We start from the raw sequence: 68,102 nt of genomic DNA, 5'->3' as shown, positions 1-68,102 counted from the left end.
AAATATATAAAACTAAACTTCTTTACTGGTAAAAATCTGCTTTATTATGTAAAAAAACAACACATAAATATTACTGCTACAATCATAACAATGTGTACTATACAACTAATGCTTTATATATCCCGCACAGAGAAGAAAAACAAATTAAAAATAATCCCAGGATCGCTGTTTTGTTCATTTTTCAAAGAAGAAAAACATGCACATCATACAGACGTCTAATATATGACATATGTCCAACCGTGAGCACATCCTTGCTTGAGTGTTTTGCTGCCAAGAAAGGGATAGCTTAGACCCTGCTCCTCCACCAACCCCTCCTCCATTATATGTACAAAATAAAAATACAACTTGTCCCACAAGCCGTCATATTTGGAAAAAAGTTATAGCTTTTGGAATGCAATGAAATTTAGGCACAAAGGGGTCACTAAGGGGTTAATCAGGATTTGAGGTTCTTGGTGCCGGACATGGTCAGTCTGCTCAAGTTGTTCATACATTGGTTTTGGGGATATTGTTCTTTTCTGCTGTGAATCATATTGCCATTGTCACTGTCGCCATGTAAGTCTGGCGCACAGTATTCCCCGTGTCACTATGTAAATAGTCTTGATGACCAGGCTCATTGTGCAGAAATCAGTTATGCTTCTCTAAACCTGATCAAAAGGTTAAAGTGGACGTGACTCAAGAATACGTTGGAAAGTGGTGGAAGAGGTGACTGAGTTCCTATATTGAGATACTGGACGGGTACTGAAATCTGCCTTATATTAGCGCCATGTGTATTACCTTGTTTCTCTAAATCTAAGCCCTACCTAAAAAATAAGCCCTAGCTGGTTATTGCAGAGTTTTAAATACAAGCCCTACTCTAAAAAGAAAAAGCTACTCCATGGAGTACAAGAAATGATTCCAGCATCATGTGTGATTGTTTTTTATGCAAAAATAACACCTATCCTCCAAAAAAAGACTCTTTTAGGAAAAAAAAATAATATATAATAATAATATTTTCAGATAAACACGGTAGTCACTGATTTATACCAGGACAGTCAACTTTTTCCATATAGACCTATTTTTTATGGTCCTTCAAGGGGCGTCACTATGCTGAAACAAACATGGAAGGTCACAATTCTCTGTGAAGGTTTAATATTCTAGAACATTACAATTTCCCATTACTGTGCATGAACAACTGATCCAGATTGTCAAGGCCCTATTTCACAAAGCAAGTGTCACTGGCCGATAATCAGCACCATGTACGATGTTGGGTGATGGTTGTCTTTCAACGTGTTGAAAAACCAGTGATTACAATACTTTGCTTCCAGGAAAATAAAACACCCTTCTATAAAAACACACCCTAGCTACTCTACCCTCTAGTCTAAAGTAAAGCACCCCCTACTTTAAATAGGGCACCCCCGGAACTAAGGCCGCCACTGCCACCATCCCCTCGTGGACCTCCGAAACCAGCACTGAAGGAAGCCTGGTCCATGGCCCCCATGTCATCTGCATGTCCCGACGCACGCCGCCATACGCCACACGTCACGCCGCTGACCCGCCGCTGATGCGTTCTTCGTGTGAGAATTCCGGGGAGGATGTCTTCCGCAGACCGCCACTATCTTCTATGGGCTGCCCGGATGATCTAGCGATCACCCAATCGCCCAGGCAGCCCCCCGCATCTCTCAGCACCACCCCCCCCCGGCTCTTACCCAACGACTGCCGATGCATGTAGTAGCACCAGCAGCGAGCGGGGAACAAGGAGCAAACAAGCACTGACCGGACAGGTTGGCGCTCACTTTCTCCCTCTCGTCGACTCGTGTAATAGGGGCTTTAGTCTTCCACCAAACATTTCATTTGGTATCATGGTTTTTCTTCTTGTATCTACCAAACCCAGTTTTCATTATCGTATCAGATATATCTTGAGACTGATCAGCTCACTAAGGGATGAGGTTACAGCTGCTTATAAAAGTCTATACAGCTAGGAAGTGTCTAGAAATAGTAAGAAGGGGAGAGAGGCGGCTTGCAGTCAGTGTAAAAGCTCAGACCAGTTTTAATTTACTGCATATTACCTCTCTATAATGTCCTCCATGCTGCTGCTTTGAGTGTATTCTATAGACATTCTATATAGTGTGTGTAGTGTATGGGAGACATTATTGCTATTCTTTGTCCACTAGCTTGGGGAGCTACAGTATAATGCGCAGGTACACCATCATAACTCAAAATGTGTGGGATGAATAGGGTGTGTTCTGATCAGATTAGGATTTTGTAGTTAGCAGCTCGGGGAGTTTTCTCCATTGTGAATACATTGTGAGTGCAGCAAGAGGAAGTGCAGTGTCCTCGGTGAGTGCTCACTTTTATTTATTATTCACAAAGATGATAGGGGTCCTGTCCTATATGTAAGTGGAGGTCTGGTTGGCTTGTTATATATTTTATTTATCATTCAATTTCTATGGACAGGAAGTGGTTGGGATGTCTACCAGGAGCCATATGGTAGTTATCTAGAAAGGATGGTGACATGTTGATGATAGATGATGTTGATGTCGAGTTTGGTCGATGTTGATTCTGTTGATGTTGGTATGGTAGATCCTGTTGATGTTGGTACGGTAGATTCTGTTGCTGTCGACTTTGGTACGGTAGATTCTGTTGATGTTGGTACAGTAGATTCTATTGATGTTGGTATTGTAGATGGTGTTGATGTTGTTATGGAAGATTCTTTTGATGCTATTATTGTAGATGCTGTTGATGCTGGTATGGTAGATGGTGCTGGTATTGTCGATTATGTTATGGTAGATGGTGTTGGTATGGTAGATTCTGTTGCAACATAAATTATGTTGATATGGTTAATAGTGTTGGTGTAATATATGGTGCTGGTGTAGATGGTGTTGGTATGGTAGATGGTGATGATGTCAATGTTGGCATGGTAGATGGTTCTGGTGTTGTCCATGTTTGTATGGTACATGGTGTTGATGATGATGTGGGTTTGATATATGGTGCTGGTGTAGATGGGGTTGGTATGGTAGATGGTGTTGATGTCCATGTTTGTATGGTAGATGGTGTTGATGTCGATGTTGGTATGGTAGATGGTGCTGGTGTTGTGGTGTTGCCTTTGTTGGTATGGTATGGTAGATTCTGTTGATGTTGCTATCGTAGATGGTCTTGGTGTTGATAAACTATGTTGATATGGTTAATAGTGTTGGTGTAAAATATAATGCTGGTGTAGATGGTGTTGATATGCTAAATGGTGTTGATGTCGATGTTGGTATGGTAGATGGCGCTGGTGTTGTCCATGTTTGTATGGTAGATAGTGTTGATGACAATGTGGGTGTGATATATGGTTCTGGTGTAGATGGTGTTGGTATGGTAGATGGTGCTGGTGTTGCCTTTGTTGGTATGGTATGGTAGATAGTGTTGGTATAGTAAATGGTGTTTACGTTGTTGTTGGTCTGGTATGGTAGATGGTGTTGGTATAGTAAATGTTGTTAATGTCGTTGTTGGTATGGTGTGGTAGATGGTGTTGGTATAGTAAATGGTGTTGATGTCGTTATTGGTATGGTGTGGTAGATGGTGTTGGTATAGTAAATGTTGATGTCGTTGGTATGATGTGGTAGATGGTGTTGGTATAGTAAATGGTGTTGATGTCGTTATTGGTATGGTGTGGTAGATGGTGTTGGTATAGTAAATGTTGATGTCGTTGGTATGATGTGGTAGATGGTGTTGGTATAGTAAATGGTGTTGATGTCGTTATTGGTATGGTGTGGTAGATGGTTTTGGTATAGTAAACGGTGTTGATGTCGTTATTGGTATGGTGTGGTAGATGGTGTTGGTATAGTAAATGGTGTTGATGTCGTTATTGGTATGGTGTGGTAGATGGTGTTGGTATAGTAAATGGTGTTGATGTCGTTGGTATGGTGTGGTAGATGGTGTTGGTATAGTAAATGGTGTTGATGTCGTTATTGGTATGGTGTGGTAGATGGTGTTGGTATAGTAAATGGTGTTGATGTCGTTATTGGTATGGTGTGGTAGATGGTGTTGGTATAGTAAATGGTGTTGATGTCGTTGGTATGGTGTGGTAGATGGTGTTGGTATAGTAAATGGTGTTGATGTCGTTATTGGTATGGTGTGGTAGATGGTTTTGGTATAGTAAACGGTGTTGATGTTGTTATTGGTATGGTGTGGTAGATGGTGTTGGTATAGTAAATGGTGTTGATGTCGTTGTTGGTATGGTATGGTAGATGGTGTTGGTATAGTAAATGGTGTTGATGTCGTTATTGGTATGGTGTGGAAGATGGTGTTGGTGTGTTCAGGGTCTATTAGACGAAGCGATTTTTAATGTTTATCGACAAACGGTAAACAATTGCAAACAAGATTGTTTATTGTTCACCATATTACACAGAACTTGAGTTGTTATTGCAAACGTTACTACGATCATTTACTCCATCTGATCCCAGCAAAACAATGCATAATGTGCAATTACACTGAACGAGTAGTGAACAAATGCGGAACTTAAGCGAACAAATGTGGAATTACAGTGAATGATTAGCGAACAATAGTTAGCAAATGATAATCGGCCCGGGTAATAGGGCCCTTGGGTAGTAACGGACCCCCAAAAGTTAGATGCAGCCAGGCATGCATTCTTCTTGGTGTCCCAGATGCATCCAGAGGTTTTGGCAAAATTTCCTGAGGTGTCATTGTGGACTTGGTGACCTCCAAATGATCGAATATTGATTTCAAAGTCCCGAATATTTTTCTCCCATAGACTATAATGGGCTTCGATCTTCCATCGAATATACGAATATTGGGGGCTATTCGAATCGAATTTCGAATTTTCAAATATTTTACTATTCACTCATCTCTACTTGCCATGTGTCTTATGTATTATATCTGGGATGGTGACTCTGTGAATACCCAACATAAGGCTATGTCCACACTACGTAAAAGCACGTCCGTTGTTGTCATCGGCAACAACAGCCGTACTTTGTGCGGGTGAACAATGCCTATTGTTTTATGGGATCCCAGCCAGAGCGTATACACATCGTATACGCTCCGGCCGGGATCCTGCACGGGGCCTCAAATAACTGACATGTCAGTTTTCTGCGGCCGCAATTCAATGTGTCAGTTCACACAGTGAAGCGGGCAGCTCCGGCCGCTCGCTTCACTGTGTGCTATGGGAGGTTCTGATGCGGGCGCGCGCTGATGCGCCCGCATCAGAACCCTGCGGCCGAAGGATCATCCGGACGGTACTTAAGTACCGGCCAGGATGATCCGGGCAGAGACCGGCCGTTCCGTGACCGGCCGGGTCACTGAATGGCCGGTCTCTATACGTAGTGGGAACATAGCCTAAAACAGTTTCTTGTTTTTAGGTGATGCCTAAAGTTTTAAACCTGTAAATTATTGAACTTTGGTTTTCATTTCCAGATGATCCTGTGTGACCAGACCTTCAGGATGCACACATATGCACTGGTGCTATCCTTGTTGCATGGAGTCATTGTGTGCTCTAGAGAACCATGTCCCCCTCAGTTAATCCTTATGTCCTTTGATGGATTCAGTGCAGATTATGTGCAAAACTACTCATTTCCCAATCTCCAGGAATTTATCGATGATGGCGTCCTGGTGATGGACGTCAAAAATGTCTTCATCACGAGCACCCTAACTAACCATTACTCCTTAGTCACCGGTCTATATGCCGAAAGTCATGGGATTGTAGCCAATTCAATGTATGACAAGGATAATAACCTGACCGTTGGTCCAAACAACTTTGGCTCTAAGGCCAACCCCCTGTGGTGGAATCAGGCTACCCCTATCTGGGTGACAAATCAACTAGCAGGGCGGAGGAGCGGCTCTGCCATGTGGCCAGGGGGTGAATTTACCATCCAGAATGTCACCCTCAAAGACGCTTTACCATACAACCCCTCGGTGACTTTTGAGGAGCGGGTGAATAACATCACCTCCTGGTTCACCAGGGCCAAAGACCCCATCAACTTTGCTGTTTTATATTTTGAAGAACCAGACCTTAGTGGACATCTTTATGGGCCGGAAGACAAGAAAAATATGGCTAAAGCGTTGAAAATCATAGACAAATATATAGGCTACTTGGTGGCCAAGCTTAAAAGGTTGAAGCTTTGGCATAAAGTCAATGTAATAATCACCAGTGACCATGGGATGGCCCAGTGCTCCAAGGAGAGAATTATTGTCCTTGATGATTGTATTGGCCGCGGTAACTACACACTGGTGGATACAAATCCAGTAGCGGCCATACTGCCCCTTAAAAGTGAGTGTAATGAGAGCGAGTGTTCATGTTCTAATCTTATGGAGGTGTATTCCACCTTATTGTATAATGGAAGATGGACAAATCTCAGAAGCAAATTTTTGAGAGGCTGTAGGAGAAACTCACTTCTATATCCCATCTCTATGTGTATGTAATAGCATGGGCAGCAAGCATGAACGAGGGGTAAGCAAGCACTGACCTATAGATGTTTAGACACTCTGTGCCACCATATGTTGCCTATTTTGGGGTATCCCATAGTCAACTACAATGGAAAGTCATTTTCCAAAATGGACACTATATACATTAGGCGGGCACCACATACAATAACACCGGAGTGCTAGTCCTATCCAGACCCAGGACAACCATAGTATACAAAAAAGAATTTGATTTGGAAAAACACAGTCTGCACCTCCACAATATATTCAATAATCTTTATTTTAATCCACTCAAAAGACACAAAGGTAAAAACCTTTTAAAAACAAACACATAATCCTACCACAGGCCCCAATAAGGCACAGTGATACACTGATCCACCCCATTTAATAGTTCAGAGAGAGCAAGAAATAATTGATTAATATGACAATAATAAAGTGCAAAAAAGTGTATGTAAACTTATCTGACCCTATCAAGTGCCACAAAGTGCAAGTGCATGTAATGGAATAGGACAAAGCAGTATCCTAAAAAGAGAAGAAGAAATAAACAATAGGCAATAAAGTGAAAAAATACAAATGAGAAAATAAATAAATAAACAAATAATATAAACAATCACATATGCTATCTCATGGATGGATCAGGCAGATTAACCCCACGCGTTCTGTCACGTGGACTTCATCAGAGGTACTTGTCTCGTGTCATAGTGGTGGTATATATAGTACATATCAAGTCTAACTCTAATCATGATAATAGGGTGGCGTATAAAACATGGATGTACCACTCAATATCTTACACTATAATACCCAAGAAAATAATGGCGCCATATTTACCTGTGCGACTATGGCGCCATTATTTTCTTGGGTATTATGCGACATGTGGCCGGATGGATTGGGGAACCGATTTATAAGTGTAAGATATTAAGTGGTACATTTATGTTTTGCATGCCACTATTTTTTCACTTTATTGCATATTGTTTATTTCTTCTTCTCTTTTTAGGATACTGCTTTGTCCTATTCCATTACATGCACTTGCACTTTGTGGCACTTAATAATAGGGTCAGATAAGTTTACATACACTTTTTTGCACTTTATTATTGTCATATTTATCAATTATTTCTTGCTATCTCTGTACTATCATGTGGGGTGGATCAGTGTTTCACTGTGCCTTATTGGGGCCACTGGTAGGATTATGTGTTTGTTTTTAAAAGGTTTTTGAATTTTTTGTCTTTTGAGTGGATTAAAATAAAGATTATTGAATATATTGTGGAGGTGCAGACCTTGTTTTTCCAGATCAAATTCTTTTTTGTATACTATGATTTTCCAAAATGGACACCACCCATTAAGGGCCCTATTATGCAAAGTTATAATTTACCCGATCAGGCTGATTTGGCAGATTATTGCTCTGCATAAAAGAGCAGATGATTGGCTGATCGTTGTCTTTTAAAAACGTTTAAAAATCATTGGCCGCTCGTAGCTGTTTCCAGGGTAAAGAAAATAATAAAGATTATACTTACCTCTCCATATTCCCCTGCTGTCCTGCTGCCTTGCTCCTTTTTCCCCTACTCGCTGCAGCCAACTATGGCACTTCCAAACCCATCCACCCATGGCCAGTAATTGGCTGAGCCGCCTATCACTTTAGAGATGGGATCAGAAGTCCCTGAGGCGGCTGTGGTGAGTGGGGGAGACAGGAACAAGGCTGAAGAACACTGGGGGAACCTGGACAGGTAAGTATACATCCCTTTCCTATTTTACACCAAAATTTCAGTTGTGTTTCCTCTGTTTCCTAGATAAGATGCTTGTTTACAACCTGCTAAAAAAATGCAGTGATCACGCGACAGTCTACCTTAAAGAAAACATCCCGGAGCGATATCACTACAAGCACAACAGTCGTATCCAGCCCATTATCATGGTGGCGGACGAGGGATGGACTATAGTGCAAAATGCGTCCTCTCCTTTCCTTTACTGTAAGACATCTCATTTAAATACAGTGTGTATATATATATATATATATATATATATATATATATATATATATTGGAAGTACTATTGGGAGTATCCTACAGTGCCTGCTTTGATCACAAGGTGGGCATTGCTGGCAGTAGCTGCAGGGGGGCACCACTGGTTTGTTATAATGTGGCTGCAGTGTGAGGATAGTCTGCAGGGGGATCTAGTATTTGGGGCAAGTCAGAGTAGTCCTCATCTGTCCTCCATATGGATAACATCCAATTGTCTGACTGATGTCTTCAGTATGGACAACATGTTTGTGCTACGCCACAATCATGGATGACTCAAACTTTTTATGTGGAAAAAAGTGTTCTTCATGAACTGTACATGTCACAGTCAGGAACCCCGAAGACACCAACACAGGACCAAGTTTGGGAAACTCATAAGTAGTTGTCAGTCTTAAAGTGTGTTCAGCCTTTGGCGGTAAGGTGTCCTTAAGACTATTCTTCTCTTGCAGTGGGATATCACGGCTATGACAACAGTCTTCGCAGCATGCATCCCTTCCTAGCGGCTCACGGACCCGCATTTCTCGAGGGGATCAATATCAGCACGATAAACAGCGTAGACATCTATCCCATGATGTGTCACATCCTCAAGCTGAAGCCAAAACCCAACAATGGGACCCTGTCCAGCACCAGGTGCCTGTTAGTCGGCCGGAATGCTAGTGAGTGCCATAGACCATAGGGATCACCATGGACCCACCAAAAATGTTCATCCATACTAAACCTATTTGTACATGGATGCAATGAGCTTCTCTATATTTATTGATTGGAAAATGCATTAAAAATTAGAACAACCAATTTGAAACTTTTTTCTAAACTGCTTGCCGATAGATGGGGGCCTCCTGCCGAGTCTCCTAACTAAAGACCAGGTGGGTTTTGTTATGCATCGCCAGGCCAGGGAAAATACAAGATGTACAATACACCTCATTATTTTTGTGTTTAACAAGACAAAGTCTCTACTCTCCGGGACTGCTTCTTAGTTTAGACGCCAAGAAGGTGTTTGATAGACTTGGCCGTTTGGAATCTTAGGTCCCTTCATGAAGGCTATTGCGTCTCTTTATTCTACCCCCTCTGCGACGCATTGCTCGCATTTCCCCTATGCAACTTCCCCTCGTAAAAGGATTTCTAATGCGACTCGGCCAGGCGCCCCCTTTCTCCACTACTCTTTGTTCTGTGCAGTGAACCCTTGGCGGCCCAGATTAGGCTTAACCTGGACGTGCAGGGAATTTTGGTTAGGGACCAGGAATTAAAATTGTCCCTACTTGCAGACAATATGTTATTGACTTGACACAACCCCTTCGATCTCCCTCCCTCCCTTACACAAACTCCTTGACACTTACAGATCCCAGTCTGGTTAAAAAATTAACACAACAGAGACAGAAGCTCTTGTAGTTATTGTGCCACAACAGCTTGTTCATACCCTAAAAATGTCCTTCTCCTATAAATGGAGCGAGACCTCATTATACTACCTGGGAACTGCCCCCCAGTGTAACGAAACCCTCTCCCCTCTGTGCCGCAGCTCCATTACAATCAATGTTTATTCTCTGTTGAAATATTGGAAAATTTCTAAATATAAACAATTTTTTAAAAAATGTTAAAGGTACAATTGGGCAAAAAAATTTTTTTAGACGACTCCTGAGTAGAGTTGATCAAACCACGGGAAATCCTAGGTTCAATCGAACTCGAACATTCACAAACCTGCCGCATTTGATTGCTGATGCCTGCCTGGTCCGTGGGGAACGACGAGAGTGCCCGGGGACCGCCTGAAATTACGGGATTCAGCTAGGCTGAATCCTGGAATTCCAGGCAGTACCCGGGCAGTCTAGGATTTCACGAGGTTCGATCAACTCTACTCCTGAGTTGGCCTAGATCCCAGGTGTCAAATTCACAATCCTCCAGCAGCTGCAAAACCACAATTCCCAGCATGCCCGAACAGATGAAGCTTTGGCACAGGTAGCCCCCCAAAAATTTGATATTATAATTGACATTTTTTCACCATAATTAAAAGTTTTAGCATAAAAGTTTCTGGAAACAGACAGATACAGACAGGGGCAGGGGCGTAGCTAATGTCTCCTGGGCCCTGGTGCGAGAGGTCAACTTGGGCCCCCCCTCATTTCACGACCAAGTGATGCTATTGGTATATACACTCACCGGCCACTATATTAGGTACACCTGTCCAACTGCACGTTACCACTTAATTTCTAATCAGCCAATCACATGGCGGCAACTCAGTGCATTTAGGCATGTAGACATGGTCAAGACAATCTCCTGCAGTTCAAACCGAGCATCAGTATGGGGAAGAAAGGTGATTTGAGTGCCTTTGAACGTGGCATGGTTGTTGGTGCCAGAAGGGCTGGTCTGAGTATTTCAGAAACTGCTGATCTACTGGGATTTTCACGCACAACCATCTCTAGGGTTTACAGAGAATGGTCCGAAAAAGAAAAAACATCCAGTGAGCGGCAGTTCTGTGGGCGGAAATGCCTTGTTGATGCCAGAGGTCAGAGGAGAATGGGCAGACTGGTTCGAGCTGATAGAAAGACAACAGTGACTCAAATAGCCAACCGTTACAACCAAGGTAGGCAGAAGAGCATCTCTGAACGCACAGTACGTCCAACTTTGAGGCAGATGGGCTACAGCAGCAGAAGACCACCCGTTACTAGCATGGTGTACCTAATAAAGTGGCCGGTGAGTATATATATATATATATATATATATATATATATATATATTCCAAGACCGATATTACCAATAACACCAGCCTATAGGAAGAGAAAATGTTATCACCATACATATTACCACCATACTGTTACTGGCCAAATCCTGTACACTGAGACCAATATTACCAGTATATAGGAAGGAAATATTACACCACACCCACTACCATCACCACCATATTGTTACTGACCAAATCCATACTGAGACCAATAAAACACAGTACCAGATAAAAGTAACAAATATTACCACCACATACTAACACCACCGCTGCTACTGACTTATACCACCACATACTGACTAACACCATCGTTGCTACCGACTAATACCACCACATACTAGCTAACCCCCCCGCTGCTACTGAACAATCCACTGTACACAGATCACTATCACCTCATCCAGTCATATAGAGGCTGACCCAGCCCTACACAGGCTCTGTACACCAGATACATTATAGTGCAGTTATATCGGGTGACTCACAGGGGACGTCTTCTCTGACCAGAGTCGTTTTCATTTTCTTCTCCATCTGTCCTGGGCTGTTATGAGAACTTCTCCGAGCCACAAATCCAAAGAATCTGCCAGACAGACATATTAGGCTCCTCACTCCATTAGGCACCATCCTCATCTCTCTACTAACTGCACATCTGTATTGGCCACTTTATGCCCTCATTTAGTGGGTAGGCTGACACTATGTGATCCCCCTTATAGTATATGCCCCCCTCTATGTAGCCTCCTTATAGGCCCTCTCCCCCCCTTACTTATACCCCCTTATAGATGCCCCCTTACTTATACCCCCTTATAGATGGCCCCCTCCCCCCCCCCCTTTATAGATGGCCCCATCTCCCCCCTCCCTTATAGATGCCTGCCCTTACTTATACCCCTTATAGATGGCCCCCTCTCCCTCCCCTTTCCCTTATAGATGGCCCCCTTTCCCCCTCCCTTATAGATGCCTGCCCTTTCTTATACCCCCTTATAGATGGCCCCCTCTCCCCCCTCCCTTAAAGATGGCTTCCCTCTCCCCCCTCCCTTATAGATGGCCCCCTCTCCCCCATTTTAAATGGTCCCCTCTTCCCCCCTCCCTTATAGATGGCCCACACTCCCCCTCCCTTTTAGATGGCTCCCTCTCCCCCCTGCTTATAGATGGCCCCCTCTCCCTTATAGATGGCTTCCCTCTCCCCCCTGCTTATAGATGGCCCCCTCTCCCCCCTATTTTAGATGGTCCCCTCTTCCCCCCTCCCTTACAGATGGCCCCCTTTCCCCCTCCCTTATAGATGGCCCCCTTTCCCACTCCCTTACAGATGGCCCCCTATCTCCCCTGCTTATAGATGGCCCCCTCTCCCTTATAGATGGCTTCCCTCTCCCCCCTCCCTTATAGATGGCCCCCTATTCCCCCTGCTTATAGATAACCCCCTCTCTCCCCTCCCTTATAGATAGCTCCCTTTCCCCCTGCTTATAGATGGCCCCTCTCCCTTATAGATGGCTTCCCTCTCCCCCCTCCCTAATAGGTGGCTCCCTTTCCCCCCTGCTTATAGATGGCCCCCCTATCCCCCCTGCTTATAGATGGCCCCCTCCCCCCCCCCCCCAGTGCATAGCAGATAAAAAAAAAAAAAAAAACTCACCTGCCATCTGCTCCCCTGTCGAACCTCTCGCCTCCTGGTCTGGTCCCCGCCTGATGCGCGGCTGCCGGGGGTGTCCCGTCCTATTCCCGGCAGCGCGCGCATCAGAGAGCTCCCAGTGTGCCAGGGCTGAGACTTCCGGCACAGGAGCGTCTCTGACGTGCGCTTCCTGTGCCGGAAGTCAGGGCCCCAGACAGCACAGGGAGTTCACTGATGCGTGCGCTGCCGGGAATAGGACAGGACACCCCCTGCAGCCGCACATCAGCCGGAGACAGTAGCAGAACTCTTGTGACCGCAAGCAAAACTATGCGTGCAGTCACAAGAGAGTGCAGTGGTAAGGGGGGGCCTCGCAGGCCCCCCTCATGGCGGGCCGGGTCGCAGGGGCGACCGCTGCGACCCTGGTAGCTACGCCACTGGACAGGGGTCACTACCTGAGTGCCCATGTGCCGCTGAGCCCTCTCTGTGTTGGGTATGATATATGCCCCCCCCCATACTCCGCTGTGACTATAGTGGTCTTTGTGTTGTAGTCACATCCAGGTGCGGCCCCCGGTTATCAGCGCACACTTGGAGTTGTCATGCTGGACACGTGCTGCCTGTTCAGAGGAGGAAGTGTAATTGAAATCAAAGCGTCTATAGTGAAAAGAGCAGAATAAACACAGATGTCTCCCCCATCTGCTCACAGTTATTCCCCAGTTATGAACAAATTACAGTTAAATAGAGAAGCAGCGACATGACGCTTACTACTGCCCTGTGCTGTATCCGTGCACGGTGACGTTGAGAAATTTTACCGCCATGTCTGTGCTAGGTTATAGTCATGGTTGTATTATTCAATGGACTTTATCATCAGTAAGGACGGCCAAAAAAGTGCGGGGGCTCTTTCTCTGCTTGTGTCTCTCTATACTTGTATATATGTCTGTGTATCTATATATAGACAGACATGCACAGAATGTTACTTTTAATGTAACTTTCTTTTTTTTTGGTGATTATGTTCTTTATAAAAATCCAGATTCTTTTACACAGCTGTCATCACCACTGAAACAAAGAGGGAGCAGAGACACGGGCTGATTATTAGCAGTTTAACCCTTTAAGCCACATACTCAAGTTCCGTCATCTTGTCCGTAATTGCGGATCAGCACTTGCGGACAAATTCAGGGCCCTTTGATTTCTATTGGGCTGTTCACACTGTCCGTAGTTTTACGGATTCGAAATCCTTGACATTTCCTAGTGCGGACCTTAGTTGCAGCATGGACACACCAACAGAATTCTATGGGACTTCCGTATTTTTTGCTGAATTTCTAACTAGTATCATCCTTTTGACTGTTCCCCTTTTTTTTTTAGTACTTGATGGGAATTGTAGTTTTGCAATAGCTGGAGAGAGTTCCAATGTGAGGTTTCACTTTAAATCTTTCACCATAGTGTTTAGCTGCACCACCATTTTGTCTACTCACCACAAGGAGGCGCCATGGCTCCATCTCTTACATTACATTACATTAGGAATGAGAGCTGGAACTAGAATACAAGGAGCAGGTAAGGAATGCCCAGGACTATGGCCCCTTACTACTGTCCCCTGATGTGTGCGCTGTTTTAATTGTGCCGCTTTTTTGCTCTTTATTTCATGTCTAAGCTCTTCCCCAGAACTTCATGTAAAAATGTACATAAATTATGTGTATATTATTATACTGTGAGTGGGAAAATAATGTTTTACAAGGTTTTGAGATGAGTGCAACTCGAGTATATTTGGATCCTTCAGAACCCGAACGTGCAGCATTTGATTCCCAGGACTCTCTAGGGCTGCATCCAACTTCAGCAGCCACCGCTAATACAATGCTGCACGCTCGGATTCGAAAGGATCAGAGAATGCTCGAGTTGCGCTAATTTCTAATAGTCATTTAAAAAAGAAGGACCAGTTGATCTGAATGGGGATGTATCAGATGATGGCTGAGACCAAGGCTGGCTCTAGGGTTTTGTGGGCCCTTGGGCCCCTTTGTGGAGCAAAACATGTGGAGACAGTAAAACTAACATCCAGCAATAGTATACAGGCCTTGCATATCATATATGTGACATTCTGTGACCCACAGAGGGCGTCTTCTCTGGTCATAGTTGCTCACTTTTCCTTTTCCATTCGGTTCAAGCCATCATAAAGACGTCTCCTGGCCACAACTCGCAGAATCTATGAGATGAACATTTTAGTCTTCTTTCTCATACAGTATAGGTATCCCCTGTGCCCCCATATAGTAGTTAGGTCTCCTTAATGCCCCATATAGTAGACAGGCTCCCTCTGTGCTTTCATATAGTAGTTAGGAGCCCAGCTGTGCATCCATATAGTAGTTAGACACCAGGGCCGCTTTGCCATGAGGCAGAATGAACATTCCGCGGTCCTGAAGGGGGCGGCATAATGTTCCTCTGCTGTCATTTTAGTTACGTTTTGCTTAACAAAAATGACAACAGCCACTGCCCTGCAGCCGCTCACCTGTTCTGCTGCCCATGCTCACCGATGTCCCACCGGGCTCTGTCTGCGAAGCCACCCGGCAGCTCTCATCACCACCCGCCTGGTTGTGGCTTGGCCAGTTAAGCTTGTTCCGGGTGGGGCACTAGTGATGTTAGGCATCTCTGTACAGATAATATCCTTCATGTAGGCATCACTCTGTAGGTAAATATTATCCCCCAGTAGGTAGTGTCCTGTAGCCGTAATCCCCCTACTAACCCTACAATAGTTAGTATCCCCCATGTAGTTGACATCTCCCAATATGTATATGTAATAAATAATATTGCCTCCCAGTATAGTCCCCCTTTAGTAGATGAGCCCCCAGTGTAGATAAATAGAATAGAAAAAAAACAACCTAATATTTTACAATCTTTCAGTATGTGTGGGAGGAGAGTTTAGGTTGTTTTTTTTTGTTTTTTTTAGTACGCTCACCGTAACCGGGGGTCCATGAATCATCTGGTGGGCCAAAGTGATAAGCAACTGCAGTAAGATCAGATGTGGATGGTTTATACGGTTGTGGGCCCCTCAGGAGCCTCGGGCCCAGTTGGGCGCCTGAACCGTCTACATTATTTATATCTATCTATCTATCTATCTATCTATCTATCTATCTATATATATATATATATATATATTTAATTTTTTATTACATTTTAAATAGTTTTACAACATTGGCCTTAAACTTGGCCAAAAAATCTAGAATAAAGTGTTAGAAAATTGTATACAAGCCATAATGAGACATGCACAGTAGATTCTACATTGTATAGAAATAAGGAATTATTTTTCGAAGGATGAAGAAGTCCATAAATGCCAGCGTTGAAGAATCTTCTTGTTTCATAATGCGGCAGGTGATAAATATGTTTTATGTGAACATTGGGAATTGACAGCCTCAGAAATAGCCTCAGAAATTGAATGAGGAGCAGGCAACTTTCAAGCTTGTGCTAAAGAAAATCTGTCTGCAATGAGAATATGATGAATGACTGTTCTATTACAGATAGGAAAAGATTATAAATTAACCCTTTCACGACCTGGGGTCATTGATGCATCAATGCCCAGGTCGTTTTTGGACATCAGCTTATGGCATCATATTGATCCCATAAGCTGATGTTCCTATGTCTGTCCCCTGCCACTGTCACAATCTTGTGACAGCGGCAGGGGAGAGAGGGGAGGGGGCAGAGTGCACGACCAGCCTTCCCTCCTTCCCCCCTGCAGCCAGGAAACTGGGAGCCTGAGACTTCCGATTTCCATGGCTCACAGTGGGGCTCTGCGATCAGAGCCCCGATGGACACAGGACAGAGAATTCTCTCTCTGTAGAGGGAGAATTCTCTGTCTGGAGCCCTATAGATGCTGCAGTCGTGCTGACCGCAGTATCTATAGGGTTAACTCAGCATTGGAGTGCGGCTCCGGTGGTGAGAGTTGCGCGGGTCCCCGGCTATCACTGATAGCCAGGACCCGCCAGCTTCTGCGCCTATGTTATCCTCGAACGTAAATTAACGTAGCTGCAACGACGTTAATTTACAGTGCAGTGGCGGGAGGAGGTTAATATCTAGAACTGCTAGGGCTGGATCTTTAATACATGTGGAAGAACAGCCTACATTATAATCCGCCACTGGGGGCCCCAGCACTTGCCCTGGTACAGTGTCGGACTGGAGTGCCTTGGGCCCACCAGGGGAAATCATTCTTGGGGCCCACCCTTCTGCCACTATATTTATGTATGGTAACATTAATAAGGGTCCAGTTACACGGCGTGATATGGGGCAGTGTAGGGATGCAAACGATTGCTAATCAGCAGGGCAGGAATACACAGATGTGCGGCCAACAACGATTTTTACAGCCGCACAAAAGATCAAATCAGCCGACTATCAGGCATTTGCTCGCTTGTCAGCTGATCTCTGGCACTTTTACATGGGGCTTCCTAGGAGCGCTTGTTACCGATAATTGTCCGGTGTAATTGGGCTATAAGACAATTTTCTTTGCATGATAACGCTGTATACTACTGTATGCTACCAATAGCATCAGTATATAAAGAGCAAATATCCCCACACATATTACCGCCATACTGTTACTGACCAAATCCTGTATACTGAGAGTGATATTACCAGTAATACCAGTATATAGGAGGGAAATATTATCATCATACATATTACCGCCATACTGTTACTGACCAAATCCTGTATACCAATATTACCAATAATACCAGTATACAAGGGGGAAATATTACACCACACCACAACCACTACCATCACTATATTGTTACTGACCAAATCCAGTATACTAAGACCAATAAAACACAGTACCGGATTACAAGTGACAAATACACATACTGTACCACATACTGACTAACAACGTCACACACTGACTAACACCACCACATACTGACTAATACCATCACTGCTACTGACTAACACCACCACATACTGACTAACACCACCGCTGCTACTGAATAATCCACTGTACACAGATCACTATCACCTCATCCAGTCATATAGAGATGGACGCAGCTCTACACAGGCTCTATACACCATAAACATTACAGTGCAGTTACATCAGGTGACTCACAGGGGACGTCTTCTCTGATCAGAGTTCTTCCCTCTTCTTCTTCTCCATCTGTCCTGGGCCGTTATGACAACTTCTCCGAGACGCGAATACACAGAATCTGCCAGACAAACAATATTAGGCTCCTCACTCTGGCACCATCCTCAGCTCTCTACAAACTGCACATCTGTACTGTCCCCTTTACACCCTCATTTAGTGGGTAGCCCTGACTCTATGTATGTATATATATATATATATATATATATATATATATATATATATATATATATATATATATATCCCTTATGGTATATGGTCCCCTCTGTGTAGACACCTTATAGATGGTCTTTTGTTCAGTCCTCCATATAGATAGCCCCCAGTGTTGTCCATGTCCCATATAGGTAAACCCCTTTATGTTTTCCATCCCCATATATATAGCCCCTCCATGTTGTCCTTCAATATAGATAGCCCCCTCATGTTGTCCATTCCCCCCTATAGCCCCTCATGTTGTCCATCCGCCTATAGCCCCCTCATGTTGTCCATCCCCCCTATAGCCCCCCCTTATGTTGTTCATCCCCCTATAGCCCCCCTCATGTTGTCCATCCCCCTAATAGCCTCCCTCATGTTGTCCATCCCTCCTATAGCCCCAAGTGCTGTCCATCCCAGCTATAGCCCCCCTCATGCTGGCCATCACCCCTGTAGCCCCAGTGATGTCCATCCCCCCTATAGCCCCCCTCATGCTGTCCACCCCCCCGTAGCCCCCCTCATGCTGTCCACCCCCCCGTAGCCCCCCTCATGCTGTCCATCCCCCCGTAGCCCCCATATATTGTCCACCACCCCCCTATAGCCCCCCTCATGCTGTCCATCCCCCTATAGCCCCCCATATATTGTCCATCCCCCCCCCTATAGCAACCCTCATGCTGTCCATCCCCCTGTAGCCCCCCATATATTGTCCACCCCCCTATAGCCCCCCTCATGCTGTCCATCCCCCTATAGCCCCCCATATATTGTCCATCCCCCCCCTATAGCAACCCTCATGCTGTCCATCCCCCTGTAGCCCCCCATATATTGTCCACCCCCCTATAGCCCCCCTCATGCTGTCCATCCCCCTATAGCCCCCCATATATTGTCCATCCCCCCCCCTATAGCAACCCTCATGCTGTCCATCCCCCTGTAGCCCCCCATATATTGTCCATCCCCCCCCCCTATAGCCCCCCTCATGCTGTCCATCCCCCTATAGCCCCCCATATATTGTCCATCCCCCCCCTATAGCAACCCTCATGCTGGCCATCCCCCTTATAGCCCCCAGTAATGTCCCCCTATGATAAAAGGAAAACAAAACAAAACCCAACTCACCTGTCACCACGCTCCCCCGTCGGTCGCGGGCCTCTTCTCTCTTCTGTTCCCGGACAGATGAGCAGCTCCTGGTCCCGGGCAGCTCCGTCACCACTGAGCTCCGTGCGCGCCGCAGCGGCTGGGACTTCCGGTATGCGCTGCGTGTACCGGAAGTCCCAGCTGCCGCACCGCGCACAGAGCTCAGTGGTGACGGAGCTGCCCGGGACCAGGAGCTGTGCATCTGTCAGGGGTGGCGGAGGCACGCTTGTGACTGCAAGCAAGAAGCTGCTTGCGGTCACAAGAGTGATTGACAGCGCGGGAAGCCTATGGCTTCTTGCGCTGTCAATCGAAAGACTGACACAAAGGGTGAGGAGCGTCAGTCGGCGGCTGAGTGGGCCCCCCAGGAGCAGGGGGCCTACTCCTGCTCGGGGCCCACCAGGAAAATCCCCGGTCCCCCGGTGGCCCAGTCCGACACTGGACTCATTGCATTTCCTTGCAGAGCACAAATCAGACCACATAATAGAATTAACTAAGGTTGAATCTACCAAAACTTATGGTTCTAGAGGAGAACAGTTCTGTATGTAGAGAGTGTGATGGAGAAGAGCTGCACAGAATCCCTGCCAGTCATCATAGTGTGCTGCAATACAAGTTAAAGCTTTGGCTGTCCATGATGGGATTTGTAGTTTTGCAACAGCTGGAGGGTCAAAGATTCCCCATCCCTGGTCTATACAGACAAACCAGGAAAGACGTATACTGTAGGTCTCCAATATAGTGGCAGCCATTATATTCCACACCAGAAAAGAAAAAAAAAAAAACATTAGAGACCAGAAGCATAAATAATCACAGTTTATTTTTTTTTTCTACTCAAATTGTAACTAATTTATACAAAACACCATACTCAGGCGATTATACAAATGTACAAAAATGCATTTGCTTGAACACATTGTAACTGGTTCTAGTAACAATCGCAGTTCATTTTAGGCTACGGTGAAATGCGTCAGTGCGTCATTAACAAAGACCTGTACTGTCAGAACAAAGAACCCAACACATTGTTTATTATTACACACAAAGAAAAAAGACTCTGCCGTGCGGGAAAAAAATCTGCAACATGCCGATGTTAGATGTAGGCAGGATAACAGTGATGCCAACTAAAATGACACAGTCTACACAGAGCACAAACCATGGTGTGCGGTGCTGAAGCTGCTATCCGGGGACTGAATACTAAAGTGGCCGTTCCATCATCCACCTGCTAGGTTACGGATGCTCCATGCAGAAAGGCAGTGCTGTACCTGCCATAGAAATGGGTCAGGTGGTGGGTGGGGGCTCGGCACTGAACCACAACCCCTGCTGAATTTGGAATACCCCTTTATTCTGTATAAGTATGTATGTAGTACGCTTCCCCCTAGTGGTGACTGCAGGCAGACGCAATAATATAACTTATCAAGTTGGAAAAACAGAGAACCCACTATTTAGAATTTTGGACCAACAAGAGGGAATGGTTGAGATCAAAGATGAGGGAACCTTAAGCACGTCACCTGAACCTGAACGCTCTGCATTTCATAACCGGTGGCTGAAGATGTTGAATGCAGCCCAAAAACATAGATACAGCCATAGGCTGTATTCAGGTTTTCCAGGATTCCTTAGGGCTGCATCCAACTTCAGCCACCAATAATCAAATGCAGAGTTCAGACTATTTGACATAAAAGTGGACCTATAGGTAAGCTTTCTTGCTGACTAAAGGCAGGGTACATTGGGGCTTCTTACCCTCAATCATTATAAGTTTAATCCGTCACTCCAGTGCTGAGATATAAGCTTTAGAAATGTTATGCAAATTAGGAGCTAAAAGCCCAGAGGGTGTTCCCCTAGGCTGCAAAAGCCTAGCAATATTTAGCCTGTTAATCTAAACAGAGTGGGTATGTTTACATGCAGGCATAGTGGTGTAAGGAGGTAAGAGACCAAACGTTGCTGGGCTTTTGTGGTCAAGGGGAAGGCCCATGGGCTTCTTCTCCTAATTTCCATAAACATTATAGTGCTTATATCTCAGAGCTGGAGTGATAGATTGAAATAAGAGTTAGAGCTCCTAATTCAAGAAGCCCTGTTGTACACTGACTTGAATTTAGTCAGCAAAGCTGCTGAGAGGTCTGCATTAAAAGGGTTATGCAGGATTAGAAAAAGCATAGCTACTTTCTTGCAAAAACAGCATCACCCCTGTCCTCAGGTGTGTGGTATTACAATTCAACTCTGTTCACTTCAATGTAACTGCAAAACCCACTTCTGAACGGAGGACAGGTGAGGTGCTGTTTCATACCCATAATACTGATAAATCTGATCTGAAATGTTCAGATTTCAGGATATGAAGGCAAAAAAGCCACAATTCTCCAGCCATTAAACACATTGAGAGAACTTCAAAGAGAACTTTGGTCAATTAATTTTTTTTTTACTTTGGCGGCCATTTTGCAAAATAGCCAATATTTTTTGTCACTTGTTGCTTCAATTTCCGTTTGACTAATATTTGGTGATTTTATGCTTAGGGTGGGAAACACTCCATGAAAAAAAAAAAAAAAAAAAAAAGCACATACTGCTAGTGTGGGGCCTGAGGGGGCGGAGCATGATACAGGAAATTGCTATTTAGTTCTCTTTGAAATCCTGTGTCATGCTCCGCCCCCTCGGGCCCTGTACTATATTATAAAGTATAATCAGTTTTGCCTGGAGGGTTGCTTTAAGTAAAACTGTTTATTGCTTTAATAACATTCAAAAGAAGAATAAGGGGAGATCCGGGTGACTATGGCATCTGAGCTGCTCTATGCTATACCTGCTTTCTCACTGGAAATCTTAAAGGGACTTTCCAGTATTATGTGACTACTAATGTTTCCATTCACTGACAGCAAACACAGGTCTAGAGAAGTTAATGGCCAAATATATCTAACAGTAAATCTCTCTGTTGTCCACAACAACCTATCAGAACTTAAGAGAAGGATGAGCTATGATTGGTTGCTATGGGCAACAAGGGCAATCCAAGCAAAGTTTTCACTGCCATAAAAAAAAAAAAATCTGGTTGCTGTGGGCAACAAAGACTGATAGAGGGCTGCTTAGCAACCAATCAGAGCACAGCTTTTATTACTCCAGTGCAGCTTAGAAAGTGAAAGCTGAGCGCTAATTTGTTGCTATGGGCAACAGCTTTACTTGATATAGATAATGCCACCAGAAAGCTGCAGAATCATATGATGATCAACCTTTACTTGCATAAAACTGGAAAATTCTTTTAAGATACAAGCTGCAGTTTTTCCAAGCAGGATTGTGACAGCCATTGATTCCGTATGAATACTAAAAGGAACACTGCAACAAAACCAATAAGTGCAATGTATAGAGCAGTACTGGAGGGGGAGGAGCCTAAGGATTCTTTCTACATGATTCTTGGAATCCTCTTGTCATGCTCCGCCCCCTCAGGTTCTGTACGAGGCATAACACAATGTACCAGTTTTGCCCAGAGTGCTCCTTTAACGCTCAGTAAAGCAGCCCCAATACCCGTCAGCAGCCATTTTGTAACATGAACCAACATTTGATCAAACTCAGCCCATCTACCATACGCGTCTCCATTTGCATACATTGGTTCAGATACATGTTTGAATGGCAGGTCCCAACTTTAAGGACATGAAACACACAACTTCACGAAATGCATCTGACGACTCACGACAACAACCGTAACATGATGTGCAAACATTAAACAAAACGGGAAACACTTTTTTTTTGCCTTTGATATGTTATGGTATAATCGATAGAGAAACCCTGTCCTCAGCCCTTTAAGCACTCGCTTGGTGTCAGGAGGACTTGGAAGATGGTCAGACGCGTTTCAAGTCGTCTCTGGCATGCTGCGAGTTTACCAAGGCTTCACTACAGCTTTCATATGGACACATGCTAATATGACCGTGTAGCGTAATATCCCTATAAAAAGGAGAAGATTCTACTGTCTATAGGAGAGAAAGGGATAGAAATCAGTGTTAGATAGATGGGTGGTAACACTGTGCTGGGGATTAGGGTCAGTTGGATTGGGCAGGGGGCGGGCCGGGGCGCCGCGTCGGGATGATTCGAGGTTTGGGTGATGTCTTTGTGTCTTCTTCCTCTTCCAGGTCGCTGTCACATACGTGGACTACAACGCTAGGGGTGGACTCTGTTCCTGCATGGAGCTCGTACTTCTGACCTGAATGGAGGAAAGCAAAAGAAATGTTTATCATATGTGTGTCATACAGCTACATAGCTACAGTCTTTATGCCAAGAAAATGGCGTTCTGACATATACTCTGATATGCCCATAGAGATGAAGGGAACTAAGCCGGCTCGATAGGCAGGGTAAGCCGGCACCAATCTGCTAGATTGGCGCTAGATTGGCGCCATGGTCCTCCTTCCTTGCCTTTGTGTATCCCGCTGACCGCAGCTGACACTTCTGAACCAATCTCTGCAGTAAAAGTATGCTCAGCCAATCACTGGCCGTGGCACTGTCCCATCTTGGTCAAGGACTGGCTGAGTGGGCAGTCACTTCAGAGAAAGGTTCTGCGGTAGCTGCGGCCAGCGCGGGGAGGGGGGATTGGTTTTGGTGGGGACACAGAGGGCAGAAGATGAGGTTAACGTTTTTTGTTTTTTTTTTTTAATTCAAAATTTTTATTCAAATTTCCCATTTTTACAGTAAAAACAAAAACATCTGTCGTCCCAGCGGGCGCAAAGGCACACATACAAGGGCAAACAGAAAGTACAAATGTAGGCCCATAACCAAAACGGGCCATCTGAAGCAAACCACGGCTCCCATACAATAAATAATACTTGCCAACAGGAAGGTTAGGGAGTGAGCTAGCGATCAGCGCGAAGCCAAAGGGAGAAAGGGGAGGGAAAAGGGAAGAAAGAAAGAAGAAGAAAGAAAAGCAGATCATCTATGGGGCTGTATAGTGGGGGTCAAGAAGGGAAAGCAAAGAAATAGGTGGCTCCTCACTGAGCCAGCAAAGATCTGTATTTGGCAGTGTCTGTGAACTGATCCCAATAAATTTTATAATATAGATAGTAAAAAGGAAAAATTACAAAACAAACAAAAAACACTCTTCTAGCGATAACTTATGCAGCTCTACAAACAGCTCCTTAAATCTTAACTTCCTGATGGGGACTCCGAATTTGGTAAGTCACCCTGCTAGGCAGTGATACATTTCCTGCAGCCATATCTAGGAAGATTTTCCATTTAAGTACAGTGGTGCCTTGGATTAAAAGCATAATTTCTTCCGGGACCGTGCTTGTAATCCAAATCCACTCTTAAACCAAAGCAAATTTTCCTATAAGAAATTACTGATATGCAGACAATTGGTTCCACACCCCAAAAATAATAATGTTTTATTTTTTATACCATGTAAAACAGATGAAACAAACATTTAGAAAGCTGGATATGTGATATAATAAGTTACTGTACAGTATAGCAATCAGCATGTGGAGTATAATGTATAGTAACTGCATAAACCTGAAAAACCATCAGCTGTTTGTAGATACAGAATGAAGATGCGGATCCCCCTAATGCAGTAGCGTAGTACAACAGGCTAGAATAGAGAAGCAGGGCTGCTGTCAGAGGTCTGTGTGGCCACATGACAGCAATGGCGAAGGGCGGGGTGTTCAGCATGGACCAATCAGGAAGTGAGAATTACAGAGCTGTGCAGGAGGACAGTGACAGAAACTTTATATACAGCAGCTTAAATGTCTGAGTGGAAGTGCAGGCACATTATAGCAGCAGTGTCTATAGCTGAGTGTGAGTGCAGGCACATTATAGCAGCAGTGTGTATAGCTGAGTGTAAGTGCAGGCACATTATAGCAGCAGTGTGTATAGCTAAGTGTGAGTGCAGGCACATTATAGCAGCAGTGTGTATGTCCGAGTGTAAGTGCAGGCACATTATAGCAGCAGTGTGTATAGCCAAGTAAGAGTGCAGGCACATTATAGCAGCAGTGTGTATAGCTGAGAGTAAGCGCAGGCACATTATAGCAGCAGTGTGTATAGCTGAGTGTGAGTGCAGGCACATTATAGCAGCAGTGTGTATAGCTGAGTGTGAGTGCAGGCACATTATAGCAGGAATGGAGAGGATGGGAAGCACAAGGGCTGACAGACTGCAGGGAGCATGAAGGAATAAGCAGGGTAGATGTGGGCACATACATGAAGCACTCTGTCCGGGGAGAGAGGGGTTACAGCTATGAAGTGATTACCTCCACAGTCCTGTCCCCTGATGTAAGCCCCAGCCTTAAGTGGATCTGCTATGATTTGGAAGGTAAGGGAGACTTCCTGGGTCAGAGTACAGTGCTGTAGACCCCGCTATGCAGACCATGCCCCTCCTCCAATCCCCCTCCTACCCAGTACAGGAAGCTCTTAAACCAAAGCAATGCTCTTAAACCAAGTCACAAATTTTGAAAAACTGAGCTCCTCTTGCAAAACACTTTTAATCCAAGTTACTCTGAAACCAAGGTGCAACTGTATTTAGGAAAGGTGAGTGACAACTCTTATGGAATTTATAATGCCCAGTGTATCGGTTGTCACCCAGCTTTCTCGGAAGCAGATAAAACACAGGAGCAGAAGCATTATCTATTGGATGTATGAGCTTGTATCAATAACTTATTAGTGCTGTAACCTGGTAAGACCTTGCGTGCTAATCTCACATTATCTAACAAGTGAGTGTTAGAATAATTGGAGTATACCGACAGCCGTCTGATCGGGAACAACCTGTAATGATCCAGCGGGACCCGGTGTACGGTACGTGCAGCTCCGCATTACAGCATGGAAATAATTACAGGATTGTGTCCCGCAGGCCGGCCCTGAATCACACAGCCAGTCTCTCCAGCACGTAGGACTGAAAGCAGAGCGTCCATTGTGACGAGATGCAGGAGATTAGCGTGTTGTCAGGAACAGAGTGTGGCGAGGACTAGTCAGACAAAAGAATCCAGGAACAATGCATTCTGCCTTTCACTCTCTAAACTATTTGCTGGGAAATTGGGGGGATGATTCATCAAGTAATAAACATAAAAAAAAAACAATAAAGTGCATACAAAAATATACAAATAAAAGTCTTAAGCATGGTATAAACCTTTATATATATATATATATATATATATATATATATATATATATATATATATATATACATATATACACACACACACACACACTTCATGTCACTGATCATATCTGCCCAGTCGCATACACCCAACCCTGCACCCTTACAGCAGGTTACGGCACACTATGAAGCTGACAATGCAGCATGAGGTCACAGTGCACCCCTGAGAACTCATGACATCAGGAGCCGATCAATAGGTCTTGTTATGAGTCACAGCAATACTACAGATTAATTGTGGTTTCCAAAAATAACCCCCATTCTCTGTCTGACAGGGCAGATTACACTGCCGGGAAGGCGTCCTCAGGGGAGCAGCAGGACTGCGTCATGGCAGCAGCGGGTGTCACTACGGATCATCTGGAATGATGCACTCTTCACCCAGTTATCTCAGTCTGTCGCATGGAGCCGCATGCACTTTGCAGGCTCTCGAGAAATAAAAGAAGATGATGGCAAAGAAAAGGGGGGGGGGGGAGGCTGAATGAAGAACATACTGTAGTGATTGAAGGAGATTATGTAGCGGCCAGCTCTGGGCTCTGTTGTTAGAGGAAATTATTTGATTCCTCCGTGCTCCGCTGCCCTCCAGGATCCAGCTCACTTCTCAGCCACAAGCTGACGTCAACTCTGCCGGCAAAGCCCCACCAGCCAATGGCTCTCTGATGGATGCAGCAAGCCACTTAATGCTTCTGTAGACACAAAGAGGAGCGTCCCCCAGCGCAGACTAAATCGCCTCCTTGTCCCTCATTCCCGGCTGATAAAATCCACTAAAATGTCACATTCTGTCCCCAACCACTTGTTTTGTTTCTATAGCATCTATTATCCACAGGGAGAAACCGCCTGCTACTTTGTTCTCCTCTACAGATGTGTCAGAGCCAAGCGTGTCGCTTCAAGGCATGGTACTGTATGTGCACTGGGTTAACAGGCCTGCACATTGTGTGTGTGTTTGTGTGTATATATACACACACACACACACATATACATACACATACATACATACACACACAAACAGCAATGGCCTGTATGGATTTGGTGCTATATATACAGCAGTAGTCTGTATGGCCTTGTTCCTATATATACACAGCACAGGTCTGTATGGACTCATTCCTATATATACACACAGCACTGGCCTGTATGGATTGATTCCTATTTATCCAGCAGTAGTCTGTATGGCCTTGTTCTTATATATATACACACACAGCACTGGCCTGTATAGACTGATTCCTATATATACAGCACGGGCCTGTATGGACTCATTCCTATATATACAGCACGGGCCTGTATGGACTTGTTGCTATATATACAGCACTGGCCTGTATAGACTTGTTCCTATATATACACACAGCACTGGTCTGTATGGACTTGTTCCTATATATACACATACAGCACTGGTCTGTATGGACTTGTTCCTATATATACACAGCAGTGGTCGGTATGGACTCGTTCCTATATACAACACTGGTCTGTATGACCTGCAGTTCTTTGCGAATTACAACAGGTTGTGCTTTATGAAAACTCAGCATTACTTATAATGTCTATATGATACATAAATATACAATAAATGTATGAATAGTGGAAATGGCTGTGGTCATGTTTATCTGCAGACAGATTAGATGGAAATGTTCTAGAACATTCTGCAGAGATTACAGAGATCCGGACCTGCCTGCTGAGCTTATTGCAGTGAAAGTCATTCAGACCTCGGAAGTCCCATCACCTGACAGGATTCCTGCTCCGTGACTGTGATTAATAAGTGATAATGTCAGCTCAGCGCACTCACTGTACCAAGCGTCATCTCTCCATAGTACTAGATGACGAGAAGGAAAATACGCACCGACCAGCCACATTACATTCACCTGCCTAATATTGTGTAGTCTCTAAGACTGGATCCCATATCCCTGTGATGTCTCCTGTGGTATCAGCATCCTGTAAGGTGTGAGGACCCCATATCCCTGTGGTGTCTCCTGTGGTATCAGCATCCTGTAAGGTGTGAGGACCCTATATCCCTGTGATGTCTCCTGTGGTATCAGCATCATGTAAGGTGTGAGGTGAGGACCCCATATCCCTGTGATGTCTCCTGTGGTATCAGCAGCAGATCCTGTAAGGTGTGAGGACCCCAAATCCCTGTGATGTCTCCTGTGGTATCAGCATCCTGTAAGGTGTGAGGACCCCATATCCCTGTGATGTCCCCTGTGGTATCAGCATCCTGTAAGGTGTGAGGTGCGGACCCCATATCCCTGTGATGTCTCCTGTGGTATCAGCAACAGATCCTATAAGGTGTGAGGACCCCATATCCCTGTGATGTCTCCTGTGGTATCAGTAGCAGTAGATCCTGTAAGGTGTGAGGTGCGGACCCCATATCCCTGTGATGTCTCCTGTGGTATCAGCAACAGATCCTATAAGGTGTGAGGACCCCCTATCCCTGTGATGTCTCCTGTGGCATTAGCATGCAGATCCTAGATCTCAGCAGGTAAGTTTCCCAGAAGTAAACCTTTCAGTGCTTACCAGGGCCAAGCTTAGCAACTGCATAAAGGAGATCGTAATTGATGACCGGTGTAGCATCATCTATGGGCTTCCAGCCCACTGGCGGGGATACAGGAGGGGAGATGAGGAATTGTTTAGCAGGCTGTGGGGGTGCCAGGTGGAGTTTGTCACCATCTGTTTCTGTCGTTTGTACCTGTGGGTGACATTATAGAAACTTTTCAGACATGTGCAAATGAAAGAGAAAAAAAAACCTTCAGGATTTTCCAAAAATTTCGAAAACTAGATGCAATACAATGTACATACCTGTGCAAAGTAAAGTTTTAATTTCTTCCCTCTGAACTGTGTCTCATGTAGCTCTATCCTCGCCCGCGCCGCTGCCTTGGGATTACTGAAGTTTATTCGTACTCTTCGGAAGCTCTTGAAAAGTTGTAAGGTGACGCAGTCATCGTACGCCCGGAAAAGACCCTCAAATTTCTCCTATATAGAGAGAGAGAGAAAAAGCATAATGTAGAAAGATTCTAATGCTGGCTCAAAGTACACATGACAACTGTGGCGGAAAATGGTGGGTACGAGGGGCAACTTGGTCAATAATTCATAGTACAGCTAACCACTGTCCAGCCCTCTCGGCAACTAAAGAGCACCAAGAGGGCCGAGATGAATGAGGGGGACTGGTAACACACATACACAATCTACCTTGTCAACAGGACTTTCAGTGAGTACAAGGACTCTGTTCTGCACATCTTGAGATACCTTACCTCTACACTGGCAATGGCGGGCACCCAGAGGCCTGTCTGACTAATATATTCCCAATATTTTCAAAATACAAAGCAATATCTCCTTGGTGCCTTATTACTTTTCAACAGCACAGAATAAGACTAGAAAAGCTTTGTGTTAGGAACGGTCAAACTTCAGGACATCATGAGCAGCCCTGAGCACCACCTCACAGCGCTTATTGGACTGGCTTTCTCCTCCACTGGGCATATGGAGCTGTCACTGGAAATTAGGGGCTATTAATATATGTTTGCCAACAGTACTATGGTCCCAGTGGTTCAGTGGTTTTATAGACCAAGCACTAAAAATAATAAAGACCAGAAGCCACAAAAAGCAGTGTTGTTTGTCAAAGCCAATAGTCATCTGAGACTGTCGGGAGCACCAGGTGACTTAATTCCAGAAAACGATTGAGCTAACAGACCACTGAAGACCAGGGTCTGCGGGCCACAAAACCACTGGAAACTGGGGACTGTATGAGCCACAAAACCACTCAACAGCATAGACCGCCAAAGCAACAAAACCACTAGACACCAGCAACACTTTGAGCCACAAAACCACTGGACAAAAGGGACAGAGCAACAAAACCACTGGACACCATGGACGGAGAGCCACAAAACCACTGGACATCAGGAACACCTTAAACCACTGGACAACAGAGACAGAGCAACAAAACCACTGGAAAACAGGGACTGCTTGAGCCACAAGATCACTGCATAACATGGACCACCAAGGTCCAGTGGACAGCAGGGACTGTGAATCACTAAACCAGTTGTAACAATGGATTGGTCCCACAAACCACTGGACAATGGACTGGGAGCAACAAAACCACTGATCTCCAGGAGCATTCTGTACTGCTTAAACCAATATAGAACAACAGTCTGGGCTTCCAATATACTAGACATTATCACCTCGTATTGGAAGACAGTTGTATGATGCAAGAGAGAAGGGCCAGCGCCAAGGACAAGCCATAATAGAGCGGTTACCGACTATATCACACAATGACACCTTGACATGAACCAATACTCTCCTACAAACAGAGGATAATCCAGGTGGAAAGGTTAGGTCTCAGCTGTGCTCCATCTAACAGACATGTCAGCCGAAGACTTTTGAACATTTAGGGTAGAGGTAAAACTATAGGTTGTCATCGAGAATGAAAATGTCAAGTTGTTGTGTTGGCATGCCTCGGCGTAGTACCACGAAATACCAACTCTCCAGCGCCTGCATCTGATATTTACTGATCCCCGAGGAAACAAACAATCACATCCATTCTAGATATGTCTGACCTTACGTTCTGTAGATCTGGGCGGCGTGTTTTGTGCCCAGCACAGGGGGAAAGGGGGGGGGGGGGGGGGGGGGGGGGAGTATGCTTTTTGGGTACTTGTGTAAAACTACAAGGCAGTCAAGTTTAGTGAAGAACAAACAACCTAACATTATTTCTATACAACTATATATCATATGTATAGTTACCATAGCGTCTAATAACATAACCTGTAGCATTTATCCCTCTCTAATGGGTCAGGAAGGGGAGCTCTAACAGTACTTCTAGTTACAACTAATAACCACATCAATTATAAAGAAACATATTACAGATGATAAACAAAAGGATCTGCTCAGGTTATTCTGCTCTAAATGCACCTTGTATCCTGTTTTCCTTTTTTTTTTTTTAAATAATTGTATTTTTATTAAATTTTTTCAAAGAGAATTTTCAACAATGTAAACATCGGGACAAAAAGGAGCATTGTACATATGATAGTAACCCAGTATAGCCCGAATACAAAGAGATAACAGAACGACAATGTCGGAGCTCCTGTATCCTGTTTTTCTAATAAAGTACATAGATTATATATTTGCACTACTATACTGCCATGTACAAGAATATAACTACTATAATACTGCCTCCTATGTACAAGAATATAACTACTATAATACTGCCCCCTATATACAAGAATATAACTACTATAATACTGCTCCTATATACAAGAATATAACTACTATAATACTGCTCCTATATACAAGAATATAACTACTATAATACTGCTCCTATATACAAGAATATAACTACTATAATACTGCCTCCTATATACAAGAATATAACTACTATAATACTGCTTCTATATACAAGAATATAACTACTATAATACTGCCTCCTATATACAAGAATATAACTACTATAATAATGCTCCTATATACAAGAATATAACTACTATAATACTGCTCCTATATACAAGAATATAACTGGCGCTTTGTATCAGGAAGATGTTGCTCTTCTCACTATAAATATACCTTGAGAAATTGACCACAGAACTTTCCACCTATAATTGTAAGTTTCGGGTGATTGTTTGTACCAATGAAGCGCACTGAGCACTCAGGACATGCACCTGTACATAGTGTATACTGTGCAGCTGCGGCTGTATTCTACATGATCTACTAATGTAGCAGTAATCTCTTCTATCTGGGGTGGGCATTTAGTGTCTGCTCCATCTCTATGACAATCATATGAAACCTTGATGTACGTGACCTGGGTAAAATGTCCTGATCCAGTGATTGGTATTCAGGAACAGTCCGCTGCTCGGCTCATTTTCCCTTCAATATAGATGGCGGTAAGAACGAAGCTCCACAGATTTACATGTCACCTATGAAGACACATGTCTGACTTACTTATGGTGCAAGAACTGCAGATGGTGAGACAAAGCAATGAGATCTGAATAAGTGCTGCAACACTGTGACCAGTACTGTGTACCGCTATGTGGTGGCATGATATGTGCACAGGGTGGCTCATAGTGGAGCATATACTGGCTACAGGTCAAGGGTTGTACAAACTATAGAGGACTATGTGGGTGCTATGGTGTTCTTGACAGGGAGACATAGCCCTCGTTTCTCCATCCCCTCTGGTAAGAGCCTGTGCAGGACTCTCTTCAGAAGAGCTACAACAAGAGACTAGGGTTATAGCCCAAGGGTTATAGGATAGGGAAATAGAACACAACACCGTTCCTGTGCTGTTACAGTGTAATCACTGTAATCGGTAATCAGTGTGGAGCACAGTTAGGAGCACTGCCCTGCCCCCAGAGACGGAGACGGCCTGCTCCTTCTAATGATAATGAATGGAGCAGCACTCTGGGGGCGGGGCAGTGCTCCAGACCGAGGATTACGTGGCTAATAGCAAACCAACGGCCCCGAGGTTAAAGGTAAAAGTTATACCTACCTCCTCCGCACCCCATGCGCAATAGGGGGCTATAAGCAGGTAAGATTCGTCTAACATGCGGATAGTTCCCCTTTAATGAGGTATTCAATTGGGATTTTTTTTTTTTATATCCATCTATACATAATTTACCATTTTTACCATTATTTTTGAAAAAAAATTGTGCTTGTGTTAGTGTCAGCACGAGGATCTTATATATATATATATATATATATATATATATATATATATATATATATATGCACATGTGTGCTGCATTTACATGAACTGGCATGTGTATGAGTACATCATGTATATGTATGTGTACGTCATGTATATGTGCATGTGTTCATCATGTATATGTATACATCATGTATATGTATGTAGATCATGTATATGTAAATGTGTGTGTACATCATGTATACAGTATGTGTGAGTGTGAGAGAGTGTGAGAGTGTGTGAGAGAGAGTGTGAGAGAGAGAGTGTGAGAGAGAGAGTGTGTGTGAGAGAGTGTGAGAGAGAGAGAGAGAGTGAGAGAGAGTGTGAGAGAGAGTGTGAGAGAGAGAGAGAGTGTGAGAGAGAGTGTGTGAGAGAGAGAGAGTGTGAGAGAGAGAGTGTGTGAGAGAGAGTGTGTGAGAGAGAGAGTGTGAGAGAGAGTGTGAGAGAGAGAGAGTGAGAGAGAGTGTGTGAGAGAGAGAGTGTGAGAGAGTGTGAGAGAGTGTGTGAGAGAGAGTGTGAGAGAGAGAGTGTGTGTGAGAGAGTGTGAGAGAGTGAGAGAGAGAGTGAGAGAGAGTGTGAGAGAGAGTGTGAGAGAGAGAGAGTGTGAGAGAGAGTGTGTGAGAGAGAGAGAGTGTGAGAGAGAGAGTGTGTGAGAGAGAGTGTGTGAGAGAGAGTGTGTGAGAGAGAGTGTGAGAGAGTGTGTGAGAGAGAGTGTGTGAGAGAGAGAGTGTGAGAGAGAGTGTGAGAGAGAGTGTGAGAGAGAGAGAGTGAGAGTGAGAGAGAGTGAGTGTGTGAGTGAGTGAGAGAGAGAGAGAGAGAGAATGGACGAGTTTGTGGGTGGTTAGGTAACGTATTATGTATACCTGCAAGCATGTTTGAATATGCATTTGTGCCAATGCAAGCATGTGTTTGTGTCTCTATATGTATGTATATATGTATGTATTCATTATCTGTGCATATACGAGCCCAAAGGTCTGTCATTTGTATATGAGGCACAGACACACACACACAAAAAAAAAGGACAATATGGAAGAACAGATCTCTGATTACACATCACACAGCAAACAAACTGTGTGGTGATGATGATGATGAAGACGATGAGCAGCAGGAGGAGGAAGAGCGGGCAGACATGATGTTGTGAATGGCAATAAGGCTGCCGGCAGGTCAGTGATTGCAGCCCCAGCATCTGTAATCCACATGAAGGCAAGCTAATCAGCCGAGGGCCTGACTGAGCGCGCTCCTAATCACTATTATAATACAACCGCTATACGCCTATTATAGGAGCCCGCGCATCAACACCAATTAAAGGGAATTCTGGGAAATATTTTGTCCACAATATGAAGGAAAACACAAAAAAAAAAAAAAAAGAACTATCTAGTTACACAATGCCTCCACTTTTCTTCCTAAGCCCAGTTATGTCCTGGTAGAATAGGTTAAAGGAAAGGGTGGGGGGGATAAGAGCAGATAATTTAATGGAAGCCATCGGCAAGGCTAGAGAAATGCAGAGCGGCCGCTGTGCTGCCTAGTGGGCTATGGAAAACTGCCGGCATCATGCAACTTTAGTTTCAGAAAACAAACTTTATTTTTTTACTTTCTAATAAAAGGTCTATGGTAATTTTTTTTCTCTCTCTCTCTCTGCTTGCTGTCAGTGAATAGAATGATTCTCATTTATATCCAAAGGCTAAAAAGCAACCAAATCATTCCCACAGCTGAATGTGTTCATAATGGTCGTATGTGGGGTTTGACTTGGAAAGCAAAATTCAGGGCAGGGATATGGACCAAGGGATATTTATGGGCCAAGACATCATAATCCAAGGGGGGGGGGGGGGTGTCTATCATAATTATTTTTCTGCACTTTTCCCAGGTATGAAAGCATCCTAATAACAGCAACAGCTGCAGCATACCCAATAACAGTAAGAGGATCTCTACACCTGCAGCCATAAGATTCCCAATAACCGAGTCAGCCCCACTGTATCCAATAACAGCAGTAAGATCCTAAGTAACATTCAAAGACCCCAGACCACTATCTGAAACATCCCTAGGAATAGCTGCAGGACCACCAAGACCAGTTAACCGCACAATAACAGCAACAACCGCAGTATCCTCAGTAAAGCAGCAACCAGGCAGCGCCATTGGACACCTCGTAATAGCAGCCATCCTAGGACCCCCAGTAACAGCAGCAGCTATGAAAACCCCAATAACAGCAACAGCCACAGTATCCCCAGTAAAGCAACAACCAGGCAGCGCCATTGGACACCTGACAGTAATGGCAGTCCTCAGTAACAGCAGCAGCCATAAGACCCCCAAGTAACAGCAAAAGCCACAGTATCCCCCTAATAGTGACCACTGCAGTCCCCAGTACTAGGCGCAGCCTCAAGATCCCTGGTAACAGCTGCAGAACCCCCTGTAACAGTCTCAGACACTAAGTCAGTCATAGACCCTCAGGACCCCCCAATAGATCTGATAACTACAGTATTGATAGTAATAGTAACAATGACAATTCCCCCCATGTAACACTCAGAGCCCCGATAATAGCTGCAGGACCCCTGGTAACACACACAGACACCTCCAGTCATTCATTGTAACCACCACAGGAACACCAGCAACAGCTTCAGTCAAAGTAATAGCCAAAGACCCCAGTAAAAGACATACAGTCACAGACCTCCAAGAAAGGAAGAATGTGCCCAGGGCTGGCGAGAGGTGGTGTCACATGTGGTGTACCTACTAATCATCCTGTGCCCCCCAGCTACCATGTAAGATACGTGCCACTCCTGCCTTCTATAATACTATTCAGTCTATGGAGAATATTCTAACCATAAATATAACTGTACCAAATGAGTTTTTAAAAATTGTATGAAAATGTATAAAAAAAAAAAGAAGCCAAAGGGATAACATTTCTCATTGGGGAGATCATAAAGACATGTGGAAACTTATACGACGCAGGGATAAGGATATGCAAAGCAGCTCTATGACACCACCTGTGTTTGACTCTGTTTAGAAGCCTTATATATATACACACACATATACAGTGGTACCTTGGTTTAAGAGTAACTTGGTTTAAGAGCATTTTGGTTTAAGAGCTCACAGTTTTTCAAAATTGTGACTTGGTTTAAGAGCTCCATGTTCTGGGTGGTTGCGCGAGTGGGGGAGGGACATGGCCTGCATAGCGGGGTCTACAGCACTGTACTCTGACCCAGGAAGTCTCCCTCACCTTCCAAATCATAGCAGATCCACTTCAGGCTGGGGCTTGCATCAGGGGACAGGACTGTGGAGGTAATCTGTTCATAGCTGTAACCCCTCTCTCCCTGGAAAGAGCGCTGCTATACTGTGCTCACATCTGTCCTGCTCATTCCTTCATGCCCCCTGCAGTCTCTGTCAGTCCTTGTGTTTCCCATCCTCTCCATTACTGTCCAGTAACTTATAATATCACATATTCTGCTGTTTCTGAATGTTTGTTTCATTAGTTTGACATGTTATTCAGAATAATAGATATTTATTTTTGGGGCGTGGAACCAATTGTCTGCATATCAGTGATTTCTTATGGGAAAACTTGCTTTGGTTTAAGAGTGGATCTGGATTACAAGCACTGTCCCGGAACGAATTATGCTTGTTATCCAAGGCACCACTGTATATATATATTATATATATATATATATATATATATATGAATGAGAGAGAGAGAGAGAGAGAGAGAGAGAGAGAGAGATTATAAGTTACTGTACAGTATAGCAATCAGCATGTGGTGTATAATGTATAGTAACTGCATAAACCTGATAACACAGCAGCAGTTTGTAGATACAGGATAGAACAGCAGATCCCCATAATATAGTAGCGTAGTACAACAGGCTAGAATAGAGAAGCAGGGCTGCTGTCCGAAGTCTGTGTGAGGGGTGTGTTCAGCATGGACCAATCAGGAAGTGAGAATCACAGCTGTGCAGGAGGACAGTGACAGAAGCTTTATATACAGCAGTGTGTATAGCTGAGTAAGTGCAGGCACATTATAGCAGCAGTGTGTATAGCTAAGTGCAAGTGCAGGCACATTATAGCAGCAGTGTGTATAGCTGAGTGCAAGTGCAGGCACATTATAGCAGCAGTGTGTATAGCTGAGTGTAAGTGCAGGCACATTATAGCAGGAATGGAGAGGATGGGAAACACAAGGGCTGACAGACTGCAGGGAGGAATGAGCAGAGCAGATGTGGGCACATATATGCAACACTCTCTGACCGGAAGAGAGGGGTTACAGCTATGAAGAGATTACCTCCACAGTCCTGTCCCCTGCTGTAAGCCCCAGCCTGAAGTGGATCTGCTATAAATTCCAGAAAGATCCAACAATCACAGCTTCTTGAAAAATGATCTGTTCTTTTTATTGAGGCTTGCTTTGGGGGTTCCCAGCGTCTGCTCATCCCGCTCAGCCAATCAGTGCGGTGGCCCGCTGAAGCATGAAATCCACTGTGGATCTGGTGTGTGTGAAGGCACCCTTAATCCAAGTTACTCTTAAACCAAGGTACCATAGTGTATATGTATGTGTGCACATATATATACATAATTTTTTTTTTTTTTTTTTAGTTCTCATGCTTTATAACAAAGCTATACTTACCTGACTAATGGACACACTGAGACGTGACACTCTGTACTGGCTGGGACTTCCTGCTCTTAGGGCTGTATTACATGGCCCGATATTAAGGAGCAAGCGTGCGCTAAACTCTCAGGTCAATGTTTGCTTGCTCCTGTTCCCCACTTGCGGTCTGTGTTATTACATGCACAGACATGGAGTGGGAACTGTGGGAGGGGCTGTCCAAACAATCCTTAGATCGTCCGGGTGGCCCATAGAAGATAATGGCGGCCAGACATCTGTAGCTGTTGTTGCCGTTTTGATAGGTTATGTTTAAAGAAAATGATCAGCAGACATCACACATGTAGGCTGATTGTTGCATTTTAACAGCGGCTATTACACCAAACGATTATCATCCGGAACGGCCAGTAATCAGCCAAGTACGGACAATAATGGTGCGTTTACACAGGCAGATTTATCTGACAGATTTTGGAAGCCAAAGCCAGGAATGGATTTGAAAAAAGGAGAAATCTCAGTCTTTCCTTTATGACCCGTTCCCTATTTAAAGTGTGTTCCTGGCTTTGGCTTAAAAAATCTGTCAGATAAATCTGCCTGTGTAAACGCACCATAACTGTTTGGTGTAATAGGGCCCTTATTCTCTTCTGTTTTTGTTTTTTTTTAATCAGCACAAGACCAACAAGCTGCCTTCCGGAGACTGGACCTGCATACAAGTAAGTATAGCTTTGTTATAAAGCATAAGAACATGAGAAAATAAAAAATGAATTAATTTATATTGCAAACTTGCTTTATATCACATCCCCTGCTGGTTTAGATTTTGAAACAACAGCGACACCAAGGCAGAAACCTCCCCAGAAGGTCATACCAAATAATAGGAGGAAAATTACAGATTATCCAGGGAAATTAAATGGACTGCTATAACCTGTATATAGTGTCAGCAAAGTGTCATCATATTTACCAGACACTGTATACCTACAGTACAGGGAGCCACACATCACATACACAGTACTATGCAGAGTACATATCGGCACTATACAGAGGACTCCGATACAACTCGGCACTATACAGAGGACTCCAATACAACCCGGCATTATACAGAGGATGCCAATACAACCCAGCACTATACAGAGGACTCCAATACAACCCGGCATTATACAGAGGATGCCAATACAACCCGGCACTATACAGGGGACCCAAATACAACCCAGCACTATACAGGGGACTCCAATACAACCCGGCATTATACAGAGGATGCCAATACAACCCGGCACTATACAGAGGACTCCAATACAACCCGGCATTATACAGAGGATGCCAATACAACCCGGCACTATACAGGGGACTCCAATACAACCCGGCATTATACAGAGGATGCCAATACAATCCAGCACTATACAGAGGACTCCAATACAATCCAGCACTATACAGGGGACTCCAATACAATCCAGCACTATACAGAGGACTCCAATACAACCCAGCACTATACAGGGGACTCCAATACAACCCAGCACTATACAGAGGACTCAAATACAACCCAGCACTATACAGAGGATGCCCAGAGGATGCCCATACAACCCATCATATAGATAGGAGATAGATAGATATCATTGCTTATATCCCATTATTTTCTGCCCCAGTCCTGTACGTAAATGCCCCTGTGATGGGGGGGCGGCTTGTTGGTGCCCCCTCCTGGCACTCAGCATCCAGGGAACATGCCCCCAGCTGTCCCTTATAGCTTCCCCTCTGTATAGATACGCTTACCTGTACGCTGATGTATCTGCCAGCTGACAAACTCATCTCCCCTACATCTGCACAGTGAAACGTCTACTAACCAGCCATGATATAGGATTATATTCATCTCAGAAGACTATTACAGCAGTGATCACAAGCCATCTCTCATACACAGCCCTAGGGGAGGTGAACTACAGGTCTCATCATGACATGACAACCTATAGGCAGAAAACTAGGCTGGGACTTGTAGTTCACCTTCCCCTTAAACCTGAAAAGAAAGTTCAGAAATACAATGGACTTGTTCTCTTCCTGATCAGATGTAGCAGAGTCCAGCCCCTCATTGTGATAATGGAACGTGTAATCCGTAATCCTATACAAGACTAGGACAATATGACAAACTCAGCCCTGCTACATCTGTACACTGTCCTGTACTTACCTGTACATTGTAGTTGGTGAATACCTCTGGCAAGTCTGGCACACATGCCACCAGCGTGGTGATATCGAAGTCCATAGTGCGGACAGGCATGGCTCCTAGGGGTTATGGGTCGCTGTAGTGGGATGAATGGGCAGCAGACAGACCATGCACCAGTACCTGCCTGGCACAGCCGTACCGTTCTCTGCCTCCTATGTGTCTCCACTGATCACACAGCAGCATAGTAACACTCAGCCCATCTCTCTCCCCCCGATGACATCACCGCCAGCACCGACATAAGCCACATCTACTCTCTCCAGCCTTTCATCTGCAGGCGGTGCAGCCGAGCAAACGCAACGTGATTATGTACTAAGGGTCATCTCCATCCTCGCCAGTCACCAAGAGGGCAGCGGCCGCACGCTGCCTGGGGAAACGTCAAAGCCCGGGCCAGGAAACAGCAGTGTAATGCTACAGACTCAGCAATCTGTATACAGACTGAGGAGCAGAGAAGAGTTTGTCACTGTGCACCTTCCAGAATTTTATCTCATTAGCGCTTTATATCACCATTTTACTTCTTGTACATTGTTATGGCGGCTGCCATCTTGCCTGAGCTGTTTTTGAAGGGGTACTCCACTCAAAGATTTAACCCTGTTCAATCCCCACCCATAATCTATGTGGTTTGTAGTAGGTTTCTGTTACGTGAATTAGTCCGTTTGTCTGCAGCACATCCTGACTAACACCCTGAAGCTGCAGAAAAACCTTGCTTACAGGTCCACTCTGTCTCCACTTCTCTGTCCTCCCCCTCCCTATAGAGACCGAAGTCACATGATCTCAGTTTCGTCTGTTGCCAAGCAAGCTGTAACACCTCATCACTGAAATTACACCAATCAGTGAGCACCTAGCCAACGGGTAGGGAAATGACATAACAGTGACAGCCTCCTGAGCAGTATAGGGGAAAGGAAATAGTTGTTTCATCTCTCTCTCTATTTCTAACTTATAGATACACAAGACTGTTACTTGGCAGCTGGCTCTAAGGTACAAAGCATGCTAGGAAATGTAGTTTCTCAGCCGGCACCATTTCTTATACAGACCAGCTTTTAACTTTTAACTTAGCTTTAGCTTTTAACTCAGCAAAGCCAGCAGCTAAAAAGACGGGAGTATTTAGCGGGACTTGGTGAGTAAGACCACCCAGGTTTGGGACGATTTTAATTTTTTTAGCTCCTGGGTGGAATACCCCTTTAACAGCATTTCGTGGCATGCTTTACAGCAAGCCGAATGGACACAAACGACAATAGACAGACCCTGTCCATTGAGATGAATGTGAAACATCACTGAGTGTGCTCTGTGACCTTTGAAGAGGTCATTACACAGGAAGCTGCTATTGTCTCCTCTATATACTGGTCTCTTCAATGCTGTACACATAACTTTACAGCAGCCTCCTCTTATCACCACAGGCACAACAGGAAGTATCAGCTTAGAGTACTATTACACGGAACGATAATCGGCCCGATTCGGCCAATTATCGCTCCATGTAATAAATACAACGATCAGTCGATGACAATGATCATCGGCTGATCGTTGATATAGGTTTGGACCTATTTTCGTCAGGCACCGACGCTATTACACGTAGTGGTGCGTGGCCGGCGACTGACGATATACATTACCTATCTGCGTTCCAGGGCTGCTGCTGCGGTCTTCTTCTCGCTGTGGCGGTCCCGGACTGTGATTGGCTGAGCGGCCTGTCAGCTGACAGGCCGCTCTGAAGTTAGAGCATGCGGGACCCGTTGAGAAGAAGACCGCAGCAGCAGCCCTGGAACGTGGATAGGTAATGTATATAGTTAAGCAAGGGCTGCAAGGACATCGGTAACTATGTCCTTGCAGCCCTTGTTTAACGATTATCGGGCCGTGTAATAGGTCCAGATCGCTGCTCGTTTACAGGTATTATCGGACCCCCATCGGCCCGTGTAATACCACCCTTAGTTTTAGCCCCAGTGGTTAAAAGGAAAACTGCAAGATCTCAGGATTATTTTATAATATAGACAGAAAAAAACATCCTAAAAAAAAAGAAAAACATCTGCGATGAAGATATGCCGATCACGTGATGGTGCCCGGCAATGCCAATCACGTGATGGTGCCCGGCAACGCCAATCACATTTTTTGGAAAAAAATGCAACATGTGTACACAGCCTTACAGTTGACACTATGATATCACTGTATGTATTATATGTGGTTTAACATAGGGCTGCTTGGGTTTTCACAGTAAAACTGGGTTCACACTACGTTTTTGCAATCCGTTTTTGCAATCAGTTTGTAAAAAAAAATAACAATGGAAAAACGATGGCAACTGTGTGCATCCGTTATTCCATTATAAAAAAAAAAAACGGATTTTTTTTTTATAATGGAAGTCAATGGAAAAATGGATGCACACAGTTGCATCCATTTTTTTCTATTCGTTTTTCATGCCTTATCAAGCAGTTAAAAATTACTTAAAATGCCAAATTCTGCTGTCCTATATACACGTATTGTATGATGTACGTACAACATACAATGACATGACAAATTCATGGGTTCACACTGTTTTTGCAATCCGATTTTTACAAAAAATAAAAACGTGAGAAACGGATGCAAATGTGTGCATCCAAAATGGATCCTTTTTTTTTTTGACAGACACAAAAACGTATCCGACCACCTTTTGTGTCTGTCAAAAAAACAAAACAAAACATCAGTTTTGATATATTTTTTTTTTTTATAATGGAAGTCAATGGAAAAACGGATGCACACATTTGCATTCGTTTTTCATTCGTCTTTTGCAAAAAACGGATTGCAAAAAGGGATTGCAAAAAGGGATTGCAAAAACATAGTGTGAACCCAGCCTAACAGGTGAAGTGGATCCCATGGATTACCTGCGCCTGTCAGGGATATACATGTTATCATGTACACTAAAGCATCATGGAGATGTAAGGTGAAGCCTCCTGAGAGCCGACACTAACGCAGCACACCTTGGATTACAGCTCTGGAGGGGGACAAAGCATAAAACAAGATGGAATTCCAAGTTAGTGCGGGAAGTATATGCAAATTTTTGTTAACATCTATAAATAATTACCTATGACTTACTATGACCGGCTGCCCAGAAGGCGATGAGAAGGAGCGAGCAACCCCCCCCCCCCACACACACCACCCGCTTCCTCTATATACTGCTCGCTCATTATAAGTAGTGAACAAGTGGCAGCTGCAGTCATTCATATACATTACTCGCATTTGTTAAGCCCACAAAAGGGGCGCTGGGCCCTCTCCGCCAGTGGAAAGGTTAATTGCTTCCCCAACCTCCAGCAGATTCATCAGACAGCAGCAAAGAGCTGTGTGCGCCGCTCTACCACAAAGAACCTCAGCTATTATCACACTACGAGCAATATAGACGTCCTCAAGGAGGAAGAAAGGTGCGGACAAGAGCCGGCCAATAGTGTGGAGTACAATAATCAGTGAGAAATCCTGTAATATCTAGACATACATTATAAAGCACAGTGAGAGGGATAAGACAAGGAGGGGGAGGAGCCTCCAGATGACCGACATCAGCAAACATGACCGACACTGCTGGCCAGCTGACAGCTACTTCCTGTCCCAACCAAGCTGTACGGATCCCACAGCACAGAAGCCTTTTACATTTTGGCAGATAATAGGTCAGAAGCCAAATTTAGACAGAAATGGTGGAAAACAATAAAGACATCTGCCAAAGTTTGTACTGTCAATGCATTTAAAATTAAAAGTAAAGCAAAGAGTGATTTAAAGGTGTACTCTGACGGAAAAAAAAAAAATCAACTGGTACCAGAAAGTTACACAGATTTGTAGATTACTTCTATTAAAAAATCTCCAGTCTTCAAGTACTTATCAGCTGCTTTATGTCCTGCAGGAAGTGGTGTATTCTTTCCAGTCAGACACAGTGCTCTCTGCTGCCACCTCTGTCCATGTCAGGAACTGTCCAGAGCAGTAGGAAATCCCTATTGAAAACTTTTCCTGCTTTGGACAGTTCCTGTCCAGAGTACCCCTTTAAAATCTTGTATCTGTATGTAGCTCCTATGCAGACCGATGTATCTTCAGAATTAGGCACCATTCACACATCCGCAATATACGGTCCGTGCACAGACTGTATACTGCAGACAGGAGCTCAGAATAATGAATGTTAATGCCTGGTTATCCAGCGTTAGAAAACATGGCTACTTTCTTCCAGAGATAGCACTGCTAGTCTCCAGTTTGGGTGCAGGCTTTGTAAGGGTCCGTTTACACACACAGATTACCTGAAAGATCGGAGCGGGGGTGGCGATCGGAGCGGCGGCGGGGGAGGAGATGGGGGGGGGGGGGCGGGGGTGGCGATCGAGCCGATGCAAGGGGTTGCGAATGAGCGGGGGGGGGGCGGTCGGCGGGCGACCGGACTATCGCGTGAAGACCGTTTACACGGAACGATCGGCGAATTTTTTGCGATCGGCGATGAACATGTTAAAAGATCAAAATGAACGATTTTTCGATCTTTCGCCGCGTTTACACGTAAGATTATCGTTCGAATTCGATCGTTATCGCGAAAATTCGCCCGATAATCGTTTAGTGTAAACGTAGCAGCATAACTCAGTTCCATTTAAAAGAATGGAGCTTAATTGCAGACCACACCTGAAGTGGAGACAAGAGCAGTGCTGTCTCTGGAAGAAAGTGGCCATGTTTTAATAACGCCGGATAAACCCTTTAAATCTTTGGGCTACTGTACTAACACAGCGACAGACTTCTTAACGTGTAACTGTCATTTTTCAGAAATCAATAAATATCAAACGATTTAAAAAAAAACCTCTGTAATAGGTTTTATTAAGCGAAAGAATCTCCTTCTGTACTCAAAAAGCTGTTTTCCTATCTCCTCCCTCACTTCAGAGTGAGCACAGAGAGGAGAAAGGGCAAAACACAACATCCTGCAATGTTATCTCACTCCCAAATAAGCACTGACCTTTCTGACCTCTGGAGACTGGGCAGATAAAACGCTGGATTCAAACGGTATAGCTGCTTCTCTGCTCTCCCTGCTCACTCATCCCCCTCCATAGGTTATAATAGACTCAGCAAACGTGTCTTCACTTTGCTTCGCTGTAATAAAGATGGCTTTGTCTGATAATGCACAGATAAGAGGTAGGGGGGTGGCTCAAAAACAGCTTTTTGAGTACAGAAAGAGACCTATATAAAACCTATTACAGAGAGTCTTAAAATAAAAATATATATGCACACACACACACACACACACACCCTCCCGCCGCTGCACAGTAAATTAACGTAGCTGCAGACTATGCCTGATACTGGAGCGACGTTAACTTCCGATCAAGGATAACACAGGAGCAGAAGCTGCGCCTGTGTCATCCCCGGCGGGTCCTGGCTGTGTCTCTGTCCGGTGTTCATCGGGGCTCTGCGAAGAGCCCCAAAAGTAGCCATGGAAACCTAGCCTGAGGCTTCCGGTTTCCTGGCTACGTAGGCCGGCGGGGGGAGGGAAGGCAGGGCACGCGACCGTGCGCTCTGCCCCCTTCCCTCTCTCCCCTGCCGCTGTTACAATATTGTGACAGCAGCAGGGGACAGAGGAGAGGGGGCAGACATAGGGACATCAGCTTATGGAATCATTATGATCCCATAAACTGATGTCCAAAAAAGACCTGGGCATTGAGGAATCAATGAACCATGGTCGTGAAAGGGTTAAACAACATTTGCACTTTAAGTGTAATTTGATCCCTGAGTCGAAACCAGCAAACAAAAGTTGTCACCAAGTTTATTTTTCCAAGTCAATTACAGTAGAGCAGTTGGGAGGTGAGAGGGAAGATGTTTTATAGCAGGAGAAGCACTTTTGTCTGATAAGATATAATACAGCGTTTCTTATAATAGTTGGAACTATGGAGCAAAAATTGTTGCCTTTTTAGCCAGCGTTGGCTTGCATGACTGTGTACATCAATCTGTGAAGGTTTTCGCTTATAATTATTGATCAGCACTCTAATACTGTCCAAACGACTGTAAAATCAGCACCATGAAGGACAACCCTCGCTATGCTGGAAAGGCACACGGACGATCTCTTCTGCTCAGCTATACAATATATAACAGGTTCTCACCTTAACCTTGCGGTCGATTCTGTAGCCGTCTACATCAGAAGGTATTTTTAAATCTCCAGCGTCTATGGGGAGACAAGAGCGCTGGCACTGTCACAACTCATAAGGAGCGACATTCAAAGGAGACGGCCAGGACTTTGGCTTCATTGGCTCTCTCAGCACATGTGTAGTGTCTGACGTCACTAATTCTTCGGAGACTCCGGTGAAAGCGTATGCCCCGGCATCAGGATGCAGCTCACACGCACCCCGCTTATTTAAAGTCAATGGAAACCTGAACCCAGAACACTGGAGAGGTATATCTGCACACTTGGCAAGAAAAACCACATTTACTTTGTAGTTTATGAATCTAAAGATGTAGCAGAGCTGAACAGCTTAGAGTACTGGTTGGTTTGTGCGTCATGAGGACCAGATTTGTGTATGGTTAAAGAGGAACTCCTGCAGGAAGTGGTATATTCTTTCCAGTCTTACACAGTGATCTCTGCTGCCATTTCTGTCCATGTCAGGGACTGTCCAGAGCAGGAGTGGTTTTCTATGAGATTTGCTACTGCTCTGGACAGTTCCTGACATGGACAAATGTGGCAGCAGAGAGCACTGTGTCAGACTGGAGAGAATACACCACTTCCTGCAGGACATACAGATAATGGACAGAAAAAATACTGTCCTTGAGCACTGGTCCCAACTCCACTGTCCCTGAAAATAGCCCTAATCTGGAATCTGACCACAGGTGGACACTAGGACCCCGGAGACAAAAAACAAGGCTGTCTGAACAGCACTGAACTAAGGAGCAAGTGCAACAAGATGGCCACTTTCTGCCAGAGACAGCACCACTCTTGCCTCCAGCTTGGGCGGGGTTTTGCTGCTCAGTTCCATTGAAGTGAATGGAGCTTAATTGCAACTGCACCTGAACTGAAGACAAGAGTCGTGGTGAAGTGGCCATGTTTTTGTAGCACTGGATAACCCCTTTAAATTGGGAGAAACCGCAGCAGACTGGAAAGAATACACCACTTTCTGCAGGACCTACAGCGGCTAATAAGTACTGTAAAACTGGAGATTTTTTAATAGAAGTAAATTACAAATCTGTATAATTTGAAAGTTTTTTTTTTCTTTTTTGCTGGGAGTACCCCTTTAACTGCATTGGGAAACAACAGAAAATACTGTCTTTGTAGGATATGTCAATTGACAAACTCAGCTGTGCTACTTCTGTACAAGACCACAACCTGTGAGTAAAAATTGCTCTTCATTAGGGATGGTCAGAACCTGCCGAGGTTTGGGTTCGTACGAACCCGAAATCTCGGCAATGATTCCCGCTGTCTGCCCGCTCCGTGGAGAGGGTGGATACAGCGGAAGGACCGCCTGGAAAACTGGCATACAGCCATAGCCATAGGCTGTATCCCAATTTTTTCAGGCGGTCCTCCCGCTGTATCCACCCGCTGCACGGAGCGGGTAGACATCGGGAATCTGATGCCGAGCGTTTGGGTTCATGCCAACCCGAACCTCGGCAGGTTCGGACCCTCCTTACGTCTTGACACCAGTTTCAGTAGATCATCCAGCAGGAGGGTAATGTCATTACTGTACTTGGAAATATATATATATATATATATATATATATATATATATATATATATATATATATATATATATATTTTTTTTTTTTTTTTTTTTTTTTTTTTTTTTTAATCCTCAGAGTCCTTTAACCCGATTTCTGATAATCCAGAAATTCTGCAAATCTGCAAAAAAAAAAAAAACCCCGAAAGCCGAGAAGAGAATCCTATGTGTATTCTGTGTTCTTTTCTTTAAGTCAAGTTGTTATTTTTCCCATACATTTGATAATCCAGAATTTCCAATAATCTAGCAGCTATCTGTTCCTATACAGCAGTGATTTGGAACCTTCGGCCCTCCAGCTGTTGCAAAACTACAATTCCCATCATGCCTGGATAGCCAAAGCCAAGCTTTAGCTGTCTAAGAACAATGGGTATTGTAGTTCTGTAACACCTAAAGGGCCGAAGGCTCCCCATCGCTGCTATAGAGTCCTTGGGGGAGATTTATCAAACATGGTGTAAATTGAAACTGGCTCAGTTGCCCCTAGCAACCAATCAGATTCCACCTTTCATTTTCCAAAGAGTCTGTGAGGAATGAAAGGTGGAATCTGATTGGTTGCTAGGGGCACCATGTTTGATAAATCTCCCCCCTTATTACTGTAGCTAGGAACTAATCTCTACTAAATATCGGTATTAAGAAAGAGACAGACTTATTATAACCCTTAGGTGGCAGTATTGTCATACAGTCTTTTCCATAGACTCGCATTATACTGAAAGGTTTTCGCAAAGAGCACAATACGTGGATCTCTTCTCCACTAAAAACCCACTTGGCTGAGTCAGGGAGAAAAGCTGCCGGTCGACATCTATTGTATGTGTATAAGTACAAGAAACCGAAGAATCTCCAGCTCCATAAAATCTTTAGTCATGTTTCAGATAAAATTGTGTGTGGCAAACGTGCACTTATTCTAACTGATGGATCAATCCCACTGTATGAAGGGATACAGCTTTCCAGTGATTGCCACCTCCTGTATAACATGCTACTGTCATATCCCGGGATACATAACATCCCTGTACAGATCGAGTTCCCAGTACAGATCGAGTTCACAACTATGTGCTTGTGATGGTGATCGCTCACCGAGGATTGGATTAAATGCTCAGCCCCTGATAAACCTAAAATATATGGGGAGAAACACGTCGGGACTCTTATAGCCAATTTTCTTTTTTTATAATCTCTAGGTGTCAACCACCTGGACTAGTAATCTGGATTGAGGAACTGTATGAGAAGATAATTTACAGTCTTCCTTCCCTGATCAAGCTAATATCAATTGGGAGAAATGTCAAGATTCTTTCTGCCAATTTTTTTTTTTTTTTTCTGGGGCGGGGGGGGGGATGTGTAAGACCATAAACTTAGATCTGTACCTCCACAGGTTATTTAGAATCTGGATATAAGCAAGGTGGTTCAGTTCACTGACAGCAAGCATAGATTCTACTTGCTGTCAGTGAACTTAACCATTTTACTCTTCATTACCTGCATAGATCTAACGTTATGTTCTTCACACATAACTGAAGAGGAACAGGTTGGAGAACACCAAGCTAATGGGGCTTAAAACATTTAAAAAAACAGCACCACCCCTGTCCTTAGGCCATGTCTGGTATTGCAGCACATGGCTACAGATGGGGCTATGAGAATGTAAGTCTATGTTGTTCGCCAAATCGCCAGACCCCGTTCCCTCTCCACTTACAATTTCTGATAACCCTTCGCTCTCCCAGCGGAGCCCCCTCCTAATAAGAGGGAGCGGAGGATGATAAGATGAAAGAGGTGACATGTAGACAGAGCAGCCGGGACAGACATTCCAGACCTGGGAGCGGTGACATCATTTACCCGCACTGAGGTCACTTTCCACCAGCCTCGGGCCAAGCGCTATTAATACAACAAAGAAAAAGTGTTCATCCTCCTAAAAATAGTGACGGCTCAGATTGCTGCAGCAAAGAGATGATGTGCGGAGGAAGCCTCCATCTACCTACACGGCCGGGCTCTAGGAAACTGCATACCCAGCTTTCCTGGGATCCTGAATGGCTGTGTATCAAGCCTGGCAGAGCAAGGGGGCACAATCCTGGTTGTTACCCAGGATCAGAGTCAATACTGAACTCTTCTGACATATTTTAATAAATATACTAAATATACACATTCTGTATAGGACTTGGGTTGGTGCAGCAGGTGGAGGTGAGTATATTCTGTTTATAGCAGCGTTTCCCAACCGGGGTGCCGCGGCATCCCGGTGGGAAATGTGCACTGTCTCTTTATGCATGTTTCATAAGTGGGCGGAACATTAAAAATGAGCAGAATGTAGGAGCAGGACCTGTCAGCGTCCTGCTCCTATATTCACTCCCATAGGCTGCCGGCACTTCATACCAGCAGCCTATGGGACGCCGGGACGTGACACAAGATTGAGCCAGAAGAGCAGGAAAGCTGCTGCCTGCAGCCACATAGCGCGGATTAGGTGAGTAGGATGTTTTTTTGTTTTTTTTTAGGGGCACCTCTGGGGGCATGAGTAGTTCATGGGGGCACCTCAGGGGGCATTATTAGCTCATGGGGGAACCTCAGGGGGCATTATTAGCTCATGGGGGCACCTCTGGGGGCATTATTAGCTCATCGGGGCACCTCTGGGGGCATTATTAGCTCATCGGGGCACCTCTGGGGGCATTATTAGCTCATCGGGGCACCTCTGGGGGCATTATTAGCTCATCGGGGCACCTCTGGGGGCATTATTAGCTCATCGGGGCACCTCTGGGGGCATTATTAGCTCATGAGGGAACCTCTGGGGGCATTATTAGCTCATGAGGGAACCTCTGGGGGCATTATTAGCTCATGAGGGAACCTCTGGGGGCATTATTAGCTCATGGGGGCCAGCTCTGGGGGCATTATTAGCTCATGAGGGAACCTTTGGGGGCATTATTAGCTCATGGGGGCCACCTCTGGGGGCATTATTAGCTCATGGGGGCCACCTCTGGGGGCATTATTAGCTCATGGGGGCACAGCAGGGGATCCTACATACAGGGGGCACAGCAGGGGATTCTACATACAGGGGGCATCCCACATTTCTACTTGCTTTACTGCACATAACACCAAACAGCGCAGTTACTTTGGGAACCTACAGGAGGAAGAAGGGGAAGGAAGTTGCTAGAAATGTGCGGAGCCTAAATTGTTTGTCTCGCAGGTTCTGAAAAGATGAAACGTATCTGGAAGGAATCATCATGGAGGCCTGGACTGGACGGAGAGGAAAAGGGAAAGTGACGCCTCAGATCAAAGAAGACGTTACCTGTCAGTCACTGTATGACCGTTTTCTTATTTTGTATAACATTATTTAGTAGGGGTGCCCAGAGCTATTTTTTTTCCCCAAGGGGTGCCCCGAGGTGGAAAAGGTTGGGAAACACTGGTTTATAGGATAGGGGATGGGGGATAAGCTGATCGTGGTGGTCTGACTGCTGAGTCAAGGATCCATGCTAAGAACAAGTACAAAACTGTCCATGAAATGAATGATATGCACTGAGCATGTGTGACCAAGTCTCTTTTTATTGTCTATGGGGCTGCCACAGTGGTTAGAGGAGAATGGAGAAGGAGAGTATAGTATGTTCATAGGATAGAGGATAGCCAGGCTAATTGTGGTGTTCTGACCACAGAGTCCAGCATCAATGCTGAGAACAGGGACAAACGTGCCCAAAATGAATGGTATGCACTGAGCATGTGCGACCAGCTCTCCTTTCATTGTGTATGGGGCTGCCACAGTGATGTGGAGGGCTGGAGAAGGTGAGTATAGTATGTTTATAGGATAGGGGATAACAAAGTTGATTGTAGTGGTCTGACCACCGAGTCCAGCATCAATGCTGAGAACAGGGACAAACCTGTCCCCAAAATGAATGGTATGTATTGAGCATGTGCGACAAAGCTCTCCTTTCACACGGCTGCCACAGTGATGCGGAGGATTGGAGAAGGTGAGTATAGTATGATTGACGATTGCCAGCTGGACCACCATGATCAGCTGGTTCTCCCCTACGCTCTATGAGATGGCTACTCACACAAAAGACAAATCACCCTTCTCCAACTGCTGGGACCCCCAAATGATCACAAGATCCCCCCCACACACAAATTTCAATGGGATGGCAACTGGACGTGTGTTGTTACTACAGTGATGGAAAGAATTGGGCCAGAAAGGGGTTAAACACTTGTAATAAGCACCAGGATGTAATGAGTACAGGCTCTGGATCCTGGGCAGGAGGCCACTACAGTATATGATATACCTTTCAGTGCAGGGAGCTGCGCCCGGGCCCCCTCCTCCCCTCAGCCCTTACTCACTAACACAATGTGGCACCTACTAAGACTTGTTTATGTTCAGATTCCTGCACATAACCGAGGGCAAAGCCTGACATGTCAGGAGAAATGTACAGAAAAGCCACAAATAGTCACCGTCCCCCCAGCACAGGCAGCGCTCCTCCAGAGACATAATCCTGTTGTACATTAATCAATTGCAGGATGACCCACTTGTACATTATCTAAACAGCACTCATGTATTCTCTGCTGCAAGTCGAGAGAAAAGAACTGCAGCTGGTGGAGATGTGGAACTAAAAGCCCCAGCATGGCCTCACAGTGGGCATCCTAGGAGTTGTTACTGTACATTCACATATACGGATCTGTGGAAAGGGGAGGGATAGAAAAAACGGCTTTTCTCCGCCCCACCGGCAATGACTGATTGATATCTCCCTATACACCCAAACAGGAAAAGATCTATTATTCATAATTGGTAAAAGCTGCAGGGGATCGCCCCTCTATGGTACATGAAAAAGGCAGCATGAAAGGAATGGTAGGCTCCCTTTAAGAGGAAACTCCAGGTTTAAGCTGCCACCAGAAGACCAAAAGTGACAGCAGCAGACAGTCGAGACTGATTGGTTGACACATTTACTGTATATATCATAGTTGCCAACTTTTGAAAATTTTTTCCAGGGACACTTTAGCGTTGAAAACAAAGGGTGTGGATTATTGTGGGTGTGGCCTCAGTGGGGTGTGGCCCATCATGGGTGTGGCTTGTCAGCATTTTTTTCTCTCATTTAAAATTTTCCAGTTAGAATTTTATAGTCAGAACAACACAAAAGGAGCATTACACACCCCAGTATAAGGTCCCCAGTATATTACAAACCCCACTCAGAGCAGACTGTGGCCCAGATATAGCACTCTGCTGACTGACTGTATATACTGGTATTTTGTGCCCATATGATGCAGCTGCACCCCATATCATCATACTACTACCCCTTTCACCCTCCTGCCCCTCCATCATCATATTACTACCCCCTTCATTCTCCTGCCCCTCCATCATCATACTACTATCCCCTTCATTCTCCTGCCCCTCAATCATCATACTACTACCCCCTTCATTCTCCTGCCCCTCCATCCTCATACTACAACCCCTTCATCATCCTACTACTACCCCCTTCATCATGATGCTGGGGGTGCTTGCTGCGGGCCGGGCGAGTTCCGGATGAGGGGGGTGCCGCCGCTGCGGGTGAGTTTCCATGGAATGAGGGGGGAGTTGGCTGGGGGGATTGCTGGGGGCGCTTGCCACGGGCCGGGCAAGTTCCGGGTGCAGCCGCTGGTATGCGCGGGTGGGCGGTGGATGAGCGCAGGTGAGCCGCAGATGACACCAGCACACTCCCACCCCTTATGATTGTGCACAGACCCGGTCACTCGCGGCACCTCTGTCACCCGCGGCCCTCACAGGGGGGAAGGAACATGGGTATGGGGTGCCGCCTATATACACCGCCGTGAATGACCCACGGGAGTGCCGCGCGAGTGAGCCGCTGATGACAGGGGTGCCGTGAGTGACCAGGTCTGTGCACAACCATAACGTGGGGGGGGGGGGGGGGTTAGCGCGCCGGTGCCACAAATTATACCAGCGGGTGGGTGGGGGGCCGGAGGGCGGTTGCCGTTAAGCGCCGCCGCAGGTGACGGGAGAAGCCGCGGGTAAGCGGCGTGAGTGAGCCGCTGGTGACGGGGGGTGAAGGTTGCCGGCGGTAAGCACCGACACGAGTGAGGGGGCATAGTCAATCTAGGATGTACCTAGATAACAGCAAAACTGTGCAGAATCCGTTATAACTTTATATTGGTAAGATGGAAAACTACGGGTGGGCAACGTATTAATGCAAAAATAATTTGGGGGGGGGGGGGAATACCCCTTTAATAGACAAAGATTTTTCCAGTTTACCCCTTTCGGACAAGGCTATGACCCGCAGTTAGCACTTTGTGGGTGTTCACCAATATTCGGACGTTACCTACATGAAGTTCCTGTGACCAAAAATGAGGCAGAACGTCTATATATCTGAGGCAGTGCCAATAGAGATGTTATTTTAGTCAGTGCTAATCCTACAGTCATGTCCCACAAGGAGCTGTCTAGCTTAGCACCATTTACTAAGTAGGTCCATCTGTCTATATATCTAGAGATGAGGGAACCTCCTGCATGCTGGGGTCCATCTGAACCAGAGCATGTGGTATTTAAATACCGGTGGCCAGGGGTGTAACTACAACTGTAGCAGCCATAGCAGCTGCAACAGGGCCCACCGCATCAGGGGGCCCAGTGGCCCACTCCTGCAATACACTGGGCTCCTTGTGGCGTCATCATTTGTAGCACCCAAAGGCTGAGCGAGCCTCCCGGGTTCTGCAAATATGCCCCCCTGACTACACTTGATGGCTTAGTGGTTAGTCAGGAGGGGGCCTGATCAAAAGCTTGCTATGAGGCCCAGCCATTTCTATTTACGCCCCTGCCGGTGGCAGAAGAAGTTGGATGCAGCCCTAAGGCTGCCTGGACAACATGGATACAACCTATGACCTATGACTGTATCAATGTTTTCCCAGAAATCCCTAGGGCCAATTCCAACTTCTTCAGCCACTGGTAATCAAATGCCACAAGCTGATCTCTACTTATATCTGATCCTGGAGGGCAGAACCTTCGTTAGGTTTGGTTATAATATTTAGGGTGCAAGCAAGTCCAGCCCTTCTAAGGTGTGTGTTCTTATTTATTTAAAGGGAACCCATCACGTTAAAAGTCAGTCAGCTCTGTGAGCAGTATGTTGTAGAGCAGGAGGTGCTGAGCAAACTGATATACAGTTTTATGGGGAAAAGATTTTGTAGGACTTGTAATTTTTAAATCTCAACTTCTGCTTAGAAGTCCAGTGGGCGGTCCTAATCAGCGACTGACAGCTAACCATGTAGGAGTAGAACTGTCCAACCTAACCCGACAGGCACCCACTCTGATCAATGAACGTCCACAGCGGTCACTGGTGCACTGCAGGGTAGAATGCAGCACTATACATAGCTCACTGTTTTAGCTAAATGTGTGTGTCGGGGGGGGATTAAAAACAGAGCTATACAAGTGGTCTTCGGCTACTGCACGACTATACTTTCCAGGACGACTTAACAGAGGGAAAGCCTTTTTTTTTCTGTTAGACCAACTCAGTACATATCTTCAGCGACCACGTCTCATCTCACTTCTGTGGTGGAAATAACCCATGATCAGCGATTTACCCTTTTATTAAATGTGCAGTTCATGGTCTGTTGCTAGGCTCTGACCACCTCTAGTAACAAAGACTAGAGACGAGCGAACCTTGAGCATTCTCGAGTCGATCCGAACCCGAACTTTCGGCATTTGATTAGCGGTGGCTGCTGAAGTTGGATAAAGCCCTAAGGCTATGTGGAAATCATGGATATAGTCATTGGCTGTATCCATGTTTTCCAGACAACCTTAGAGCTTTATCCAAGTTCAGCAGCCACCGCTAATCAAATGCCGAACGTTCGGGTTCGGATCGACTCGAACCCGAACTCTGTTTGCTCATCTCTAACAAAGACATAAACAAAGGGAACACAGGAAGTGGGGGTGCAAAGAGTCTAGGTGGTGTACTTGCAATCTGCGAGCCTCTCTGTCTCCTCTAGAGAGTCCACACTGTGCCTGACAGGTAAATCAAGCTTCCCTCCTGTCTGTGAATAACAATAACATTCTGGACAACTATCCCTTGTGTAGCTTATCAGCAGCTTACAAGTTGGACCAGGTCTGGTGTTCTACAGAAAGTCCTTCTTGCTTTAAAGCGACTCTGTACCCACCCTATCCTCCTTTCCTATAGCTCACATAGCACCACAAAGCCAGTGCTGCAGTAACCCCCTTCTCCATCACATGCCACCTATAGTGCTGTACTGTACATCATGCACCCATCAAATAGAGTGTGAGCTTGTTCAAACCAGGAAACGTGCAGTACTGCCAAGGCAATCCAAGGTGCACACTACCGACAACCAGACCAGCTCTGGTCCTGCCCCTCTTATAGTAGAGAAATAGCTGTGAGCCATAAGGTATTGTTAGGCAGCGAGAGTGTGTATAGCACATCACTTTGTCCCCACTCTTAAGGGTTACCGCAACAAATCCAGAAAAGTTTACCAGCTATGGGGATGACAGCCTAAATCCAAAGCATAAAAACGCAGCCCACCTGTACAGAACCCAAAGGGTAAGAGCAAAAGGAAACCCACTATGGCTCAATAACCCATTGCCAAAAGGGATCCGATACCGCTGCCCATGATCCTGGACAGTTGGCTTCAATCACTGTAATAAACAGGAACATGAAGATGGAGAAAACTTGAATGGGATGAAGGTGCTGAAGTCACATGAGATCCTTAAAAGATACCTTACCAGAAGAAAATTACAATTTCAAAGTCCGTTTTTTCGTGCAATATAATGTTTTAAAGTGTCACTGTCATTTAAATTTGTTTTGCAGAAATCAATAGTACAGGCGATTTTAAGAAACTTTGTAATTGGGTTTATTAGCCGAAAAATGCATTTTTATCATGAAAAAGCAGTTTGAAGCTCTCTACCCTGTCTTTATGGTTCTCTATGGAGAGGGGAGGCGTGGGGTGGAGGGAGATGAGGCACCAAAACAGGACAACAAAGAGTTAATTTACAGCTACATCACCAGGCTATCTACTCTAAGGTCAGCACTGACATCTCTGACCTCTGAATAGCAGCTTTCACATAGTTCCTGCTGTGTAATCCTTTGTTCTCTGCTGCCGACTAATCTCCCTCCTCCCTTCTCCATAGCACAGACAGGGCCTGACTGATGTAAAAGAGTCAAGATTTCCTGATAATGAGCAGTGAATGAGAGAGAGGAGGGAGGGGGGGACCTGGGGAAAGTCTTTTTGAATGCAGATAATGGCATATTTGCCTAATAAACCCAATTACAAAGTTTCTTAAAATCGCCTGGACTATTGATTTCTGCAAAAAAAAAAAGAAAAAAAGAAAAGAAACAACAGTGACACTTTAAGGATATCATCCGGTTGCAGTGCCTTCATCCACCCAAATTTTCTACATTTTAATGTTCCTAGATCCAGAGCATGCAACCTAAAGGGAAGCGGGAATACCACAGTAGATGATGCAGGCCCAGATGATCCGGACCCAACGTCCTACCTTGCTGGCTCCATCCTCGAACACGGATTGGTGGACGTTGCACGCAAACAGAGAATTGGGAAGGTCGTTAAAGTCGGTGATGCCTTGAAAGTCTTCTTCGGTCAGATATCCAGATAAGTCCTTGCTCCTGTGTATGGGATAGAGCAACAGGAACTCTCCACCTCCGACCACAAAGGCAAAATAACTGGGGTCCCTCATCCCAGCAAAGTACGGCTCTTCCCTCATCCCTGGAAGGCAGAATAAACACAATGAAGTGACTTCCCTGATGACAAGAGGCTTCACGCATCGCAGACCATCGCAGGCCCATGTTATCATAGGCCCATGATTTATCAAACATGGTGTAAAGTGAAACTGGCTCAGTTGCCCCTAGCAACCAATCAGATTCCACCTTTCATTCCTCACAGACTGTTTGGAAAATGAAAGGTGGAATCTGATTAAAGGGGTACTCCGGGGGGGGGGGGGGGGGGGGGGGGGCTTTTTTCCGATCTGGCCGGAGAAGAGGTCAGACGTCCACTTACCTTCCCGGTACCAGCGGCGGGTGCCGTATCGCGGTGCTCCGGTCCCTGCTGCGCGACCGCTTCCTGGTCTCTGACGTCGGCTCGAGACGTGACGTTTCAAGTCCGCTCAGCCAGTCAGTGACGGAGGATCGGAGCACCGCGAATAGGGCACCTGCCGCTGGTACTGGGATGGTAAGTGGACGTCGTTGCCCTTAGCCACCTCCTCTCCGGCCAGATCAGAAAAAAGCCCCCCCCCCCCGCCGGAGTACCCCTTTAATTGCTAGGGGCAACTGAGCCAGTTCTGTTTTAGGCCATGTTTGACAAGTCTCCCCCAATGAAGTCTGAGTGAAAAGGGGTACTCTGGAGAAACAAAATCAAGTCAACTGGTGGCAAAAAGTTATACAGATTTGTAAATGACTTCTATTGAAAAATTTCAAGTCTTCCAATACTTATCAGCTGCTGTATGTCCTGTGGGAATAAGTGTATTATTTCCAGCCTGATTCTGTGATCTCTGCTTCCACATCTGTCCATGTCAGGAACTGTCCAGAGCAGTACAGTTTTTCTATGGGGATTTGCTACTGCTCTGGACAGTTCCTGACATGGACAGAGGTGGCAACAGAGAGACCTGTGTCAGACTGTAAAGAATACACCACTTCCTGCAGGACATACAGCAGTACATAAGTACTGGAAGACTTGAGATCTTCAAATAGAAGTAATTTACAAATCCGTATAACTTTTCGACACCAGTTGATTTGAGAATATTTTCCCCCCTCTGGAGTACCCCTTTAAATGCTGGAAATGAATGCAGGCACTAGTAAGTAAATGGGGGCTGTGCCAGTGGTTTAGATAGGGTGCTGATGTATTTGTGTCTTGGAAGGCACTATCATGGTGTGAATGCATCCTTTCTTTCCCTCACACCTGTAAACTTAAATCTTTGGCCACTGGCTGACTTAGCATGCTGGGAATTGTAGTCCAGCAACTGCTAGAGAGCCACACGGCAGGGACCATTACAGAATGATTAAAGGGAGTGTCCACATGATAGGGGATAAATGTTTGACTGCAGGATTTGTAACCACTGGGACCCCTGCTGGCAGCTCCATCATGTATGTGGGGGAAGCATAGAGGCAGCATGCAGTGCTATTCCTCCTATAAAACAATAGACACCATGGCGGAACCAGACAGGCCCTAATATAAGTCATATAAGTGAATGGGGTCCATCAAGCACCGTTGGGGTTTAGAGGGCAGAACCCAGAAGGTAGGTGTGAACACAATTTTAGTTACATTTACACATTTAGGAAATAAAATGGCTGAAATGAAATAATACTGGCCCTGGTTTTTCCATTCCAGTAGATTGGCGCCCCATATGATCTGCCTAATCCGGGGGAATAATCCATATTCACACTGTGCAGTGACCGCGCCGTGATAAATAGGGTCTCATTTTAACGAAAAAGTCTTAACCTTATTAAAATACCAGAGCGCCGCTGTATGAATTCCTGGAGGTATTAGGTGTCTAAGCCGTGTTTTGTTAGCAAAGAAACAGTCACTACCCAGATAAACCTGACACCCGAGCGAGACGCCGCCTGAAAGCCTCACCGGCCGGCTCACCTCGCCAGCTCACCGTCTGCCGGGGTGGCAACGGCAATACGGCTAATGACCAGAGAGACGCTGAGGGCTATTATCCCCCCAGGCATGGGGAATGCCGGGTAAGCACGCTCCTCGTCTTCCGGATGATATATGGACACCACTTGTCTGGCCTAGCAGCTATATGGCTTCTTATTACAATTCGGATATGGCTAAAACCTCTAATAATAGACACCTCTGATGCTTATTGATATCGGAGATTTACCACCAGGGCCTGCCCCACCAGGGACAGGGAATCAATAACCTCCAGCCCACAGCAGCTAAGACAGCAATTCAGGGGTTATTTTATGACTTGTGCATTAACAGAAGCGTGTCAGATAACAAGATAACCGGGTCCCATCCTGCCATAGATGGAGAGGGGTGGAAAGACATATACATTAGAGGAACGTGAACCCGGACCACTGCCTAATACTGGGAACTCCCTCCCCGATAGAATGCCGGGAAAGAGAAGGATCAGGCATACTGAATTTCATTGCTGATCCTTCTTGTTTTCCTAGAGATAAGTCACCACTCCACCAGGATGTGTCTAGAAGCAGATCTCTCTCCTCGTTCTAACAACTCCATACAGATTCAGCTAAACAACTCCACACAGATTCAGCTAAACATACATGAATATGGGGGAATGTGGACAAATAACATACTTACTTATCCCCGCTCCCCCACAGCTCCTGTTTTCCTCTGTCCAGTCCCCCAATGTCGGCTCAGCCAATCACTGGCCACAATGGTGTCCCATCTTGACCAGTCCTGCCCCCGCTTGTTCCGAAAACAGGCAGAAGGGAGAGGACTGGGGGACCGGAAAGAGATTAACGAGAATAGTGGGGGATCAGGGGGAGGTAAGTATGTTTTATTTGTCTCCCTCCACACCGGGCAGCATATTTACTTTTACCCCAGGACAGGTATATCCCTTTAAAGTGATACTGAAACCCCCTTTATGCTATTTTCATTTCACTGGTTAAAAGTGTTAACTGGGCGGAGCTTCACAACAGTTGGACCCTATCTCTTTGCCCAACTGTCATGAAGCCCCGCCTAGGTGACAAGGTCCTGGGATTAAATTAAGCAATTTTAGAGCACAAGAACACAGATATCAAATGTGCAGCATCTAAGCTTGTGGATGATATGGAGAACTGCACAAAGAGGAAGGGTGCGGGCAGATAGTATTCCTTTAATCCTCTGCTAGACATCACTGGCAGCAGCTGTGAACAAGTTGTTGGACTGGGGTATCTGGGGCCCAGCAGAGGAAATGATCCTGGGGGCCCACCAATGAAGAACCAGTGAAAAAAAGACATGTCAGTCAGTGTTAGTGCATGTTCTAAAGCTGGGGCCCACCGCAGGATCCTCCGGTCTTCTGGTGGGCCAGTCTGACAAAGACTTCTCATGATCTAGCCGCCTACTATCCTGCCTGGGCCTATCTACAAAACCAATAACATTCCTGTATTGGTATACAATGCCATCCTGGTTTTCCTACTCACCAGGCCGACCCAGCGAACTCTCCTGCAATGTACTGCCTTCATGATCTACGAGACTCCTTCTCCACTTGACCTCCCCAGCAAATTCTATGCAGGGTACCTACATCTCCGATTTAGCATCTAAATCACCCTGGGCTCAACAAGCTGACCTGGCACCATCTTCTGAAGCTTTTCACTTTCCTTACCTACTCAACTCCACTTCATCTTCCACCTTCTTGACCTACGCAATGACGACTCCTTCTAGCCCTTCATCCTCATCACCAGGCTACTTACCTTTATGACAACAAGAGATGAGTGCAACTTGAGCATCCTCGAATCCCATCGTTTGGCAATTGACGACCCGTGGCTGAAGTTGGATGCAGCCCAACAGAGTCCTGGAAAACATCTATATATCCATAAGCTATAGGTTGTATCCATGTTTTCTAGGACTCTTTAGGGCTGTATCCAACTTCTTCTGCCATCGGTATTCAAATGCTGAAGGATCAAGTTGCACTCACCTCTAATGACAACAGCTAATGTTATCCTGAAGCCCAAAGTACTGACCAGCAACTCGTCCTCAAGCTTCTTACATTATTATCCACTCAACATCTCCACCTGACCTTTTAGCTCCTTGACCTTCTACCTACAGCCTATAAACAGTCCATTTCTTGCGTCTTGGACCGCCAGTGATCAGCTTGTTAGCCCCAATCCTATGGATAGGAGATAACAAGCCGAGGCAGTATTACCCATTTAAAGGGGTTATTCAGGCTTTAAAAAAAAAACAAAAAAAACACAACATGGCTACTCTCTTCTAGAAACAGCAACACTCTTGTCCTCAGTTTGGATGCAGTGAATAGAGTTGAATTGTAATACAATGTACAACCTAAAGACAGGGGTGGCGCTGATTTTGCAAGAAAAAAAACTCTGTTTTTTTTAAGTCCTGGGTAACCCACTTTAAGCTTCTTACCTGTGCCTTCTGATTTGTTATTCAAGCTCATGATCTACCCAGCCCCTAGCATTTTACCCATACCCACATAGAAGCTGAGCTGGATCTCATGCAGACTACAGATGCTACGGCGACTCAGGGACGCTCCAGAAGTAAAGACAATGGCCACTTCCTACAGCTACTTACAAGCTGAATTGGAACTAAAACTAAATTTAGAAAAATTATTATTGTGCACAGTGCTGCACTATAATAATTTTTCCTCTAATGTTAGATGTTGGTGCATATGCATGACATCTACACTACATGTACAATAGGCATCAGACCTTCTGCAGTGACACCCACCACTCTCTACAGGTACATAGGTATCTAGTGGTGTCACCAACATACTGCAGCCCCTGTTGCTAAGCAACAACGTCAGTCTTACCACTCCATGGTTTCCAAACAATGGCGGTAAACTAATAGTCTAAAAGGCTAATTTCATGAAATTGCGAATTTCCCTTTAATGCTGTAATTCTAGTCTATACACATGCGGGGGGAGAGGTATGGATTTTCTATAAATATCACAGAACATTTGTCTATCCTCTGCATTTATGGTATAGGGATGCCAGGGCATGCTGGGAGTTGTAGTTGCACAACAGCAGGAAAGGCAGGTTGCATATTGCTCCTGTATGGAAACGGCACACAAGGCAACACCAACCATAATTACCACCATTGGAGAGATGTCCCTCCAGGGACACTGTAGATTCCCTATACATGCAGCGTCACGCAACCAATCTCCTATTCACTATAAATACCAGGCACATTATATCAGGGAGAACAGATTCCAGAAATATCCACCATGTTCTCCACAGGGAAATAAGTATATAATCTGGTGCATTCACCTTCCCACCTGCAATAAATAGTGTCACAAAGGCGTACAGGAATGGAAGGAAAACCGCACTGTAATATACATTAGTGGAATTTTCTATTGCCATGTCTGTAAAAATATATAAACCTTTTTCTGTATCAGCCATCGTAATACACACCTCAGCTGCTGCACAACCTCACAATACACACCTCAGCTGCTGCACAACCTCACAATACACACCTCAGCTGCTGCACAACCTCACAATACACACCTCAGCTGCTGCACAACCTTATGGTGCATTTACACAGACAGATTTATCTGACAGATTTTTTAAGCTAAAGCCAGGAACAGACTATAAACAGAGAACAGGTCATAATAGAAATACTGATATTTAGCCTCTTTTCAAATCTATTTCTGGCTTTGGCTTCCAAAATCTGTCAAATCAATCTCTCTGTGTCAAAGCACTATAAATCATGTGTTTCGAGACTCTTAAAGGGGTAGTGTGGCGCTCAGCAATTAATCACAGAATAACACACATTACAAAGTTATACAACTTTGTAATGTATGTTATGTCTGTGAATCACCCCCTTCCCGTGTCCCCCCACCCCCGCACGTGTACCCGGAAGTGTGGTGCGATATACATACCTGAAGCGTGTCGACCCCCGTATTCTGTCGATGCAATCTTTGGAAGGCCGGCCGACTCGCTGCAGCCGTCCCCCCCTCTGCAGCGTCATCAGCTGCTCAGCCGCCAGTGGCTGAGCATAACTGTGCTCAGGCAATCGCGGCTGAGCACAGTTATGACGCGGCAGAGGGGGGCCGGCAGAAGCGGGTAGGCCGACCTCCCGAAGATGATGTATTTGAAGAAGATGGTGGACGGGGTCGGTCGACACTGATCAGGTATGTATAGTGCACCACACTTCTTGGGTACACGTTCGGGGGTGGGGGGACACGGGAAGGGGGCGATTCACAGACATAACATACATTACAAAGTTGTATAACTTTGTAATGTGTGTTATTCTGTGAATAATTGCTGAGCGCCGCACTACCCCTTTAAATGAGGCTCCACAGGCTCTTTCTTTTGCATATTCATGTTTCCCAGGGAGGATTTCCAAGGATTTCACTGCATTGAGCGCTTTAACCAGCAGGGTTATCGTTTGGCTGGTCTCCCTGAGATGAGTGATCTGTTTCTCTTATGGCTCTACTAGGCATTGCTCCCACCTAGCCAGAATCCTGCTCCACACTGATGAAGGGCAACACACCAAAACAGCTGTATGTGGATGGATACCTGGCCTTGGTTTTTCCCTTGTCATTACATTGACTTATAGGGCCACTCAATATGGTGGTTTCCTCACAGGAGCCACTGCCTTGGCTGGGTCCTTCCTGGAGGGATATCTGGCTAGTCCTGTGTTTCCAGACTCTAAAATGAAGCTCCACAGGCTCTTTTTTTTGCATATTGACAGAACCTTATGATATACACCTCAGCTACTGCAGAACCTCATAATTCATACTTCATCTGCTACAAAACCTTATAATATGCACCTCAGCTGCTGCAGAACCTCATCATACATACCTCATCTGCTGCAGAACCTCATCATACACACCTCATCTGCTGCAGAACACCACAGGTGGAGCTGAGCTATACATTCATAACTATGGATTCAAAGATTATATATACACACTCTTCTATAGGCAGCCTCCCCGATCATCATGCCAGATGCTGAATTAGGTTGCACATGAGTAATGGGGGAAAGTTATTAAAACTAGTGCAACGGAAATATGGAGTAGTTGCCCATAGCAACCAACGGGGTTCCAGATGTTATATTCTATAGGGCCATAGCACCTGACTGATTGCTATAGGCAACCGATTCCTTCTTCCCTTGCACTAGTTCTCTCCCAATTCACGTAGGACATTGTGCACTGCAGACACAGACCTGGGTGTATACAGGGGTAACCTCTATAAGCTATACAGCTCACACCTTACAGGATCTGCTGCTGCTGATACCACAGGAGACATCACAGGGATATGGGGTCCTCACACCTTATAGGATCTGCTGCTGATACTACAGGAGACATCACAGGGATATGGGGTCCTCACACCTTACAGGATGCTGATACTACAGGAGACATCACAGGGATATGGGGTCCTCACACCTTACAGGATGCTGATACTACAGGAGACATCACAGGGATATGGGGTCCTCACACCTTACAAGATCTGCTGCTGATACCACAGGGGACATCACAGGGATATGAGGTCCTCACACCTTACAGGATGCTGATACTACAGGAGACATCACAGGGATATGGGGTCCGCTCCTCACACCTTACAGGATGCTGATACCACAGGAGACATCACAGGGATATGGGGTCCGCTCCTCACACCTTACAGGATGCTGATACCACAGGAGACATCACAGGGATATGGGGTCCTCACACCTTACAGGATGCTGATACTACAGGAGACATCACAGGGATATGGGGTCCGCTCCTCACACCTTACAGGATGCTGCTGATACCACAGGAGACATCACAGGGATATGGGGTCCGCTCCTCACACCTTACAGGATGCTGCTGATACCACAGGAGAAATCACAGGGATATGGGGTCCTCACACCTTACAGGATGCTGCTGATACCACAGGAGACATCACAGGGATATGGGGTCCTCACACCTTACAGGATGCTGCTGATACCACAGGAGACATCACAGGGATATGGGGTCCTCACACCTTACAAGATCTGCTGCTGATACCACAGGGGACATCACAGGGATATGAGGTCCGCTCCTCACACCTTACAGGATCCACTGATACCACAGGGGACATCACAGGGATATGGGTGGTCTGGACAGCCACTCAGACTGCCCATATTATAATGTTGTAGGCCACAGGCAGTAGCCTGTGGCCTTGGAGTACTTGAGCCGTGCCCCGATGTAGGTAGCACAGTGACGTCATCGCACACGTCCTGTTCCCAGCGCCTCTCGTGGCCCTTGGGGCCACAGAAAAGGCTCTCCCCGAACCCACCGTAGTCCTGGATACAGCCCCCCATAATTCCAAGAGAAGATAAGTGGGTGGCCGTATCTCCACAGCGCCACCTGCATGAGAAGTGCAACCGCCAGGAGGGAGGGAGGGGTGGCTACTATATCAGACTACAGGGGGAGGGCTGGCAGCTATATAAGACTATTGGGAAGGGCTGGCAGCTATATAAGACTATTGGGAAGGGCTGGCTACTATATAAGACTACAGGGGAGGCCTGGCTACGATATGAGACTACAGCGGAGGGCTGGCTACTACATGTAATATATACATATTATACATCACAGAAATATGGGGTCCGCACATCATGCCTTACAGGATCTGCTGCTACCACAGAAGACATCACAGGGATATGGGGTCCTTACACCTTACAGGATGCTGATACCACAGGAGACATCACAGGGATATGGGGTCCTCACCTCACACCTTACAGGATGCTGCTGATACCACAGGAGACATCACAGGGATATGGGGTCCTCACACCTTACAGGATGCTGATACCACAGGGGACATCACAGGGATATGGGGTCCTCACACCTTACAGGATGCTGTTACCACAGGGGCCATCACAGGGATATGGGGTCCTCACCTCACACCTTACAGGATGCTGCTGATACCACAGGAGACATCACAGGGATATGGGGTCCTCACACCTTACAGGATGCTGCTACCACAGGGGCCATCACAGGGATATGGGGTCATCACCTCACACCATATAGGATCTGCTGGGAAAGCTGCGGCACTACAGCTGTTGCAAAAAGACAATTCCCAGCCATTTGGCCGTCCAGGCATAATAGGAATTGTAGTTTTGTTATGGATAAATGGATCGGAGGAAGATTGCATCCAGTCTGGAACCGTCACCCATGGCCTACATAAGCAAAGTTAGGGCTGGGTCCATATATAGTATTTTCATTAATTTCTTTTAGCAAAACCAGATGTGCAACCTACAGAGAAAACTACAGAAAGATTTGCCCCCTTATACTCCTTCTTCTGGCTAAAAATACCCATGTGTAGCCATAGCCTAAGACTGTAAATGATGTAAAGGATTAGACCCGGAACGATGTCCATGGGCTCCATCCACACTACTGCATTCCCCTGAGGAAGATTCCATGTAACTGACTGTAGCAAAAACAGGTGTGGGGGGGTATTCACACAGCGCAGTCACATCACTCCACAATCATGGCAATGTACCGTGAGGTTTGATAGAATGTGACAAAACCAAAGCATTCTGTGGTTCTGTTTTTGCTAAACAATGTATGGAATGCAGAAGAGGCGATGAAGAAACCCAAATTATGGCTACTCGCTGCATTGTAACTTTATGATTAGTCCAGACGTATACACATGATAGATCGATCAATACCGTTATACAGTATAACAGTATATACCCATCGCAGCTTCCAGTATACTGGGGCACCGATAGGTATAACATGGCACATAGGGCAGCAGGTGCCATCTGTACCCTCTCTCTACTCTTCCATAGCCGGATACAGAACAGAAGATACTATATACCCGAGGATACTATATACCTGAGAATACTATATACCTGACCCCCCCCCCCCCATCCAAACTTTTCACCCCAATAAAGGAGGAGTCATGCACAGATCTAGGAGTCCATATCCATACAATGTGTATATAATATATATAGCATTATATAGAGCAATCCCTCCCACCACAATGCAGCCCCCTCTATGTGTACCTTCTGCAGTCCTTCTCCCCCATGCCCCCCCAGTACAGTGCAGCTAGCAGGCAGAGCCCCCCTGCTGTCACACCACTGACCGCTGCTCGCCATGTCCTGCACCTCCTGCTTAGTGTGCCCAGGTGAGTGTGGGGCAGGAGCCGGGCACCACCAGCAGCTCCTCCTGCTCACCTTGCACAATAACACTGCAATCCCCCGGAGCTCAGTCTGTCACCTACCTGCAGCAGCAGCAGATCAGCTGTGTGTGCCCGCTCCGTCCCCGCCCGCACCGCTCTCTACACAGGCGCACAGCTGACAGCCGGCTCAGCCAATCAGAGGCCGCCCTACCGCGCCGCTCCCCGCCCACACTGTGAGGTGAACCTGAGAACTTATCAGACCCGCCGAGAGTATATAGGGTTATATACTGTATAGTGTCATGTATACATGTGTACAGAGTTATATACTGTATACTGTCATGTATACATGTGTACAGAGTTATATACTGTATAGTGTCATGTGTACATGTGTACAGGCAGGCTATATACTGTATAGTGTCATGTATACATGTGTACAGGGCTATATACTGTATAGTGTCATGTATACATGTGTACAGGCAGGCTATATACTGTATAGTGTCATGTATACATGTGTACAGGGTTATATACTGTATAGTGTCATGTATACATGTGTACAGAGTTATATACTGTATACTGTCATGTATACATGTGTACAGGGCTATATACTGTATAGTGTCATGTATACATGTGTACAGGGTTATATACTGTATAGTGTCATGTATACATGTGTACAGAGTTATATACTGTATACTGTCATGTATACATGTGTACAGAGTTATATACTGTATAGTGTCATGTATACATGTGTACAAGGCTATATACTATATAGTGACCTGTATTACAGGGCTATATACTGTATAGTGTCATGTATACATGTGTACAGGCAGGCTATATACTGTATAGTGTCATGTATACATGTGTACAGGGCTATATACTGTATAGTGTCATGTATACATGTGTACAGGCAGGCTATATACTGTATAGTGTCATGTATACATGTGTACAGGGCTATATACTATATAGTGTCCTGTATTACAGGGCTATATACTATATAGTGTCATGTATACATGTGTACAGGGCTATATACTGTATAGTGTCATGTATACATGTGTACAGTTATATACTGTATAGTGTCATGTATACATGTGTACAGGGCTATATACTGTATAGTGTCATGTATACATGTGTACAGGGTTATATACTGTATAGTGTCATGTATACATGTGTACAGAGTTAT

At 45.3% G+C, this 68,102-nt stretch overlaps 2 protein-coding genes across 5 annotated transcripts; one reads left to right on the top strand and one right to left on the bottom strand.

Annotated features, from left to right (window-relative positions):
• The first annotated feature begins 5,415 nt into the window (after nt 1–5,415).
• Nucleotides 5,416–9,134, top strand: LOC138795062 (bis(5'-adenosyl)-triphosphatase enpp4-like). The gene is made up of 3 exons (XM_069974015.1): nt 5,416–6,244; nt 8,181–8,357; nt 8,855–9,134. Exons 1-3 carry the CDS (start codon nt 5,419–5,421, stop codon nt 9,079–9,081), a joined length of 1,230 nt encoding a protein of 409 aa, XP_069830116.1. The 5' UTR covers nt 5,416–5,418; the 3' UTR covers nt 9,082–9,134.
• A 12,601-nt stretch (nt 9,135–21,735) lies between these two features.
• RCAN2 (regulator of calcineurin 2) lies at nt 21,736–67,092 on the bottom strand. Of its 4 annotated transcripts, none has more exons than XM_069974012.1 (5): nt 67,028–67,092; nt 56,704–56,930; nt 28,981–29,154; nt 28,699–28,870; nt 21,736–23,277 (listed from the first exon to the last, which is right to left on the bottom strand). In XM_069974012.1, exons 2-5 carry the CDS (start codon nt 56,926–56,928, stop codon nt 23,117–23,119), a joined length of 732 nt encoding a protein of 243 aa, XP_069830113.1. In that variant the 5' UTR covers nt 56,929–56,930; nt 67,028–67,092; the 3' UTR covers nt 21,736–23,116. The 4 variants fall into 4 exon arrangements, with proteins under 4 accessions (XP_069830113.1, XP_069830114.1, XP_069830112.1 ...); XM_069974013.1 differs by lacking the exon at nt 67,028–67,092 and adding an exon at nt 61,556–61,574; XM_069974011.1 differs by lacking the exon at nt 67,028–67,092 and adding an exon at nt 61,254–61,314.
• Nucleotides 67,093–68,102: the final 1,010 nt, after the last annotated feature.

The sequence above is a fragment of the Dendropsophus ebraccatus genome, chromosome 6, assembly GCF_027789765.1.
Source record: "Dendropsophus ebraccatus isolate aDenEbr1 chromosome 6, aDenEbr1.pat, whole genome shotgun sequence".
Lineage (NCBI taxonomy): Eukaryota > Metazoa > Chordata > Amphibia > Anura > Hylidae > Dendropsophus > Dendropsophus ebraccatus.
This window is presented reverse-complemented; position numbering and strand designations above follow the sequence as displayed.

Coding starts and splice junctions, on each gene's coding strand:
- LOC138795062 (XM_069974015.1), top strand. CDS start 5,419: ATGCACACATATGCACTGGTGCTATCCTTGTTGCATGGAGTCATTGTG. Junction 6,245..8,180: donor GGCCATACTGCCCCTTAAAA/GTGAGTGTAATG, acceptor TCTGTTTCCTAG/ATAAGATGCTTGTTTACAAC. Junction 8,358..8,854: donor GTCCTCTCCTTTCCTTTACT/GTAAGACATCTC, acceptor CTTCTCTTGCAG/TGGGATATCACGGCTATGAC.
- RCAN2 (XM_069974011.1), bottom strand. CDS start 61,284: ATGAGCTTGAATAACAAATCAGAAGGCACAG. Junction 29,155..56,703: donor TCGAGGATGGAGCCAGCAAG/GTAGGACGTTGG, acceptor CTCTCTATATAG/GAGAAATTTGAGGGTCTTTT. Junction 28,871..28,980: donor TAAAACTTTACTTTGCACAG/GTATGTACATTG, acceptor TGTCACCCACAG/GTACAAACGACAGAAACAGA.